The sequence below is a fragment of the Erythrolamprus reginae genome, chromosome 6, assembly GCF_031021105.1.
Source record: "Erythrolamprus reginae isolate rEryReg1 chromosome 6, rEryReg1.hap1, whole genome shotgun sequence".
Classification (NCBI taxonomy): Eukaryota; Metazoa; Chordata; class Lepidosauria; order Squamata; family Dipsadidae; genus Erythrolamprus; species Erythrolamprus reginae.
Window position 1 is genome coordinate 19,459,199 of NC_091955.1, and position 72,089 is coordinate 19,531,287.

Here is a 72,089-nt window from a genome sequence, read left to right on the forward strand (position 1 = left end):
TCTGTCGGGCTCTCTGGTAGAATCCTCCCAAAAATTCACAGGTACAAATTTCAGACACACACATGTTTGAAAATTCAAAACAATGTTCTTTATACCGAAAAATTCAAATAAACTAAGCACTCTTTTTGTATAGCAAAGAGCACTTGTCTCCAAACAAACTGGTAATTTGTACAAGTCCCTTATCAGTTCTGTGATACTTAGCTTGCAGCTGTGAGGCAATTCACAGTCCTTCTTCTTTCACAAAGTGAAACACACTTTGCTCTGTTTTAGTTTCTGTTATATATTAGATAATAATATTAGGAATTGTTTCTGACACTTGTTGTTAAGCAGAACTAAGTAGAAGTACGGTAAATGTTTACCTGTTGCTGATTGGCTGTTGTATTCTGGCGCCAATATCGAGGAGCTGTCAGCCGCCGCTGTTGCTGGGCGAGTTCATATAAATAGCGCGGCTCCCGGTCTTACGCGTCTTCTGTTAGTGAAAGTGCGGCTGAGAGAAAGCGTTACAGCCGCTTGTTAAATGCCTATAGCGAATAAAGAGAATTTCATCGGAACCGTGTATTGCATCTATTACATTGGCGACGAGGGTCTAGAGGTCATTTTTTTTTCTCTCTGAAAAAATTAGGAAAAATATAGAATGTCGACCCCTTCGATCATCCAGCCCCCAGAGCTCTTTGACCCCGAGAGGTCTACCTGGACTGCCTATATGGCAAAATTTGATATTTTTCTTGAGGCAGCCGGCATGTGAGATGCTGAAGACAGCAGAAAAAGGGCCCTATTTTTAAATTATTGTGGGTCTCAAATTTTTGAGTTAGCAGGCACTTTAACGGATCCTGAGCCCGCTAACTCTGTACAGTGGGATGTTTTAAAAGAAAAACTGGCTTCTCATTTTAAGCCAACAAAGCCTGCTCGAGTTTACAGGCACCAATTCTCGCGCACAGCACAGGCTGAAGGCGAGTCAATTAATCAATTTGCAACTCGCCTCAGAACAATTTTGGCGAAATGCCAGTTTGAGAATCCTGAGGCGCGGTTGACGGATGCAATAATTTTTGGCATGCGAAATGTCACTATTCGGAATAAGCTGCTGGCAACCGAGGAGTCAACACTTCAAGATGTAATCAAAGCAGCTCAAACGGCTGAGGTGGCCGAAGCCGCAGCAGCCGACCTTAAAACTAATGATAAATTACCAACAGTCTGCAAAATCTCTGACAGCCACCGTTCCCAGATGACTCGACCGTACGACTACCAGCTACAAGATCAAGACCCATGTGATGACTACTGCTGTCAGATTCGTGGACCGACTTCCAGACAGCCCCGTCCAACTTACCTGCCCTGTGCCGGATGCCGAGGACAACATCCAAGATCCCGGTGCCCTTTCAAGGACGCCTTCTGCCGACGCTGTGACAAGCGGGGACACATCGCACCTGTCTGCCGAGCCATCCTTCCGGATGACTTCACTGGCTCTCAAGATCTCCTGCCTACATTTCCTTCCCAGCGTTTTTCTCGGCCCCTGAGACAGCAAGGCAGAGGGAACCGGCGTCCATGGAACCCCCGAGGTAACAATTACTGCCCCAAATCTGGCTCTTGTTTCTCCCCCACTAATAAAATTATTGTCCCCATCCTGCTTAATCACAAGCCTTGCCCCATGGAGCTTGACACTGGCTCCAAATATACCTTAATGCCTTGGCACAAGTTGCACCTTTATGTGCCAGCCCTATCTCGGGACTCCTTGCAGCCTATGGACATTTCAATTAATGACTTTCAGGGACACCCTATTCGGGTATTAGGCAAAACCAATGTGCCAGTCACTTTTAAAAATGTACATGTCATGCTACCATTGTTAGTTGTTGAAGGGGCAAATCACTCATTGTTGGGATTAGAGTGGATGGCTCCTTTGGGATTAGCTGTCACTGGCCTCCACAAAATTACTACACAAGGGACTCAAGGGGTGCCTAATTTTGTCTGCGAGTTTCCTGAAGTGTTTCAGGAAGGGTTGGGTACCTACAAAGGACCCCCTATTTCTTTTTCTTTGGATCCTAATGTCCCCCCCCCTTCGGGTAAAGCCGCGAAGGGTGCCACTTCCATTGCTTGAGAAATTGGATGCACAACTGCAAAAGCTACAACTTCAAGGCATCCTAGTTCCAGTTGAACACGCACCCTGGGAGACCCCTATAGTGACACCCTTGAAGCCAGATGGCACACTCAGAGTGTGTGCAGACTATAAATCGACATTGAACAAAGCATTGCAGCATAATTCGTACCCCATACCCGTTGTCCAACAGCTGCTGCAACCCTGGGCTCGGGGTCCATCTTTGCACGCCTGGACCTGGCCCAGGCATATCAACAGTTAACCGTAGATGATGCCACAGCAATGGCTCAGACAATTGTCACTCACCGAGGGGCATTCAAATGTACTCGTTTGCAGTTTGGGGTCAGTGTGGCCCCAGGTATTTTTCAACGATTAATGGAAAGGCTTCTCATAGGTCTCAATGGGGTGGTCCCGTATTTTGACGACATACTGATTTGTGGGGACACCCCTGCCCAACTTCATAGCCGCATTAGACAAGTCCTGTCCCGGTTACGTGATAAGGGATTCCCCTTGAAGCCTGAAAAATGTGTATGGGGAACGTCCTCTATTGAATTTTTGGGGTTCCGCATAGATTCACGGGGTATTCACCCCACGGACGATAAAGTGAAGGCCATCAAGGATGCCCCTGCCCCCACTTGCAAATCTGAGCTCCAAGCCTTTTTGGGACTTTTAAATTTCTATTCAGTTTTCTTGCGTCAAAAGGCATCTGCGGCTGAGCCGCTTCATCGCCTCCTCCACAAGGGGGCAGTGTGGACATGGGGAAAGCGGGAACAAGAAGCGTTCCAAGCTGTCAAAAATCTCCTGTCTTCAAACAGTGTGGTCATTCAGTATAGCTCAACCCTTCCACTCAGACTCACCTGCGATGCTTCACCGTACGGCGTGGGCGGAGTATTGGCTCATGTTTTCCCTAATGGGCAAGAAGCCCCAGTGGCTTATTTCTCCAGAACCTTATCCCTAGCTGAAAGAAACTATGCGCAGATCGATAGAGAGGCTCTGGCACTGGTAGCTGGGGTGAAAAAATTTCACCATTATTTATTGGGACGCCCCTTCCAATTAGTTACAGACCACAAGCCTCTATTGGGTCTGTTAGCCACTGGTCGCCCTACCCCTCCATTTATGTCTCTGAGAATGTCCAGGTGGGCAATATTCTTAGCGGGGTATGACTATGTACTAGTCCATAAGGGGGGGTCATTAATCAACCATGCAGACAGACTTAGCCGTTGCCCTTTAGGTCTGAGGGTTGAAGACCCCGCTCCGGTAGCTGATGTTCTGCTTATAGACTTACAAACTGACCCCTTAGTGACTGCACATGAAGTAGCCATTGAAACCAGAAATGATCCGGTATTGCATAAAGTATTACAATTTATTTTAAAAGGATGGCCGCCTAATGGAGAAGACCAGGGGGTCTCAGAGTACAAGACAAAACGCTTAGAGCTATCTGTGATGCATGATTGTGTTCTGTGGGGAGACAGAGTGATCATTCCCCCCAACCTCAGATTACAGGTTATGAAAATGTTACACAAGGGTCACCCTGGAGTGGTCAGGATGAAGGCCCTGGCCAGGGGGTATGTATGGTGGCCTGGGCTGGATAAGACTAATGAAGATTGGGTGGTCACTTGCACACAATGCCAAGAATCGCGGCCAAATCCTCCTAAAACCTCCCCTGCAGAGTGGGACTTGCCTAAAAGCCCTTGGTCTCGAGTGCATATAGACCTAGCAGGGCCAGTGGGAAATAATATGTTCCTCATTGTAGTAGATGCGTACTCCAAATGGTTAGAAATTATGGTATTGGGGTCCACTACATCACATACTGTTATTAGGGCTTTGAGAAAATTGTTTGCAACTCACGGGTGCCCAGACGTCCTGGTGTCGGACAATGGGCCCCAATTCACGTCCACACAATTCGGGGAATTCCTAGCACACTTGGGGGTCAGACACGCCTTAACATCAGTCCACGCAGCGTGGGCTAATGGCATGGCCGAAAGGTATGTCCGAGTGGCCAAAGAGGCCATTAAAAGGTCTGCCCCAGGGGAAATACAAGAGAGGCTGGACACCTTCCTTCTGGCTCAACACATTACCCCTAGTGTTTCTACCAACAAGAGTCCAGCTGAGCTATTGATGGGACGGAGATTGAGGTCCCCTCTGGACAGACTGCACCCCTCTTTTGTACAACATAAAAGTGTTACTATGTCTATGCCAGAAAGAGAAGTGTACATTGGGCAGCACGTGTTTGTCAAACATTTTGACAGGGGACAGCAATGGGAACGTGGCACAGTAAGTGACAAATCTGGCCCAAAGACCTACAAAATTACTTCATTAGATGGTCATCTCTGGAAATGACATATAGACCACATTAGGGGCAGGAAAGAAACACCCAGTATTCCACAACAGGGGAACGATAATAATGGGATCTCTACTCATTCACTCCCTGCAGGGAGTTATAACAGGCTGAGCAGGAATCGGGCAGAAACCGAACAGATAGACTGGGACTTACCTGGACATACTGCCCTCTCCAGCGCTGCCCCTTCAGTACAGCATGCCAGCCGTGGAGATTCATATTCCTCTGGACAGGAAGAGCCTTCCTCTTCCGTTGATTCGCAAGTCTTCCAGGAGCCTCGCCGTTCCGACAGAACACCCAGAAGACCTGCGCGGTTAAATGAGTACATTACCTATTTGTCCGAATAAAGCATTGTAAACAACTAACCAGAAGGGGGAGGGGTGTTATATATTAGATAATAATATTAGGAATTGTTTCTGACACTTGTTGTTAAGCAGAACTAAGTAGAAGTACTGTAAATGTTTACCTGTTGCTGATTGGCTGTTGTATTCTGGCGCCAATATCGAGGAGCTGTCAGCCGCCGCTGTTGCTGGGCGAGTTCATATAAATAGCGCGGCTCCCGGTCTTACGCGCCTTCTGTTAGTGAAAGTGCGGCTGAGAGAAAGCGTTACAGCCGCTTGTTAAATGCCTATAGCGAATAAAGAGAATTTCATCGGAACCGTGTATTGCATCTATTACAGTTTCAAAGCGGGGAAAAAACAACACACCAAGGTCGAAGTCAGCAAGACAGGCACGGAACACAATGATCAGATAATCCTCCACAATGGCCAAACCCACAGGCTGCTATTTATAGCAGCCTCACTAATTACCACAGCCCCACCCAACCACAGGTGGCCTCATTTTCTTTGATAATAATCTCTCAGTTGTTGTTGCCTATGCATCGCTCTCCGCATGCGTGGCTGTATCATTAACTTTTGTTCCGAATTCAAGGAGGAGATAGATAATTGATCTCCTTCTGAGCTGTCTGCCACACTCTCCTCCCTGTCACTCATGTCTTCTTGATCAGAGGAGCCTTCATCAGCAGATTCCACCCGGAGCAAAACAGGCCTACGGCATGTAGATGTCTCCCCCACATCCACAGTCTTTGGGGCAGGAGCTGGGCCAGAGCTAACCACAACACTTTGGTACATCAAAATATATACAAATAGTTAGGGATTCCATCTAGATGCTGTGCCTAGCATCTTGCAGATTTTTGACTTATAGTTTGATAAGCACACATCATCTGGATCTGTTCCCAAATAAACCTTTTTTTGAGAAAAAAGAAAAGAGAAAGAAAATATTACATGAACAAACTTGTTGGAATGAGTAATTTTCAATTTATTACAAAAAATATGGCAATCAGTTCTTTCTAAATGCTAATTATCATAGAGATTTTGTGAAATCTCTATGATAGAAATAATTACTAGAAATAATTACATATTTGTACACCTTTGTCTTCCTTTTTCTCTCTCACCTAAAATAGGTTTTTGAGAATGGGGCAAAACCAAAGGCAAAGAAGTGAAAAACCCATGTGGTGACTGCCTTCTGGTCTGCATATTAATCCAAGACATAATAATCAAACCAATTTATTTTGAGAAACGGGCTAATAATAGTAGTAATTATCAAAGGCCACAGTACACATGTACACTACACGAATACATTGAAACCTGGATGGGAAGATCCACCAGATGGACTCGTTAGTAAATTGACTTTTACTTTTTTGAAGAAATTGATCCCAAAAACTTGATACTTCATGGGTGGAATTTGATGTAACATCTGTAGCAAGCTTTACAATATTATCTGGAATTTTTGTGGGGGAGGGGAGCATATGGACTCTGAAGAAGAAAGGGCTCCTTTCCACTTACAAATATAAGCTAAGACTATAGAACATGGGTGTCAAACTCGCTGCATCACATTGTCATCTTGTGATGTTTTACTTTACATTCAGTTGTGGGTGCAGGCGTTGAATATTTTGAACAAGCTGTAGTTTCTGAATGCTTTTTAAGGGTAGCCCCATGTAGAGCTCATTACAATAGTCATGAGGTGATAAGGGCATAAGTGACCATGCGAAGAGCCTCCTGGCCTAGGTAAGGTCACAACTGGTGCACAAGGCAAAGCTGCGCAAATAGAATAGAGTAGAGTAGAGTACAGTTGAGTAGAGTAGAGTAGAGTAGAGTAGAGTAGAATAGAATAGAATAGAATAGAATAGAATAGAATAGAATAGAATAGAATAGACAGAGTTGGGAGGGATCTTGGAGATCTTCTAGTCCAACCCCCGGCTTAGGCAGGAAACCCTACAATGCTTCAGACAAATGGTTATCCAACATCTTCTTAAAAACTTCCAATGTTGGAGCATTCACAACTTCTGGAGGCAAGCTGTTCCACTGATTAATTGTTCTAACTGTCAGGAAATTTCTCCTTAGTTCTAAGTTGCTTCTCTCCTTGATTAGTTTCCACCCATTGTTTCTTGTTCTAACCTCAGGTGCTTTAGAGAATAGTTGGACTCCCTCTTACACACTTCAAACCTACTCTAAATTCCTGGGGGTTTTTTTGAAGACATTAGTAATATAGTATCCAGCAATATATACTGATGAATCACATTTGACAGGTGCAAGTTGCCAAAGAGAATTGAATGGCATAACCATGTCCAAAAGCGACTTCTCCGTTCCAAAACCAGGCAATTCATGAGTAACACAAACTGCTGCGAGATAATAAGCCACTTACAGTGTGCACAGTTCCATTCTTCATCAGCTGACTATTTTCACACCATCCTGCATCTTGGAAATGAAACAAATGACTGGCTTTGACTACCATTACCGCAGATGCTAGGAGAGTTTTGCACACCGATCATAATAAACTCTGTCATATCAGCCTGAGATGAAAGATAGAACAATAAAAAAATAAATCCTATGATGTTGCCAGCAGCAGCCTCATCTCAGCTTCTCTTTTCTATGTGGGTTGATTTCAGATACTGAAGAGGCAGTGAGACTCTTTATTGGTTATAGCGAGCAAACATCAGCCCCTGCCTGCTTTTGGCAAGGGTTTAAATAGAGAGTCCTTTTGGGTAGGAGCCAATCAGAATTTCCCTGATCCACTTCCTTGTTGGACTGGAGTGAAAACTTCCCAGCTTCCTTCTCAGGACATAACATTGTTGATGACTTATTGAAAGCCTAGCCATCACATCTTTGGAGAGGGGCGGCATACAAATCTAATAAATAATAATAATAATAATAATAATAATAATAATAATAATAATAATAATTTTATTATTATTTTTTAAATAATTATTTTTAAAAACCAAGGAGTGGGAAACAAAAGGAATTTTCAAAATGGCAGAGAACCTATATTCAATCACTTAAAGTTGTTATTCTCTTAATTATTATGCTAAAGGACAGATAACTCTTCCCACCATTCTTCATTATCAGAAAGCAAAAAAAAATTAAAAAATGAAAAAAAACTGGGTTGGATAATTAAATCTGAAAGAACCACCATTTTTTTCATGTACTGATACTTCATGGAAGACTGTATGGATAATGTAAATAACACAGTCGTACAGTGTTGTTCAGAATAATAATTACATGATAAGAAACAAGTAGACACAAATGTTTGTATGCAATTGTTGAGTTTTGATGTATATAGATCAGGGCTGTCAAACCCGCACTGTCAGATCATTGCCACATGATATATCAGGACTCTCTCCCCCCCCTTCACTAAACCAGGCTGGCGAGTCACAAGTTTGACACCCCTGATATAGATGATATAGATGATCATTGATAGATAGATAGATAGATAGATAGATAGATAGATAGATAGATAGATAGATAGATAGATAGATAGATAGTTGGATGGATGGATGGATGGATGGATGGATGGATGGACGGACGGACGGACGGACGGACAGACGGACGGACGGACAGACGGACGGATATAGTAGATAGATAGATAGATAGATAGATAGATAGATAGATAGATAGATAGATAGATAGATAGATAGATAGTGTGTGTGTGTGTGTGAGAGAGAGAGAGGTAGATATGAATGAATGAATGAATTAATGAATGAAGGAAGGAAGGAAGGAAGGAAGGAAGGAAGGTAGTGTTGTGAGTGTTCCTTGTCAGCCTTTGGAAATGTCAGATTCAGAGGAGGACGAAGACATAGCAGCTATCAATTATTCTGATTTAAGAAATGTGGAGGAGAATAGTGGTGATGAGAACTTAATAGAAAATCTATCGGACAATAGTATGCATAGTAGTACTTCTTAAGATAACTGGGGTGTAGAGGATAGTCCTTGCTTAAGTGCAAAAGACAAAAGAAGGGATGAACTTGGGGGAAAGAGGTTTTGAAATGCTATTCCCGAGTGTGTACATTAATTAATTACCTCACACCCGGAATTTACCGGAAAAGACAGATGCTTTTCGGCAAAGTGAAATAGACAAGATGGATACTTTTGCCATTTCTCCAGAGAAGTGAGTCTTTATATTGCACGATAGAACTGTTTTTAAGTAATGTGAACTTGACCCAGAGATAAGGAGATGTTTGAAGTCGACAGCCTGTTTATTTAGAAAGAATTTATGACTCTGTAGTTTTGCCTGTGAGTTTGAAATGCATATGCACATGAGATTCTGCATGCTGTGCATGCAGCGCACCAGTAGCAGGAGGTAGGAGCAATCTGCCCCTGGATAGGCATCCTATGAAACCAGAAGTCTTTGAGTTTGAGCCCTGTCTTAGGACTTTGGCCCAGTCATTGTATCTTAGTCCTTAGAAGGAGTCAATGATAAATCACTTCCAATGCTCTTGCTCAGAAAATGTCAAAGGGATTTTCTGGTACACACAAGGCACATGCAATCCAATTTCTCACCCAATAACTTGGAAAATTGAGTCCAATTCCAAAGTCCAGAAAGTCCACACACAGCCTTGAACAGGGAAACAGCAAAAACCACGATCTTGACAAAACTATGAATCAGATAAACTTCCACAAAGCTAAACCAGCACGCTGTTCTTTTTATCTGTAGCACTAATTACAGCAGCCCCACCCAACCACAGGTGGCCTCACTTATCTCCTGTAATAATCCTTCAGTTGTTCTCTCCTATGCATCACTCTACGCATGCGTGGATCTGTCATAAGTTCTTGTTCAGAATCCAGGGATGATAAGGATGATTGATCTCCTCCTGGGCTGTCTGCCAAACACCCCCCTTCCCTGCTACTCACGCTTCCTTCGTCAGAGGAGCCTTCATCAGGAGATTCTATCGGGAGCAAAACAGGCCTGTGGCATGTGGATGTTTTCTCCACATCCACATTCCTTGGGGCAGGAGCTGGGCCAGAGCCAACCACAACAAGAAATTTAGGCTATGAAAATTGAATATGCTAATTTGAGTCTTCTTATCACCAGGTTTCTTTAAAAAATGCTTTCCTCTGAGTCAATTATTTTTAACAATAATGTTCCTCTTTTCAAAGCCATTGTCAAAATGGTTAGATGTTAATTTTTGAAAGTACATATATATATGTTGAATAATGGACCAGTGGATGAAGCTCCATTTCTTTTTCTTCAATCTCATATGGGTTAAAAATGTATGCCATATTTTCTCCAAATAACTCAATTGCCTTCCCATAAATTTTAGCTTTACCATACTGAAAAGGTGGGTAGACTAATAGATGGTGACTTAACCCAGGTTAAGAAGTGAGCTGGCTCAGTGGGAATTCAATTTCATGTCTCCTTGACCTTTGTAAACCACTCAGTCCACTTCACATGTTCTTATGAACTTGGAAGCTAAAATAGCACTTCTAGGGCAGCAATATCAAGGGCAAAAAATGAACTGGAATCTTATTATACTACAGAATTTTCAAAGCCATTTGTTTTGTAACCTTCCAAAGTTAAAGTGAAATATACAGCCTAGTGATATCCTGAGTGGTTATAGAGGTTAAAATGCTCGAGGAAGAGTGTGGAGACTTAGGTTCTAGTCCAGCCTTAAGCAAGAGGGCCAAAGTGATGGACCTAGATACAACTAACTTATCTAGCTGCCAGTTCTCTTCCTTCCGTGCCATGTGGCTATGCACGCACACTGCAAAAAAAGGTGATTTTTTAAAAAAAAGCTGAAACAAGTTGGCAATGCATGCACAGTGCTGGAAAGTGTTGGTTATTACTTATAAAGCCCTTCATGGCACCGGACCAGATTACCTCATGGACCGTCTTCTGCTGCACGAATCCCAGCGACCAGTTAGGTCCCACAGAGTGGGAACCAAACAATGTCGCTTGGCATGGCAGGACCCAAAGGAAGAGCCTTCTCTGTGGCGGCCCCGGCCCTCTGGAACCAACTCCCCCCAGAGATTAGAATTGCCCCCACCCTCCTTGCCTTTTGAAAGCTGCTTAAAACCCACCTCTGCCGCCAGGCATGGGGGAACTGAGATACACTTTCCCCCTAGGCCTTTACAATTTTATGCATAGTATGTCTGTATGTATGATTGGTTTTTATATAATGGGTTTTTAACTGTTTTTAGTATTGGATTTTGTTATATACTGTTTTATTGCTGTTGTTAGCTGCCCCCAGTCTGCGGAGAGGGGCGGCATACAAATCAAACCAAACCAAACCAAACCAAACCAAACCAAACCAAATCAAATCAAATCAAATCAAATCAAATCAATAAACAAACAAACAAACTAAGCTTCTCTGCATGCATAAAAGAAAAAAACAGAAAAAAATGGATTTTTTTTAAAAAAGACGGCGGTACCCACAGACTGTCACCGACCAATCTGGTTCCATGATGTTATCATGATATCAACAGCAATTTGCTGAGAGTTAAGTTGAACCAGTTCTAACTGGGAGGAACCTAGATCATGTTCCCTTTCTCTTATTTTATTTATTTATTTTGTCCAATACACAATACATATTGAAGAGGATAGACATGAAGAAAAGATATAAAAGTAGAGGAGAAGATATATGAAAGGAAGAAAAGATATATGATATATGAGATAAGGAAGACAATTGGACAGGGGACGAAAGGCAGGCTAGTGCACTTATGTACGCCCCTTACTGACCTCTTAGGAACCTGGAGAGGTCAATCGTGGATAGTCTAAGGGAGAAATGTTGGGGGTTAGGGGTTGACACTACTGAGTCCAGTAATGAGTTCCACGCTTCGACAACTCGATTGCTAAAGTCATATTTTTTACAGTCAAGTTTGGAGTGATTAATATTAAGTTTGAATTTGTTGCGTGCTCTTGTGTTGTTGCGGTTGAAGCTGAAGTAGTCATTGACAGGCAGTAGTCATTAACACATTAGCATTTGACTCTGTAACAAGCCAGCTTTTTAAAGAACACACAAACACCTCATCGCATTATATATCAATAATCTTTGTTGTAAGAACTAGCAGCGCAAAAGCAAGTGCACTGGAGCCCATATGGATTTATCACTTTTTTTAAAAAGCAACAATATACACAGTATAGATGAAAATATAATATCACATTGCTAACAGAGACATGGTACAGAAAAATGGTTATCTTGGGGGAAGATGAGAAAGGAAAATTGAATTAAATTTTGTTAGCCAGATGGCAAGATAAGAATTGATGGTAGCACTATATAATGATATGACACAAATTCATTTATTAATAAGAATTTAAACATATAGAATTTTCTAATATAGTTTATGTGATATATGATAAGAAGTACTTTTGTTCTATTTTAGATATACAGTATATAGAATCTCTAGTAATTATTGGATAAGTTGATATTGAATTAATTTATTTAATGTAAGAATGAATGTTTGAATTAAGATGGATACAATATAGAGTTTGATATTGTTTGTACTGATGTAATGTAATTTTTCAATTAAGGTGGGAAAAGATTGCTATTTTTTTGAGGTTTTTTGGAGGTCTTTCTTTATTTTGATAATATTATATAAGTTCTAAAGAATATTGTTTATAATGGAAGAAAACAAGCCTCCACTGAATGATTAATAGAAAAAAATGTTTTACTTTAAGCATGGTTTTAGTGTTTGTACTCATATATTGTTTTTTATTCTATGTTGGAGAAAAATTAAATTTCTATTTTGAAAGAAAATGGGGCAATGTGTATTTTTGCTTTCAGGAGCAGAATTTTATCCAGAATGAACATTTCAGTCATAGTAAGAGTGGAGACCAACCCCTCCAGTCGGCGTAGAAGTTTAATGTCTTTAATAGAATAGAATAGAATAGAATAGAATAGAATTTTTATTGGCCAAGTGTGATTGGACACACAAGGAATTTGTCTTGGTGCATATGCTCTCAGTGTACATAAAATAAAATATACATTTGTCAAGAATAATGTGGTACAACAATGATTGTCATAGGGATCAAATAAGCAATGAAGAAGCAATATTAATAAAAATCTTAGGATATAAGCAACAAGTTACAGTCATACAGTCAACATGGGAGGAAATGGGTGATAGGAATGATGAGAAAAACTAGTAGAATAGAAGTGCAGATTTAGTAGAAAGTCTGACAGTGTTGAGGGAATTATTTGTTTAGTAGAGTGATGGCGTTCAGAAAAAAACTGTTCTTCTGTCTAGTTGTCTTGTGTGCAGTGCTCTGCAGCGACGTTTTGAGGGTAGGAGTTGAAACAATTTGTGTCCAGGATGTGAGGGGTCAGTAAATATTTTCCCCGCCCTCTTTTTGACTCGTGCAGTATACAGGTCCTCAATGGAAGGCAGGTTGGCAGCAACTGTTTTTTCTGCAGTTCTGATTATCCTCTGAAGTCTGTGTCGGTCCTGTTGGGTTGCAGCACCAAACCAGACAGTTATAGAGGTGCAGTTATTCATTACTGGCAACACATTGTCCTCCATAACACCCCCTATCCTTTTATCAGTATTTGCGATCTGAATTGTTTTTCCATCTATGTTTGGTGAGTAATAATTCAATAAATTTTAACAAGGTACATAAATCCATCCATCCAAATTCATACTAGACATTTGGTTTAGTTTTCACCAGTTATTTATAACATACATTCATAAACTCCATTTGTCTATCAAACGGAATGGGCATTTTATTGTTTCATTTCCACTTTAGCCTTTCATATAGTGAATTTCACATCCATCCTTGTATTTGAACACACAATCTAAAAATATATATTTGCTGAAAATCACTTGAGTTTTATAAAATGCCAACATTCATGTCCCCAAGGCACCAAGGCACCTTTAATGTCAATACAAGAATTCTTTAAATATTTATCCTTAAATAGATTATAGAATCAAGAAGATGCCATACATATTTGTATTACTAATTTGGTCAGTATTGAATCCCGCCTTAAACTTTCAATTTATTCTGATTGCATCTTTTGTATTTCTAATAGTCAACCAGGCTTCAGTTCCACGTTTAGTGCAAAGTATTTGTAATTCAAGTCTAACCAATTTATCAACACTGTAATTTTATTCTGTTAACATCAACAGTAATCTCCAACAGGTTGGGGTGGATGAGTTGTGTCCTTGTTTTTCAGAAGCCAGGTTGAAATAGTATTTTATTTAAGAGTTCTTCAGCATGACCTTTGAAATTGTTGAACTAATGATTATGCCTTACAGCATTTCTTTTCACAGTTTTTGTCTCATTTAATTAGCTGTAGAATCATCAAAGTCTTGATCTATTAATGATTGAATAAATTATGAAGCCATACATTATCTTTATTGATTTGAATAACATCATTCCAAAAGCAGTTCTATGTGTCTGGGATCCCACCTCCAAGGCAAGGGTGACATCAATGGTGAGGTGTGAGCAAGGGCGAATGCAACCTGGATTCATTGGTGAGAATTCACTGGTGTGCTATGCGACAGACAAATGCCAATTTGTCTTAAATCTAAGATCTACAAGATAACTTTCTGCCCTGTTGCACTGTATGGGCAGGAACAATAGGGACTGAAAGCTAATGTAAATGCTTCATTATCATCTCTCTCCTTGACCACATCATATGTTACACCATTGGATAGTATTTTTATGTGGCACCAATTACAGGGAAGATAAGGGAAGTCAGGCTCTGCTGGTATGGACATGCCCTAAGAGCAACACCTTCCACCATTGCCAAGACTGTGTACCAACTAGAAGTCAATGACCAGTGACCTCGCAGGCACCCAAAACAGATATGGCAAGACACCATCAACAAAAGATATGCAAGCCATGGAACTGCACCCTGGAAATGCACCTTACCATGCTAAGCGTTGTTCAATGATCCAAAATGTGGCCCCTGCACTTTTGGAAATATGCTAGAAAGAAGATTCTAAAAGTACAGTGGTACCTCTACTTATGAACTTAATTCGTTCCGTGACCAGGTTCTTAAGTTGAAAAGTTTGTAAGAAGAAGCAATTTTTCCCATAGGAATCAATGTCAAAGCAAATAATGTGTGCGATTGGGGAAACCACAGGGAGAGTGGAGGCCCTGTTTCCTCCCAGGAGTTTCCTAGAGAGACCCCATGACAGCTTCTCCCCACCTTTTCCGGCCCTGTTTCCTCCCAGCAGATTCCTAGAGAGGCCCCACAGAGGCTTCTCCCTGCCTTTTCCAGTTACAGTTTCGGAGGCTCAGGTTTGTAAGTGGAAAATAGTTCTTGAGAAGAGGCAAAAACATAGAAACATAGAAGTCTGATGGCAGAAAAAGACCTCATGGTCCATCTAGTCTGCCCTTATACTATTTTCTGTATTTTATCTTAGGATGGATATATGTTTATCCCAGGCATGTTTAAATTCATTTACTGTGGATTTATCTACCACGTCTGCTGGAAGTTTGTTGGAAATCTTGAACAACCAGTTATTATCTAGAAAAGTTTGTAAGTAGAGGCGTTCTTAGGTAGAGATACCACTGTAGCTCTATGGGTTCCAAAGGAAGGTCCCCCTTTTAAAATCATGCACTCTTTGTAACAGTGCTTTTCCAGCTCGGCAACTTCAAAACAGACCAGGGAATTCTGAAATTTGAAGTTCACAGGTCTTAAAATTGCCAGCTTGAGAAATACTGTTTTAGAATGTCTTTGAGCTTGCCCTATTATTTTATAAGTGGATAATGGACATCCTTCTTTATTTTATTTTATTACATTTCTCAATAGTTGTCTATTTGCCAAATCTTCAAGGATGGAAAAGTCCCATGAAAAGTCTTCTTATATTTAATGTAGACTGGTACTTCAGAGCATTGGAGAAAAGTCAGGAATTCAAAGAAAAATCTTGGCCAATGAAATAAATGTAAAAAAAACCCCATGCCCATGGAAAATATTGCCAAATGTCTTCTTAACAAATAACAAGCAAAAGCAGCATTTCTCTGCAAAATTGAAGAAGAATGATGGGTCTAAAAATGAAGAATATGTTATGTTTAATATTAAGACAGTTCTCAAAACTGTTTTTCAAAGCTATTAAAGGAATTGGTATTTGCTGCAGGGAATAGGCGATACCCTAACAGTTTCTCAGTCTCCAATGTTAATATTTGGATTGAAGTATCTCCAGAATTGATGAACTAGGTCTTCCTTCCATTTCCCTGAAATTAACTTTGCTATGTGAGAATTGAAGAATATCTAGAGATTAGAACTAGTTTCTTACTGTACAAAGCTCATTGGGGTAAACATTAAGTTTCTCATCTTCCATTTATAGTCACTAGTAATTTGGAACAAGGAGGAAGAAATCTGATAATATAATGTTTATCTTCACAGATAGCAGAAAGAATAACTCCCTATAGAGCATAGGACTAAAAATCTCAACATATCCAAGTTAGAAGCACCTCATCAATAATATTTTTACTGTGTTACATTGAATGTCTTTATTCAATGGAAACATTTTTCTCTCTCTTTTATTGCACGTATATATCTCCTATTTCATAAATGATCATTTTTCTTCTGGGCTGGAATGTTACCATTATTAGTTTAGTTTGATCGCATTAAAGGCAGAAAATAACAAGGCAACAAAACTGACACTTTGGTGAGACAAAAATGATTTGAAATGAGAATTATGAACGTAGTCAACTGAAGATTTATTACCCCAGTCTATGATGTCCTATGGTCATTGCCCTAATAAGTTATCAGAGCTACTGAAATATCAATTTGGCACATGGATTCACATGATTGCTTGCATTTCTTTCCCAAACTTATTACTTAACTCTTCTGTCATTAGGAAATTAAATCAATGATTCTTGCAGAAACGAGAAAGTTAGGAGCCTAGGAGTATTTAAACTGCCTCATTCATTATTACCCAAGAAAAGTATTCCAAAGCATGTGAGTCTTTTTTTAAATGGACTATTTATTCGAACATTCCTTTCCCCACTCCTAACTCTTGCCGACATAGGGGGAAAACACGCTGCTGAACAGGTTTTCATAGGGCATGGAAATTGATTTTTTTTTAAAGAAAAAGTACACTTGTTGATGCTTAATTAACTGTAAAGAACAATCTATGGATTTTTCTTATTTCCAACATGGATGGCAGAGACCCTACAGTGTTTCATTTCTATCTTGGTAAATACTTACGACCTGTGATACATTTATTTTCAGTGCCATTAAATATGAACACATGTTTCTATTGTTGCTTAATGAGCACATCTGTGAGGCAATAACCTAAATAAGTAAATAAGTAAGTGAATAGAGTGGAATGGAATGGAATAGAATAGAATAGAATAGAATAGAATAGAATGGAATGGAATGGAATGGAATGGAATAGAATTTCATTTCATTTCATTTCATTTCATTTCATTTATTTAGATTTGTATGCCGCCCCTCTATGCAGACTCGGGGCGGCTCACAACAAAGTGAAAAACAATTTACAACAAATCTAAATTACTGCTAAAAACATTTTAAAAACCCCATTTTCTAAGCACACATACATACAAACATACCATTCATAAATTGTATATGCCCGGGGGAGATGACTCAGTTCCCCCTTGCCTGACGATACAAGTGGGTCTTAAGGAGCTTACCAAAGGCAAGGAGAGTAGGGGCAGTTCTAATCTCCGGGGGGAGTTGGTTCCAGAGAGCTGGTGCCGCCACAGAGAAGGCTCTTCCCCTGGGGCCCGCCAACCGACATTGTTTAGTTGACGGGACCCGGAGAAGGCCCACTCTGTGGGACCTAATCGGTCACTGGGATTCGTGCGGCAGGAGGCGGTCTCGGAGATATTCTGGTCCAATGCCATGAAGGGCTTTAAAGGTCATAACCAACACTTTAAATTGTGACCGGAAATTGATCGGCAACCAATGCAGACTGCGGAGTGTTGGTGAAACATGGGCTTACCTAGGTAGGCCCATGACTGCTCTTGCAGCTGCATTCTGCACGATCTGAAGTTTCCGAACACTTTTCAAAGGTAGCCCCATGTAGAGAGCATTACAGTAGTCGAACCTCGAGGTGATGAGGGCATGAGTGACTGTGAGCAATGAGTCCCGGTCCAGATAGGGCCGCAACTGGTGCACCAGGCGAACCTGGGTAAATGCCCCCCTTGCCACAGCTGAAAGATGGTTCTCTAATGTGAGAATAGAATAGAATAGAATAGAATAGAATAGAATAGAATAGTGTTAAATCACTGCACCGGAGACTTCTGTTTGTTCAAAGCCTTGAATTTACACTTGGCCAGGACGGAGCGTAGGCGAGTGGCAAAGTCGTTGGTTGATTCGCCTTCACATTGGCACATCAGTGCAAATTGGTGGCGGTAAACTCGAACTGGAGTTGTTGGTTGGAAGTGTGCGGCAAGCTTGGTTTGTAGGGTGGACCAAGCAACGGTTTCCAAAGTATCTGGGTCGACCAGAGTGGAGGCTAAGCTATAAATTGCCGGTCCGCAATAACTTAAAAATATAGCTCGCTTTCTGTCGTCTTCAGCGTCCTGCAGGTTACTCGCTTGTAAGAAAATCCGAAATTTGGACATGTAAGATGTCCAGGATTCAGTGTCCTGATTGAAGAAAGGCGGTGGTGGAGCCATGACCGAGCTCATGGTTGCTTAGAGGGAGTTTGGCCTCCTCGTCTCCACTGTTAAATCACTGCACCGGAGACTTCTGTTTGTTCAAAGCATTATTTATTTCCAGGATATAACAACCAACTGTTTCTCTCAATAGCAACTACCAACAAGGGCAATGGCTAATCCATTGCCCTATTTATACTTTTGCTTATGCGTGAGCATTTTTTACTGACAACCATTTGTTTTTGGCGGCAACCTAAACTTAGCCGCGTCTTAACCAATCAGCGATTTTCTGTTATTTCTTTAAACGAACACAACAAATAGAATAGTACATATCTATGGAATTCATAAACTTAGTACTCAGAATGATGGAGGTTTTCCCTGATGTTGGGCTCTCCATTTCTCTCCTTACTTTTGGTTACTCTTCTCAGATCTGTCTCTCTTCAATCTCTTCAACTTCCATAATATAAACTGGGAGCAGATGACTTACATTACCATGTTATGACTGACAGTTCCATTACAATCATCTCACAAGTAAAAATCAGATGAGTGACATTTTTGGATGCTAGCAAGTGACAATAAATTGCAGCGGAAGCAGAGTAACAATGCGGACACAGAGCTGGATTTAAAACCGGGTCATTTTTATTAATTAAATAAACTGATTTAATTCAAACTAATGGGACCCACAGAGGTCAACTAAGAACATTTGGGGCAGAAATGATGTAATAAAAACTTCCTGGGCAACTTGGGGCGTAGCTCCATGCTGATCCAGGTGAGGGGGACCACGCCCTCACCTGGATCCCAGCCATGCAACGCATGTGGGAAGTCTCGCCGTCCAATCCCTGAAAGGCAATTGGAATGGGCGAGACCCAAAGGCAACATCTCCCCAATTGCTCAGGCCAGTTTAAAAGCCACCATGAGCCCTTGGAGCGAGTCTGCCAATCATCCCTCCCAATTTCCACCCCTAACCTGCCAAGGAGGTGGAGCAGATCTCTATCTTGGCTCCCTGACACCCCCCCTACCTGCTCCAGCTCATGCAGGGACCTCTGCAGGTCCTGTAAAAAGATGGCGTTCCCCTGTTCTGACAGGTGAACGCCGTCGGCACGATAAACCCATGGCTGATCAATTGTAATATTGGGGTGGGAAACCACTACCCCACCCAACTCTCTAACCAACTTGCCAATGGCCTTATTGTGGATGGCCCTAGGGGAGATCCCAGCCCTCCAAGATAGTGGCTATGCCAGGGACCGCATTTCCCCGGCCCCTCTGCAAATCCAGCTGGCGGTAAGTCGCCAGCTGGGCATTATTAAGTGTCATGATATTTAGCAGAAACAAAAGCAATATTCTTTACTTTGTCTGTTTTCAATTCAGTCTGGACACGCACAGACGACTTGCGCTAAGAAAGAAGTACTGGCTCAAAGTCACCCATCTAGTTTTATGTCTAAGAACCCACAGTTCCTGGTTTTTAGCCTGGTGCCTTTACACCAAATTGATTGATATTATTTTACTTTAAAAACAAAGAAATAAAAAGAAATTTTAGATAGGAAAATCTGGTTTACTGAAATGCTTGTGTGTGGTGCAAGAAAGGTGAACACAATTTTAGGTTTAAGGTTTATAAGGTCCAAATCATGGGAAATAGCACTATGGGATTCTGCATTGTTACAATTCCATCTCAAAGACTCTGTCTACTTCTGATACTACACTTTTCCATAGAGAATGGGACAGATTCAGAGAAGACCAACAAATACAGCAAAGCACTTAGACTTATATACCACTTCACAGTGCTTTACAGCCCTCTTTAAGTGACCTAGAGAGTCAGCATAGGATGGATGGCTGAGTCAATATTTCTACATATTGCAACACTTTTTAAATGCATCAAAACAAAGTGAATAATGGTTTGAAAAAATCTAAATAATGAATAATGAATACCAGAGAAAGAATAATGCCTTTTCTCCAGAGGTGGGTTGCTCCAGGTTCCAAAATAATGGATTAAATTAAGAAAAGCAAAGTTTGATAAAATGTTTTTGGGAAAAAGTATTAGTAGTAAGAGCAATTTGACAGTATAATTAATTACCAGAAGGATGGTGGGCTGAAGCTGACAACTATCCATCTAAGATGCTTTAATATGCAAGTGTCTAAATAATAGTAACATCTTGATAGAAGTTTAAAAAACCTCTGATCTTCCCCCAGCCTCTCCTTTTAAATGTCTTCTGATCTAGTATCAGAAAAACCCTGTCTCCATTCATACAATACCATGTTTCCTTAAAACCTTGCTGTTTTTCATTCTTCATTGTGAACAGAGACATATGTGGAATTGAAATATTTTTTTCAATTCTTATTCATTTAGAATGAAGAACAGAGTTTCAAAAGAAGATCTGCAAAAACTGGTTTGTAAGTTTCAATCTGTATATTATTTCAGAAAGATGTGGCTCAACTCAGCACATAGTGGACTTCAAAGGCCAATTCCTGAAATATGCTCTTATGAATGGATGGAATGGGTGAATAAAACATGGATTTTAAACTTCACTTTTAACACAGCTGCTTCACTTATGTCAGGGCTCTGACGTGTCTTAAAAAATAGTTTTATCCACAGCTAAAATAATTATTCATAGGACTGCATCATATGATAGATTTCTTTGCTTTAATCTGCAAACGTACCCATTTGCAAAACCTGCTTAAATTTAAACTATTAAGATTGAGTGACACATTCCTAACAAGAAGTCATTAAAATGAATTGCTTGGTCAGTTTGAAAAAGAAAAGAAAAAAAAAGCAAAGAGTTGCATGTACGCTTTGCCTGACAGGAAAATATGATACATGGCATTATTTAAAGGATGATTAATGAGACTGGCAAAATATAAGAGAATAATCAAATTCTTAGCATCATTACAAGACTATTATCTTAAATAGGAATATGTACAATCCTATCTAGGATTGCATCTTTCTGCAGTTGTTCCTATTACACAGAGAAAGAAGGGCTTTTGGAAAAGTATGAATAGGAGATAGGATGAAAGTAAAGAGAAGTCTTTGCGTCGTTGATTATATTAATCCAATAAGATCTAAGCAGGTCAGCATGCTTAAATCCATCTATTAGGCCAGTGTTTTTCAACCAGTGTGCCCCAGCACACTAGTGTGCCGCAAAACATGATCAGGTGTGCCACGAAGAAGGAAGCTCAGGTTCTGGTCTTGCAACTTTTTGTTGAGAGAGAGAGAGAAAGAGAGTGAGAGAGAGAAAAAGAGAAAGAAAGCAAAAGAGAGAGAAAGAGAGAGAATGAGAGTGAGAGAAAGGGAGAGAAAGAAAGCAAGAATGAGAGAGAGAGAAAGCAAGAGAGAGAGAGAGAGAGAAAAGGAGAGGAAGGGAGAGAGAGAGAGTGTATGACATGAGCAAAAAGGGGAGGAAAAAAGAGAAATGAGAAAATGATTGAGACGGAGAATGAGAGGAAAGAGAGAGAAACAAAAGAGAGAGAGAAGTGACTCTTGATTTAAAGCATATGATAAAAAGCACCCAAGGAATAAGAGAGGAAAAAACCCCAGCCCTCACCTGTTTTGGGAAATGGTTCAAGAGTGTGTATACACACACACACACACACACACACGGGGGGGGGAGACAGGGATTGAAAAAGAGAGGAGAGTGTTTTAGAGTGTAGTTTTGTGTCATTTTGGTTGGTGGTGTGCCCCAGGATTTTGTAAATGTAAAAAATGTGCCGCGGCTCAAAAAAGGTTGAAAATCACTGTATTAGGCAATACAGTGATCCCCCGCTCGTTGCGAGGGTTCCGTTCCAGGACCCCCCGCAACGAGCGGGTTTTCGCGAAGTAGCGCTGCGGAAGTAAAAACACCATCTGCGCATGTGCAGATGGTGTTTTAAACTTCCGCAGCGCTAGCGAGGAGCCGAAGATTGGGGGGTGGCGCGGCTCTTTTAAAACATCGCCGCCGACATGGGGGGCTCGCTAGCACCCCCCCGAACCCCCAACCCAGGTTTGGGGGGGGTGCTAGCAAGCCCCCCATGTCGGCAGTGATGTTTTAAAAGAGCCGCGCCGCCCCCCAATCTTCAGCTCCTCAGCGGCGAGCGAGCGAAGCCAAGCCGGCAGCAATGTCGCCGCCGCTGCAGCCAATGCGCGCTACGATCTTCCGGGCCAGCCAGGCTCAGCGGATCAAGCCCGGCTCCTCTCGGCCCAGCATCCCAGGCCAAGCGGCTGCCTTCCGTCACTGAGCCTGGCTGGCCCGGAAGATCGTAGCGCGCGTTGGCTGCAGCGGCGGTGACATTGCTGCCGGCTTGGCTTCGCTCGCCGCTGCAGCCAACGCGCGCTACGATCTTCCGGGCCAGCCAGGCTCAGTCACGGAAGGCAGCTGCTTGGCCCGGGATGCTGGGCCGAAAGGAGCCGGGCTTGAAGATCGCAGCACGCGTTGGCTGCGGTGGCGAGGGCTTGCGATGGAGGGTAGAGGAAGCGGCCATGGGAGGGTGAGCTGCCTCAGGGAGGAGGATCGGGCGGGACCAGGTGGGGGCTGGAATTTCTCCACCAGGGCGAAGGGCAGGCGAGCGGCGAAGGGCGGGCGAGCGGGTGCTGGGGAGGGCTTCTCGCCCTCCCGCCAGCAAGAGGGGGAGCGAACGGCGTGGGCAGGCGAAGGGCGGGCGAGCGGCAGGGAGGAGTTTGCGTGGGCGGTGGGGAAACTCCTCGCTGATGCCAGCAAGAGGGGGAAGACCCAGGGAAGCCGCCCAGCAGCTGATCTCCCGGTTGCCATCTACGCATGCGTGCCCATAGAAAAAAAGGGCACGCATGCGTAGATGGTATTTTGACTTCCGGGTTGAAAAATCGCAAATTACCCTGTTCGCAATGGTCGGGGACGCAATAACCGGGGGATCACTGTATAGTCTTATAGAACCAAGCAACCTTCCTTGTTATAGCATCTGCCCTGTGCAATAGCATTCCTTATTTCCAAGATCCAAACAGCCCTGATGCTGTTGCCTTGTGGACCTGGCTTTTTCCTCAGGTTATAGGCAAGGATGGGAGGGATGGATAGGATTTTTTTAATGGTTACAGTCTTTTCTAAGTGTTCTGCCGGGCTCTATGGTATGAGTCTCCCGAAAATTCAAGGGTACAAATTTCAGACACACACACACTTGAAAGTTCAAAAACAATGTTCTTTATCATAAAAATTCAAAAGAAACAAAGCACCCTTTTTGTATTGCAAAGAGCACTTGTCCCAAAACAACCTGGTAGTCTATACAATCCCCTTAATCAGTCCTTAAGTACTTAGTTAGCAGCTGTGAAGGAATGTCACAGCCTTCCTTCTTCCACGAAGTGAAACACACACACTTTGCTCTGTTTTGGTTTCAAAGTCATGAAAAATCAACAAAGTCTGGAAACAGCAAGGCACGATCCTGAAGAACAACGGTCAGATAATCTTCCACAATGGCCAAGCCAGCACGCTGCTATTTATATCAGCAGCTCTAATTACTGGAGCCCCACCCAAACACAGGTGGCCTCTCTTATCTCCTGTAATATTTCTTCAATTGGTCTCTTTGAAGCATAATTCTGCGCATGCGTGGGTCTAACACTTCCTCATCCGAATCGACCGAAGATAATGGAGATTGGCTTCCTGGGCTGTGTGCCAAGCCCCCCTCTTCCAAGTCATCCCCACTTTCTTCTTCGTCCAAGGAAACTGCACTACCTGACTCTGTCTGCAATAAAACAGGCCTATGACATGTTGATGTTTCCCCTGCATCCACCTCCACATTCCTTGGGGCAGGAGCTGGGCCACAGCCAAACACAACACCTAGCAGGATAAATTTATTCATCCAGCCATCCATTCATCAATGCGACCCATCTCACATACATGATTCTGGGTGCCTTACATTAAAAACATAAACAATGCCAGAATTTAAACAAACAAACAAACAAACAAACAAACAAACAAACAAACAAAAACTATTCTGCTTTATAGGCCAATGGAACAGCAAGGAAAGACAAAACACACAGAGAGACTGGAGGTTTCCGAAACACAGAATTGCTTTACAAATTGGCTGAGAGCCACAATGACAGCAGAGCAATGTCTGCTTATGACCAAAAGTTATATCTGCCAAGCTGATAACAAATGTCTCAAACCCCCCCCCCCAAAGATTGGTAAAAGAATGCCTCCAAATTCTATTGTTCAAGAGCTACAGTCTTTAGAAACACAAGCGTCCAAAAACTAGGTTGTTTTCCAAAGATGCAATATATTGGTTTAGAAATGGATCTGTTTTGTTGTCTCTGTTAAGCCACAAATGATAACTCCTGCAAGGGCCACTCCCACAAAACCTCCCCTTTTAAGCCTGCTGCAGAGTTCCCTAATTACACCCAGCTGTGATTAGGATCTTCTGCACCTGTGCAGCTGCTCCTGTCATCCCACAATCCTATGCATCCGGACATTGAGAATGGGATCATTAATCATCCCCTCCTCATCCGACCCAGATGAGCCTCTAACTGGGGGTTCCATAGGAACTGCAGGGGCCTCCACCTCTACCTCTCCAGCATCTTCAGCTTCCATCTCTCCTTCTCCCTCACTGTCTGAACCATCCAAGAGCCATACAGGTCTCCAATTCTCCAACGGACCAGGCTCATCTGGTTTCAAAATCTATTACCAGAGGAGCTGGCCGCGAGCCAACCACAACACAAGCAATCAAAACAGACATATAAACAATTCACATATTTAAATGCATCAAAACAATTAAAAAAAACATACAGTGCAGTAACCAGGGGACACAGTAATTTAAGAATAGAATTGATGGCTCCGAATTGTTCTCTGATCTCCAGACCAGACGGCAAAGCCAGATTTACTTACTTACTTACTTACTTACTTACTTACTTACTTACTTACTTACTTACTTACTTACTTACTTACTTTTTTTAAAAAAAATAAATTTTTATTGATTTTATAAAATAATTACATAGAATGAACATATAACAGTGCACAGTGCATGTGCCCATCACCTTACAAAACAAGACACCCCCCTTCACCACCACCACCCATACAAGGGGATTCAAAGGTTTTTAATTTTGTTTATCTGTATTTCCTTGGCTCTATCTTGCATTAGATATTACTAAAAGAGTGATTGCAGTTTATTTTTCACATTTACATCACAGATTCTACTCAACATATAATCTTTCACCTTATTCCATCGCACCATCAGCTTCTCCAATTTGTTCTCATCAAAATTGTTTAATCTTATTTCCATAATTTCAAAGTGTATGTGGTCCACCATGTACCAGTACCAATTTTGTAATGTCCATTTTGTGGAATCTTTCCAACCCAATACCACTACCGCTTGAGCACTTTCCAATGCTGCAGATTTTATTTCCTTAAATTCTCCTAGTTTTCTTTGTTTAATTAAAATCGCTATTTCTTTTGTAATTGTCCAGTTAATATTTAACATTTTGTTAATTTCGTTCTGTACTTCATTCCAGAATGTCTGAATTTCTGCACACTCCCAGAACATATGCATAAAGATTCCCTTTTTTTGGCAACCATGCCAACAATTACCCTTCTCTTTCCCCTGGAAATGTGCTAGTTGTGCTGGTGTATAGTACCATTTATGTAAAATTTTCCTTCTCATCTCTTTAACTCTCGTATTTTTGATCTTATATATATTTTCGCTTACTTACTTACTTACTTACTTACTTACTTACTTACTTACTTACTTACTTACTTACTTACTTACTTATTTTGTCCAATACATAATACACATTGAAGAGAAAGATATGTAATAATATAAGTAAAGAAAAGAATAGAAGAAAAGATATAAAAGTATAGGTGAACATATTTGAAAGGAAGAAAAGATAAATGAGATAAGGAGAGACAATTGGACAGGGGACGGAAGGCACACTGGTGCACTTATGCACGCCCCTTACTGACCTCTAAGGAACCTGGAGAGGTCAATCATGGATAGTCTAAGGGAAAAATGTTGGGGGTTAGGGGTTGACACTACTGAGTCAGGTAATGAGTTCCACGCTTCGACAACTCGGTTGCTGAAGTCATATTTTTTACAATCAAGTTTGGAGCGGTTAATATTAAGTTTGAATCTGTTGCGTGCTCTTGTGTTGTTGCGATTGAAGCTGAAATAGTGATTGACAGGTAGAACGTTGCAGCATATGATCTTGTGGGCAATACTTAGATCGTGTTTTAGGCGACGTAGTTCTAAGCTTTCTAGACCTAGGATTGATAGTCTGCTTTCGTAGGGTATTCTGTTTCGAGTGGAGGAGTGAAGGGCTCTTCTGGTGAAGTATCTTTGGATATTTTCAAGGGTGTTGATGTCCAAGATGTGGTATGGGTTCCAGACAGATGAACTGTATTCAAGGATAGGTCTGGCAAAAGTTTTGTAGGTTCTGGTGAGTAGCGTGAGATTGCCAGAGCAGAAGCTGCGTAGGATCAGGTTAACAACTCTAGAAACCTTTTTGGCAATATTGTTGCAGTAGGCTTTGGCACTTAGATAGAAACATAGAAACATAGAAGTCTGATGGCAGAAAAAGACATCATGGTCCATCTAGTCTGCCCTTATACTATTTTCTGTATTTTATCTTAGGATGGATATATGTTTATCCCAGGCATGTTTAAATTCAGTTACTGTGGATTTACCAACCACGTCTGCTGGAAGTTTGTTCCAAGGATCTACTACTCTTTCAGTAAAATAATATTTTCTCATGTTGCTTTTGATCATTCCCCCAACTAACTTCAGATTGTGTCCCCTTGTTCTTGTGTTCACTTTCCTATTAAAAACACTTCCCTCCTGGACCTTATTTAACCCTTTAATATATTTAAATGTTTCTATCATGTCCCCCCTTTTCCTTCTGTCCTCCAGACAATACAGATTTAGTTCATTAAGTCTTTCCTGATACGTTTTATGCTTAAGACCTTCCACCATTCTTGTAGCCCGTCTTTGGACCCGTTCAATTTTGTCAATATCTTTTTGTAGGTGAGGTCTCCAGAACACAGTATTCCAAATGTGGTCATTTGATATTAGTATTCCAAGGTCTTTTACTGAGTGGGGGTTGGCTGTGAGATTTTGTTTATTCAGTTTATATATGAGGTTCGGATTCTTTTTGCCGATGTGGATCTTGAGGTCTTCCAGAAGAAAATCAGGACCAGTCTAAATTTGAAGGAAACAATTTAGTATTTTCAGTCTACTAGTACTCTATTTTCAACCTGCCCAAGAACTGACGGGTAGTTACTATCTGTATTCCCAACACAGTCCTATCTAATATACATAATGATCTGGACTGGACCAATGCTTTGACATGGTCCAATCCAGATCATGCATTCCCAAATCCATCATTTCAGGAAAAAAAAATATTTTTGACATTAAAGAACTCTCTTTTACTGCACTGAAAAAAAGATGATGCACTAAGATTTTTCAGAACAAGTGCACCGGATTGGGAAAACATTTGTTTCTCTTCTCTTCTTTTCTTTATTTGCTTAATCCTTTCGAGAGGAAAGCTAATGGCAGCTTTTCATTTCCTAGTTTTAAGTGCTCAGAAGTAAATTAGCAGGTGGCTAATGAGTTTACCTCTTGTACAGATGCAATGATTGTAGATTAAACATAGATGGAAAGACAGGGAGGAGTGGAAAGGTGGTTTTACCAAATCTGTCGTTAGCTAAGGAGCACAGATTTCCCTCAACCACGAGGAAAATCTCATTAAAAATGTTTATTTCTTGCCAGGGATCAAATTGATGTTTTATGAATTCCATAGATATGTACTTTTCACTATTCTGCTTGAAGCCAGACACACAAATCAAGGATTTGGCAGTGCATATTAATATCCTATAAAACACTAGGAAATTAGCAGGCACTTTGAATTATACTTTCATTACTGTTTCTTTAGTCTCCCTCTTTTTGTGATTACAATGTGTCCTGATTCTTTTTTAGTGGACTATAAAAATAATTTAACCTGCAATTTGCAGTAATTGTTAGTCCCAAATAGCTTGCAAAATCCCTTCCTAATAGTAAGAAAGGTCAGTGGGGAGCTACCTCTGTGCACATTTAGTTAGAAATAGATCTAAACTAAGGCATGCTTTTCCCCACTGGTATTAGATTTCCAAAAGGAATGAAGATTTGGGTTATCCATGACTATGCAAAACAAAAAAAGGGGAAGATGTAAAATAAGCAATCCTTGTTTATCTATCCTTGTTTGCCTTCTATCAATTTTTTGAGAGTAGCATTGCAAAAAGTATAAGTATCAAATATATTCTTGTTATTGGCATCTATGAGCCAAATATCAGACCTGTTGTATATACTCCCGGTCAGTTGGAGGATGATGAAGATATTGAGGACTCTGATTCAGATAGTGTTTATGAATTAGTGCGGGGGCCGGGGTTACAGGTAGTAGAACAGGTGGGAGGCCAGCCACAGGATGGGGCTATGAGTTCAGGATCTAGCGAGGGAGAATCAGACGCTCGCTGGGTTAACCCTAAATTCAGAAGGGCCCAAAAACGTAGAGAACAGAGGTCTGGAAGAAGATATTAAGGAGAGGAATGGGTTAAATACTGTAGTGATGTATTTGGCACGTCAGGGGGTCAGTGGGGAAGAAGGGTGGAGCTCTCAAGTAAGCAAAAGTATTCTGTGTGATTAACAGTCAGGGCTGCTGTTTTAGAGGTTATGCATTTAGGAAAATAAATCTTGTTAAGTGGAGAAGGAGAAGGAATGTGAGAAATGCGGTCAAAGGAGATAACGGACCAACAGATAAGTGCGTGTATGAAATGTGTTTGAATTCCAGAAGAGCAGAGAAATAAATGGAGTTTCTTTATTAATGATATAATGCATTTAATAGGAGTTATTTGTAATTGCTAAATTTCTACCAGAAACCAGAACAAGACCCATATGAAATTTGGATTGAACATTCTGCTACTGTAAAATAGGAGTTAAACATACTGTAAAATAGGAGTTAAACATCAGGCTCAACCTTACTATGGGAGTTTCTTTCTCTTCATCTTTGACATACAGTAGTTATGGGAGGATACCATCTTCATCCATTACTGAGCATTTCCCATACCTTCAAAGGAGATATATACTCAAAGCAGATATATAAGCCGAGGTGGCGCAGTGGGTAGAGTGCTGTATTGCTGGCCACTAAAGCTGACTGCAGGTCAGCGGTTCAAATCTCATCACCGGCTGAGGGTTGACTCAGCCTTCCATCCTTCCGAGGTGGGTAAAATGAGGATTGTGGGAGCAATATGCTGGCTCTGTTAAAAAGTGCTATTACTAACATGTTGCAAGCTGGCCTGAGTCTAAGGAGGAGGGCAGCATTTTAAAAAAAATGAATAAATAAAAATACTGTGCATTTCATCAAATCTTCAACAGTCTGGGGGTGATGCTAACAGTGATGTGTAAAATGAAGAGGAAACAAATTGGCAAAGCTTTAATATACCACTTCAGTCCAAGCATAGGTATCCAGAAAGTCAAGATAGCAATTTGGATGACATAAGCAAAGCTCTGCACCATTTAAGCATGTCAAGTTGATACCATGAGCACCATTGCCATCCCTCTCAAGAATGTCTTTGATTGCTAGATCTGAGTACAGCTTCATTAGAGAAAGTGACATGAATAGATTATTTATTTATTCATTTGTTTATTCAATTTTTATGCCACCCTAGGGATTTCAGATTATCTGAAAGGCCCCTCCAATTTATTTATTTATTTGTTTGTTTGTTTGTTTGTTCATTTATTTATTAGATTTGTATGCCACCCCTCTCCGTAGACTTGGGGCGGCTCACAACACAATAAAACAGTTCATAACAAATCTAATAATTTACAATTTAAAATATTTTAAAAACCCCATTATTAAGCAGACATACGTACAAACATACCATACATAAATTGTATAGGCCCGGGGGAGATATCTCAGTTTCCCCATGCCTGATGACAAAGGTGGGTTTTGAGGAGTTTATGAAAGGCAAGGAGGGTGGGGGCAGTTCTAATCTCTTGGTGGAGCTGGTTCCAGAGAGTCGGGGCTGCCACAGAGAAGGCTCTTCCCCTGGTGTCCACCAAACGACATTGTTTAGTTGACGGGACCCGGAGAAGGCCAACTCTGTGGGACCTAACTGGTCACTGGAATTCGTGCAGCAGAAGGCGGTCTCAGAGATATTCTGGTCCGATGCCATGAAGGGCTTTATAGGTCATAACCAACACTTTGAATTGTGACAGGAAATTGATCGGCAACCAATGTCAATAAGTTGTCAAAATGTCAATACTTCAGTTACCAATTGCCATTTCTGTTCATTTGTCTGATGTACCGCACAGAGTTTTAAATTAAGAATAAAATTTGTAATTGTCATCTCTCCCGCCCCCCCCCCGCCCTTATTGCTCATCCACGAGTTTTCTTCTCTGACAATAAAGAAGAAATTTAGTCCTAAATGTTGTTGTTGTTTTTTTTAAAAAAACATTGGACTACTTCCTCCAAGCTTCTGGGAATACAGCTCAATTTATATTTAAACTGACCATTAACACAACCCTACTGAATATTATAATAATAATTTATGATTTAAATATCAGTAATTATGGTTGCAGGATCCTTCAGTTGGAAGGAGCAATTTGGGTCATTGATTCCAATCTTCTGCTCAGTGCAAAAATCCAAATTAAAACGTGAAGAAATCTCATAAGGAGAACAAATTTCATTTGAAAAGACAGAGATGGTGTTGAAAGTGAATTTACAAGTGGCAGGCCAAGAAAATTATTTAGAACAAAAAAAAACACCTGGATCTACAAATGAATTTGGGTCAGTTTTTAAAATATATCAAGGAATTATGATTGACAACCCAAGAGACTGAGCCAGATAATTATTTTTTTTCTCTTGGCTTGGCTTTCTCTTGGAATGTGGTTTGTTAAAACCTTGAAGAATTCTGTTCAATGGGACAAAGAAGAAATGAAGATAAATCCAATCTTGGAACAACATTTGAATGGATTAAAAATTAAAACCAGTAAAATTGATTTTTTTTTAAAAAAATTTTTTTTAATGTGATCAGGGTTAAAACAAAGTAAAATATATGGTACATTGTTAGAATAGAATAGAATAACAGAGTTGGAAGGGACTTGGAGGTCTTCTAGTTCAGTGATTTTCAACCTTTTTTGAGCCGCGGCACATTTTTTACATTTACGAAACCCTGGGGCACATTGAGCGGGGGGGGGGGGGGTTAAAAAAAGTTTGGACAAAAAAATTATCTCTCTCTCTTCTTCCCTTTCGCTCTATTTCTCTGGCCCTCCCTCTTTCTTTCTCTCCCTTACTCTTTCTCTCTCTCTCTCCATCCCTTTTTCTTTCTCTTCCTTCCTCTATTTTGCTCTCTTTCTCTCTCCCTCCCTCCCTCCCTCTATGACTTTCTCTCTCTCTCCTTCCCTCCCTCTCTTTCTCTCTCTCTCTTGCTTTCTTTCTCTTTCTCTCTCTTCCTCTCTCTTTCTCTCTCACTTTCTTTTTCTTGTTCTTTCTCTCTCTCTTGTTCTCTTTCTCTCTCTTGCTCTTTCTCTCTTGCTTGCTTTCTCTCTCTATCCCTTGCTTTCTTGCTCTCTCTCTCGCTTTCTTTCTCTCTCTGAGCTTCGTGGCACACCTGACCATGTCTCGCGGCACACTGGTTGAAAAACACTGTTCTAGTTCAACCTCCTGCTTAGGCAGGAAACCCTACACCACTTCAGTCAAATGGTTATACAATCTCTTCTTAAAACCTTCCAGTGTTGGAGCATTCACAACTTCTGGAGGCAAGTTGTTCCACTGGTTAATTGTTTCAATTGTCAAGAAATTTCTCCTTAGTTCTAAGTTGTTTCTCTCCTTGATTAATTTTCACCCATTTCTTCTTGTTCTGCCCTCAGTTGCTTTGGAGAATAGTGTGACTCCTTCTTTGTGACAACACCTGAGATATTGGAACATTGCTATCATGTCTCCCCTGGTCCTTCTTTTCACTAGACATACCCAGTTCCGGCAACTATTGTTCATAAGTTTTAGCCTCTAGTCCTTTAATCATCTTTGTTGCTCTTCTCTGTACTCTTTCTAGAGTCTCAACATCCTTTTTGCATCGTGGCGACCAACAGTGAATGCAGTATTCCAAGTGTGGCCTTCTTCTTCTACTTCTTTTACTTCTGGCTTCATCAACTTTTCTGCTGACATCAGGACTGAAAATGTTATGCTTCATAGATAAGAGATGGGATTTAGAGTGAAGAGATAAAAGTTTGTAACCTTACTGGGGTAAAGAGTAACCAAATTTGTTTATACTTGGGATGAAGATTGGAAGTCACTTATTTCTTTTCTCTTTCTTTATTATATTTTCAATTTTATTCTTCCTCATTTTCCCTTACAATTCTTACTTTTTTTCCTCTGTTATCTCTTTTGTAAAGTTTATTAAGTATGTTAGATTGTTGTGAAAACTTTCCTAGACTTCTTTCTTCTGAGCCAGGAAGCAATCAAAATGTGGAGGTTAGTTGTTGGAAAGTAAGTTTCTTTATTTGGTCCAAAAACAATACAAGGTTCACTTTGGGGGCAGCTGGCTGCAGACTGACCCATCGGTAAGATTTTTATAGGATTTCTGAACTCTTTGTGAAGGAAATGCAAGCTTAATGTAAGATTTTATGACTGGGAACAGAAGATATGGATGTGATATATGTTTTTTATGGCCAGAGAAAGGGGGGGAAGGAAACAGATGACTTTTTAGGATTAGAGAAAATATTCTAGTTTATTATCTTTATCAGAGAAATAAATTCCAGGCACATGGTTCTTCTTGATTGACCCCTCATGGTTCAAGAAAAAAACATAGACCTAGATGCAAAATTTCAATCTATTTAAAATGTATGTTGATTCTTGTGCTTAGATTCCTTCCTGCCAGCATTCTATTGTCTTTAACTCTGAAGATAGCATGGGATAGTGTCATCATCATATTCAGTTCAGGTATGTCTTGAGTTATACCCGTCTTCCTGTTGTGTAAATATTTATAATTATATTATTCCCTTCATGTTATTTATCCTATAGAGTGATTCTTGTTTAAATTATCATTTAACTTACTGGTCAAGGTATAGGGTCAAAAAGACCATGATGTATGATCCTCTCTTTCTCTTTCTCTCTCTTTTCTCTGTGTCTCTGTCTCTCTGTCTCTCTGTCTCTCTGTCTCTGTCTCTATCTCTCCCCCCCCCCCAGGAACTAAATGCATTAAATTGGTCTATGAATTGGAAAAAGGTTCAAAGATGAATAGAAGACGCCATAGGACAAAAAGTAGATTTAAAACTGGAAGTATTCTTTTATAGGAATTATAAAAGGGAAAATAAATAAAAACAATCACTACTTCATGTTATGTATAACAACTGCAGCTATAATCACTTATGCTCAACACTGGAAAGAAGACACAGCCCCTTTGAGCTCAATGATAATAACAAAAAATACTAGATTGTGCGGAAATGAACAAATTAACCATGAAAATAATGACAAAAAGAAAACAGAATTCTACAAAATATGTAATAATTGGTACAATTGGCTGGAACACATAAACAAATTTAAATAGTTAGATACATATATAGGAAATAAGGTGCTAGGTTGATAGATTTAGACAGGATATCAAATGATTAAGGAGGTTGTAATAGGTTGGATTTAGGAAATATGTCAGTATAGATAAGTTAATGAATAAGTGATATATAAACAAAAGATATATCGATACACAACACTACTAAATGAATATCTTATTGTTTATGTTCTGTTCTGCAATGTTTTTGTTATGTGGTGTTATTTAAATGTTTGATTTGTATATATGTATATTTGTATTTGAATGTTGTTTTAAAAACTGTTCAATAAAAATTACCGCACGAATCCCAGTGGCTGATAAGGTCCCACAGAGTTGGCCTTCTCCGGGTCCCATCAACCAAACAATGTCGTTTGGCGGGCCCGAGGGGAAGAGACTTTTCTGTGGTGGCCCCAGCCCTCTAGAATCAACTCCCCCCAGAGATTAGAATGGCCCCTACTCTCCTTGTCTTTCACAAATTACTCAAGACCTACCTTTGTCGCCAGGCATGGGGGAATTAGGATATTCCTTCCCCTAGGCCATTACAAGTTATGTATGGTATGTTTGTGTGTATGTTTGGTTTTTATAATAAGGGTTTTTAGTTGTTCTATTAAATTGGATTGTTACATGTTGTTTTTTATCATTGTTGTTATCCGCCCCGAGTCTGCAGAGAGGGGCGGCATACAAATCCAATAAATAATAATAATAATAATAATAATAATAATAATAATAATAATAATTTAAATAAAATAAAATAAACTGGTCTATGAAGATCTATAAATCTGAGTAGGTCTACAAGATCTATGAAGGGCTACCACATGGAAGATCATGTTCATTTATTTTCAATAGCATTTGAGGGTAGGACAGGAAGCAGTGGATGGAAACTTGTCAGAAATAGATTCAACCTAGAAATAAATGGAATTTCATGACAGTGAGAACTATTAAGCAGTGGAACAACTTGCTCCATTATTTTAACTATGAAGCTATTGAACTATTGAACTATTAAACTATTAAGCTGTGGGTGCTCCATTATTGGAGGCTTTCAAGAACAGATTGGACAACGATTTCAGCAAGATGGTATGAGGGCTTCTGCCTTGGACAGCAAGTTAAACTAGAAGATCTCAAAAATACTTTCTTACGATTCTATGTTACTATCAATCTGACTTGTACAAATGCATGGCCGGCGGCTTAAACCTCCGGCCGAAATTGCCCTGGAGCAAGGGGACACTGCTCTGAGCTCAGTCGAGCTCCGAACTTCCGGTTTCAGGCGAAACCGGAAGTTGGGCTTTTGGCAGCGTGCCAGGATGGCGTGCTGCATTCTGGGCTTGAGTGGAGGTCCTGGATCACCCTATTTAAGGGCGGTCCAAGCAGGACCTCCTCCTTGCCTCCTTGGATCCCGAAGCGAACACCCGCCCGGTCTCCGCTATCAACAGTGTGTCTGAAGGGCCAAATAGGAATTTTTTGCAGCCTCCTCTTTAGAGGCGGCCATTTTTTTGCCTATTCCACACTGACGGTACGGATGGAATGGTTAGGGGGTGCGGAGCCTTATAGTACTAATTAGGCTTCCCTCTGGTCACTGGGGTTGGCAGGTTAGGGGCGGAAATGGGCAGTAGGAGCAACCGCGCATGCTACTTTGGGCATCTCTTAAAGGGGTGATGGACCGCCTCTCTCCAGGAACTAGAGCTTTTGACAACGTCGGGGATTGGAGAGAGGATGCCCATGGGACTCACCAGTCCAATTCCCCTCGGGGATTGGAGGGTGAGCTCCTCCCACACACCAAGGGGCGTGGCTTGGATCCAGGTGAAGGTGGCTACCTTCACCTGGTTCAGCAAGGAGTTTTTGCCCAATGTTGCCCAGGAAGGTTTTGGCAGGAATTTCTGCCCTGTTAGTTTTTGGCCTCTGCAGGTCCTTTGTTTATGGTTGAATTTGAATATTTAAATTTGTGCATTTAAATTTACGTTATTTAAATTTATGTTAATTGAATAAAGTGACCCTATTTTTAACCCATACACTAGGTCAGCGTCATTACTCCGCTTCCGGGGCAATTTGAATTTTAAGCTGAGCTACAATGCTGTGACTTCCTTTTAAAAACCTTCTGAGACATTTTTCAACTTTCTTCTTAGCTGAGTTCAAATGTTGATACCCAGAACTTTAGAATCAATGAGTTCCTTTGCTCTGAGAGGAAATCATTATTATTTCCTTGGGAAAAAAGGTGCAAATTATCAGACATGACTTAAAACTCCTTATAGATTTTTAAAGAGTTCTCACGTTGCCAAAAACTACATAGAATCAGAAGGTGGATGCAAGTTGGGCTGTAACTGCCAGAATAGAAGATATTTAGAAATAGCCTTGTCCTTTTTATAGCCCAGAACTCCAGGGTAGAATGAAACTGCTATACACTAAGTGTTTATCACTTAGAAACTGTTCTGTCGGGCTCTCTGGTAGAATCCTCCCAAAAATTCACAGGTACAAATTTCACACACACACACGTTTGAAAATTCAACACAATGTTCTTTATAATGAAAATTCACTTAAACCAAGCCCTCTTTTGGTATAGCAAAGAGCACTCGTCTCCAAACAAACTGGTAATTTGTACAAGTCCCTTATCAGTTCTGTGATACTTAGCTTGTAACTGTGAGGCAATTCACAGTCCTTCTTCTTTCACAAAGTGAAACACACTTTGCTCTGGTATAGTTTCAAAGCGGGGAAAAAGCAGCACACAAAAGGTCAAAGTCAGTAAAGCAGTCATGAAACACAACGATCAGATAATCCTCCACAATGGCCAAACCCACAGGCTGCTATTTATAGCAGCCTCACTAATTACCACAGCCCCACCCAACCACAGGTGGCCTCATTTTCTTTGATAATAATCTCTCAGTTGTTGTTGTTGCCTATGCATCGCTCTCCGCATGCGTGGCTGTATCATTAACTCTTGTTCTGAATCCAAGGAGGAGCTAGATAATTGATCTCCTTCTGAACTGTCTGCCCCACTCTCCTCCTCCCTGTCACTCATGTCTTCTTGGTCAGAGGAGCCTTCATCATCAGATTCCACCGGGGGCAAAACAGGCCTGCAGCATGTGGATGTCTCCCCCACATCCACAGTCCTTGGGGTAGGAGCTGGGCCAGAGCTAACCACAACAGAAACAACCCCAACGAGGGAGAATAAACCCGCTAAACTATGGAGTATTTTCTTTGCAAAGCAAAGACATTTGGAAAGCAAAATTTATTTGGGATTCTTTGCCCCAGGACCTTATAACTAATGTGTAATTCAGTTCAAGCAGATCATAATATAAGCCAGTACAAGTCTCATCCCACCCACTGGTGCTGTATTTATTCCAGTTCTTTCCCAATGTTCACAGAAGCAGACCGGATTACAAATCTTTCAACAAGAGAACTCAGCTGCTATGAGAGGCAGGCTGTCTATGGCAGCTGGAGAACATGACAGTAAGTCTGGTCAAGGGAGTACCACAAATCACCCTTGCTCTGAATAGCTTGCATATAAAAAGAGGGAATGTGCACTGAAATATGTAGATGTGTTTGGCTTGTACGCTTAATCTGCAGATACATTCTGGCGGCATCGGGCACACACAAAAACAATCTCTTTGCCATAATGTTCTCTTTCTCTTCTTCTGTGGAAGCCGCTCTGGTCATAAAAAGGAAAAGCTCTTCATCGTGAACATCTAGAAAGCTCTAAAAGCTAGTGATGAAGTAGGTGAGCTGGTAGACAGGATGAAATAAAAATGCTGCCATTACTTCAGCACTATTTTGCAGCAGATCTTTTGAAAGTTTATGAATTTTGAAAATGGATTACGCAAGTCAAAGTATTAATTTTCAAAAATATGAAAAATCAAACCATGTATTCATGCCACTGAACAATACATTATGAAGCAGAATTAAAAGCACAACATGTAGGTTTTGTAGATTTTAGGCGTTTTTTTTTTAAACAAATAATGTTTCCTATCTAGAAAGCACAAACTTCCGATCCATATAAGTTGAAAAATTCTGGTTTTTTAAAGATGAAATGTTATGTTCAACAAGCTTATGATATTGCAGCAGAGGCGGAGTAACGACGCGGACACAGAGCTGGATTTAAAACTGGGTCATTTTTATTAATTAAATTAGCATAAATTTAATTCAACCTAACAAGGACCCACAGGGGCGGAAATGACATCAGAAAAACTTCCGGGGCAACATATGGGCGTAGCTCCATGCTGATCCAGGTGAAGGGGCCCCGCCCTCATCTGGATCCCAGCCATGCGCCTGCATGTGGGAGGTCTCGCCCTCTAAACCCTGCAAGGGGATAGAGATGGGCGAGACCCAAAGGCAAGTTCTCCCCAATTGATCAGATCGAATTAAAGGCACCATGAGCCCTGGGAGATAACCTGCCAATCATCCCCAAAGATGCCCAACGGAGAACATGCAGTTGCTAAACACCACCCAATTTCCGCCCCTAACCTGCCAACCCAATGACCAAAGGTAAGCCAATTTAAAACTAATCGGGGAGCGAAGCACCCCCTAACCATCCATCCATCACCACAGTGTGGAATAGGCGAAAAAACGGTCACAGAAAATACTGAGACCGACAAAAATTCCTATTCGGCCCCCTAAGGGTGACCCACAGTAGCACACTGAAAGATAGGGAGGGCGGGTGGGTGTTCGCCTGCTCGTCGTCGGGGCGAAAAGGAGGCCCCAAGCCTGTGCAGCCTCTTTTATAGGGCTGGCAGGCTCCGGCCCCGACAATGTCATCGGACTGGGCCAATGACCCAAAATAGCCGGGATCTCGTGAAATCTTGCGAGATCCCAGCCTTCCAAGATGGCGGCTGCACCGGGAGCCACGTCTCCCTGGCCCTGCCGCAAATCCGGGCCAGGGATAAGTCACCGGCCGGGCAATATGTTAGCATTAGAATGATTTAGGGCTATAATACTCATGATGAATACTTATATGCATACATGCATCCTTATTTATATGTATGGGTATGTATACATATGCATATTCTTTATGGGTGTACATGAATGGGATTATGACTGTTTTATAATTAATGTGTTTCTTTTAATATGGGGTTTTATAGTTTTTTATTATATTTGATTTCTTTTTATTGTTCTGTATCTATTTTTATTTCTTTTTATATATTATTGTAAGCCGCCCTAAGGCCTTTGGGACTGGGTGGCAGAGAAGTCAAATGCTTTGTTGAATAATATTGTTTAACTGAGACTTGCTTAATTAAAAGGGCATGCAAGCTGACTTCTTACCTCAATTGTCATATTATCTGAGGAACCATGCCTGTCCCATCCACACTGGTAGACCAAGGGGTGCTGCATTCCAGGGGTGGATTCCAGTTTTCTTTGCTGTCGGTGAGGCAACAGGTGCATGCACAGTGCTAGAAACACAGCTTCTTTGTATGTGCAGAAAAAACCCCCAAGATTGTGCCACCTATGGTGCCACCGAGCGAGCCAGTTTGGGGGCGTGGCAGGCCTGGGTAGTGTTGTGGTTAGCTCTGGCCCAGCCCCTGCCCCAAGAAATGTGGAGGTGGATGTGGGGGAGACATCCACATGCCACAGGCCTGTTTTGCTCCCAGTAGAATCTGCCGATGAAGTTTCCTCTGACCAAGGAAGCATGAGTGACAGGGAAGAGGGGAGTTTGGCAGACAGCCCAGGAGGAGATGAGTCATCTGTATCATCCCTGGATTCTGAACAAGAATTAATGACACATCCACGCATACGTAGAGTGATGCATAGGAGACAACAACTGAAGGATTATTACAAGAGAAAATGAGGCCACCTGTGGTTGGGTAGGGCTGCTGTAATTAGTGCTACAGATAAAAGTGCAGCCTGGTGTTTTAGCCTCATGGCAGTTTATCTGATTCATTGTTTCGTCAAGATCATGGTTTTTGTTGTTCAGGATTGTGTGTGTTAGTGCAGCCTGGTGTTTTAGCCTCATGGCAGTTTATCTGATTCATTGTTTCGTCAAGATCATGGTTTTTGTTGTTCAGGATTGTGTGTGTGGACTCTCTGGATTTTAGAATTGGACTCAATTTCCCTGTTATTGGGTGAGCTATTGGACTGCATTGAACCTGTGCCTTGTGTGTACCATAAAATCCCTTTGACAGTTAAAAAGGTAGCTGTTTCTGTTTTTCTGTTCATAAAAACTTTTGGGTTTTCCTTTTATCATGTGGTGTGTGTCTTCCTGGACTAATTACCCTGTAATTACAGGTGGTTGAGACATGCCGGCAGAACAGGTAGTTGCTGTTAATGTATTAAGAAGGGACCCATGTGCATTTGATCCCTTCCTTCCCATCTGTGATGATTTTTAATCAATTTCCATTTCAATGTTAATATTTATTATTTAATGTTCTTACTTAGAGCTAACTAGAGTCATTACCTGAGATGGGCAGCTATAGAAATTGAATGAATGAATGAATGAGTGAGTGAGTGAGTGAGTGAGTGAGTGAGTGAGTGAGTGAATGAATTTCATTAATCTAGGTTCAATGCCCAAAACAAAGATACAGAATCCATTGGAATGTCCCTCCCTTTCTTCTCCTTTGGTTTGACCTTCAGATTTGATCAGCTACTTGTAACATAAAAGCCTTTAATCAATCAATACATAAAATAAGCCCTTAGACATTTAGCAAAAGCAGATCTGCTATTTCTATACTCTTGAAAAATTGAGAAATGGATCTTTTACAATAATGGTACAGAGCAGCACTGGGCTACTCGCCGGAATGCTAAATTGGGCTCGCTGCCATGGCTTGTGAGTGCTTGCGCAACCAGCACGATTTTGCTTCTGCACCTATGGAGGTAGCAAAATAACGCATGGAGCCACAGGTGCGTCTGTGTTTTGGCATGTGCGGAAGCAAAAAACCCTTGGTGAAACACAGGTGCACCTGTGGCTCCATGTGCAATTTTGCTACCTCCACAGCTGGAGAAGCAAAATCGTGCTGGCCCCACAAGCACTTACGAGCCGCTGCGGCGAGCCCAATTTAGCATTATGGCTAGTAGCCCACCGCTGGTACAGAGGAAAAGAAGATTTGTAAAATACTTTTTTATATATAATATATAACCTCAGTTTTAAAATGAAACAGCCTCTATGGTTGTTCCAGTGATGCCGCCTTAACCTCAGAATCATACCAAGTTAGATCAATAGTAAAGCAATGGGTCTTAGATGTAGAAAGACAAATACAATTTCAAATATTCAAATGTTAGTGTCTAAACCAAGCTCATCTTTAACTTGGGTTTTCCCCACACAAAAGAAAATCCAAGCCCCTGCCCCAGCATCCATATATCCATCACATGGTCTAATCAATGCACCGTCCCAACTGGAGGTGCCTCCTAGTCACATCCCTCCAGGTGCAGGGCAGAGTGACCTTGACCCTCAAAGAAAGGAATGTTATTATGGCTACACATCTCCCCAGCTGTATACAATCCCTCCCTCCCAGTTTTCCACAGTCCTAAATGTGGAAAACTGACCTGAAGATCCAACTCACCTGACGATCTAAACACCCAAGATGGTTTCCAGGCCTGACACTTTATGCACAATTCCCAAATTTAAGAGAGCCTTATTTTTAGTTCATCCATAGATGTCCTGGAAGGGAAATAAAGGAAAAACCCACATGAAACCCAATACTGCCTCTGCAATATGGATATCATAGAAACCACAACTCAGCTTCTTCTGCATTGCCATATTTGTGAAAAGACATTTACCAGCACTCTGTTACACTCTTATATTTATATTTCTGATACACTGTATATCTTTCTCTAAAAATAATAAAATTTTGCTACGTTATATATAAGGTTCATCCACAAATGGTTACTAATCATTGTTGTTGTTGTTGTTGTTGTTAGGGCATAGTTTTTTCATTATTCATTTTATGTATTGTACTTGTAAGTAGTTAGTGACAGAAATAAAATTTCTGTATAAGTCCTTTTCCTTGTATAAGCTCGGCCCTATTAGGTTGTCCAGACTAAGAATCAGACTCTACAATAAGACTAGAAGCAAATTTCACTGACATAAACTACAGTAACTGAATCTTACAAGTCTACTTGGGTATAATCTTTCCTCCATCGTATATTTATTTATTTATTTATTGGATTTGTATGCCGCCCCTCTCTGTAGACTCGGGGCAGCTAACAACAATGATAAAAACAGCATGTAACAATCCAATTAATAAAACAACTAAAAACCCTTATTATAAAACCAAACATACACACAAACATACCATGCATAACTTGTAATGGCCTAGGGGGAAGGAATATCTTAACTCCCCCATGCCTGGCGGCATAAGTGAGTCTTGAGTAGTTTACGAACGACAGGGAGGGTGGGGGCAGTTCTAATCTCCGGGGGGGAGTTGGTTCCAGAGAGCCGGGGCTGCCACAGAGAAGGCTCTTCCCCTGGGGCCTGCCAAACAACATTGCTTAGTCGATGGGACCCAGAGAAGGCCAACTCTGTGGGACCTTATCGGTCGCTGAGATTTGTGTGGTAGCAGGCGGTTCCGTAGGTAATCTGGTCCAATGCCATGTAGGGCTTTAAAGGTCATGACCAACACTTTGAATTGTGACCGGAAACTGATCGGCAGCCAATGCAAGCCACGGAGTGTTGAAGAAACATGGGCGAATCTTGCAAGCCCCACAACGGCTCTTGTGGCTGCGTTCTGCACGATCTGAAGTTTCTGAACACTTTTCAAAGGTAGCCCCATGTAGAGAGCATTGCAGTAATCGAACCTCGAGGTGATGAGGGCATGAGTGACTGTGAGCAATGACTCCCTGTCCAAATAGGGCCGCAACTGGTATACCAGGCGAACCTGGGCAAACGCCCTCCTCGCCACAGCCGAAAGATGATGTTCCAATGTCAGCTGTGGATCGAGGAGGACGCCCAAGTTGCGAACCCTCTCTGAGGGGGTCAGTAGTCCCCCCCCAGGGTAATGGATGGACAGATGGAATTGTCCTTGGGAGGCAAGACCCACAGCCACTCTGTCTTGTCTGGGTTGAGTTTGAGTTTGTTGACACCCATCCAGGCCCCAACAGCCTCCAGGCACCGGCACATCACTTCCACTGCTTCGTTGACTGGACATGGGGTGGAGATGTATAACTGGGTATCATCGGCGTATTGATGATACCTCACCCCATGCCCTTGGATGATACCTCATTGACTTAGAGTAGAGTATCTTCCTAATACCTTTTTCCCCTTTTCCAGTACTTCAGAAACATTCCCCCCTTGTTATTTTCTGAATATTTTCTTCAAGTACTTTTCAATGGCTCTCTACTTTAATAGTCATTCACATATGCAACAACAAAGGTTAACACAGTGACTGAGTAAAATTTTTAAGATCATATAGCAGCTTATTGAACGTTGAAAAGAAAACATCACCTCAGGATAGATATTTAACAGCTAAACAAAATCAGCTTTTTGATTTTACGTAAGTTCAGAATGAGGTGGAAAAAGAAATTGTTATTGTGCAATTAATAAACAAGTTTCAGAAGACACATAAATTGTGCCACAGCAGTGAGCAATCCAGGCAAAGAATTCTACTTTCATTCAGTTTTTATCTGACTCTCATTTCTTTGTTCCATTTCAGTCTTTAAATTTAATGGCAAGCTCTCAATGACCACCAAAGTACCTCTCCTGATCTTTCAGTGCGCTACTCTTGACTGCCTACTTCATCCTTTGTTTAGCTCCATTTCCAAGAAGAAAGGTGTTTCGGTTGTAATTTCCCCATTCTACACGACTCAAGCTCAAAGAGGCAAACCTATTGTAAAGCATGCCTTTTCATCACCTTGTCTGCAATCTCATTTACCATTTTTTCCCCCCAGCAAATATAAATCAGAAAAATGAAAGAGAAACATTGGCTTTTCATGAGCATTAATTCTCCTCTTGGTTCTCTTCAGTTATTTTTTAAAAAATGTGTAAGGTTGAACAGTGTCCTTGACATTAGTTTTCTCGCCATGTGGAAAAGCAATGGCATTCAGCATTTTCAATCATCCCTGGAAGAATGCTGACAAGCCAATTGCCAATTCAGCTTTTCTTTGTGCACCTCTTTTGTGAGGAAAGAAAGAAAGAAAGAAAGAAAGAAAGAAAGAAAGAAAGAAAGAAGATGATTTCAATTTATGATGTATCTTTATTTTCAAAGGAGCTTTAATTTGAGATACACTTAGGTGTTGTCTTCTGTGAAATACTGTTATTCTGTGAATGGCTGGGTGGTATAAATTTCCTTCTCTCTATTTTAATGACAAACTCAAGTTTCTTTTTTTATTTTTTCGTTGCTAATGTTCTTTTGTTTGACAAGTACAATTGCCAACTGAACTGTGAATTTGAAAGAGAAAGAGAGAGAGAAAACAATATTTATAATAGTGTATCCTTTTATAATAGAACATTCTTTTGTACCGAGTGGAAGAATAAGGTAGATTATGTCATTTAGTCCAAATTGCTTTTAAAGATTTTAAAAAAATAATAAACCAACAAGTACACTGCAGTAGAGTGGAGTGAGGTAAGTGTGGAAAAGAAACAGTTTTAGCAAAGGAATACTAAGACAATGAAGGAAAATATGGGGGAGAAGAGTTATCACTTCCTACACGGTGCCAGCAAACCCTGTTTAGAGCAATCTTTTCCTTTATTATTATTTTTTAAATCTTTCTGTTGTTGTCTCAAAAATGCTTCAGGAAAGAACGCACATGCACAACAATGTTTATACGAGAGGGCATGTGTAGATATATTATTCTTAGATGGAAAATAACTGCTACTGGTTGCAGAATCATGGATCTTCTTGCAGTAGCTCAATTGGTGAGTCCGGTAATGAGTTCCACGCTTCGACAATTCGATTGCTAAAGTCGTGTTTTTTTACAAGTCAAGTTTGGAGCGGTTAATATTAAGTTTGAATCTGTTGCGTGCTCTTGTGTTGTTGGGGTTGAAGCTGAAGTAGTCATTGACAGGCAGGATGTTGCATCATATAATCTTGTGGGCAATACTTAGATCATGTTTGTTTGTTTGTTTGTTTGTTTATTGATTGATTGATTGATTGATTGGATTTGTATGCCGAGGTCGGGAGGATTGAGAGAGCTGCTGCTGGCAAGGGAATGGTGGATCCCGGTAGGTTGGATCCCAGACAGGGTTTTGCATTTGAGCCTCTGTGGCTCTAAAGGTGGGGATGGCAGAAAGAGGGGATGGTGGATTCCAGCAGGGAGGATCCTAGGCATGGCTGTACATTTGGAGCTTCTCTGCATGCACAAATGGGGGTGCACATTGCATTACGGGTGCCAGCAAGAGCTTGGACTTTGGGTAAGCAATGCCAAAATAGGTTAATCATCACTGTATACTTCCCAAGTCAAAAAGAGGACTGTGAAAATATTTACAGACCTCCTCACATCCTGGACACAAACTATTTCAACTCCTATCCTCAAAATGACACTATAGAGCGCTACACACCAGAACAACTGGACACCAGAACAGGTTTTTCCCAAATACCATCACTCTGCTAAACAAATAATTCCCTCAAGTCTGTCAAACTATTTACTAAGTTTACACTACTATTAATCTTCTCATTGTTCCCATCACCCAACTCCTCTCACTAATGATCGTATGGCTGTAACCTTGTTGCTTGTATCCTTATGATTTATATTAACTGGTTCTTAATGTGATTTGACTGCTTATTTGTACCCGTGTTATCATTAAGTGTTGTACCTGTTAGTACAAGGTACATGGTTGTTAGGGTTTGCCATTGTAAACTACCTATTGTAGTCTCTTGTACTATCACTTTAAAAATTTTGGGCTGGTTCGCCATAAGAGGGCGCCAGTACTTCCCTCAATGATGCTTTAACACTCATTCATTTTTGCTTTGCCTTGAGAGGGGAGTGTGTTTGCTTAGTGCTTATTATATTGTATGGCTTAGTGCTTGTTATGGATTGTTTCTGTTATGTATATATGTAAATAGTACTTGTTAAGCATAACTAAGTATGTGTCTTTATTTTTTGGCTTTACCACACATCCACACTCTCTTAAAATTCTCTGCTCAGTGAATGTCAAAGGTCTCATAGCCTAGCTATACCGAGACATACCAACAGTACCTTATGATTCTTGACGAACTTATCTTTCCTTTTATGCTGACTGAGAACATATGCACCAAGACAAATTCCTTGTGTGTCTAATCAACTTTGCCAATAAAAAAATAAATTCTATTCTATTTTATTCTATTTTTAGTAAACATGTTTCTGTAATTGCTCTTCCATGATTGCTCTTCCCTGCATAACTGTGGTTTAACTATACAGATCCCTGATTTCTACAAAGATGTTATCAATTTTTTTTCTCATCCTTGACTCGGTTATTTTTTTTCTTATCCTTTCTTATTTGACATAGACATTGTGCATTCACTTGTCATTCGTCCTTCTCATTGCCCAAGACTTTCATCTTCTGTCTTTCCCTAGCTATCATGATCACTTATTCTAAAAGATACTTGGAATTTTGTCTTTTTGAAGTGTTATTGATTTCAAATTTGTTGATTTTGTAATCTGGTAAACTGCCTATTTTCTCTAACTCTTAAATTTAATCCAAATATCTATCACCAATAATTCACGATATATTTTACAGTCTACCTGAAAGTTCCCTTTCTTCATTTCCAACTTTAGGTGAAAGTGTCCAGCATTGTTCTAAAATGTTGTATGTGTTCTAACCTGGCTTTATAATCTGATACCTGTTCTGTCTGGGTTCCCCCAGACCTCAACACCAACTGGAAAAAACAGCCAGACACTCTGGTAAAAGCAAAAGTACTTTATAGCTGGAAAAAATAAACACAGAGGAAAACCTGTTCTTCCCAACAGACAGGCTATAATACTTTACAGCAGAGTCCTGATGTCCAGACAATACAGCAAGCTTCTTGCTGGCACACCCACCCCAAGGTTTCAGTAGTCAAAGGCACAAACCAGGATTCCAAGACACCAAAGTTCACAGCCAGGTCTCAAGACTCTCAAAGATAAAACTCCCCAAGCCAGGAAGGGCGGGTCTGCCTTTTAGCCTTTCCAAAGAGCACCACACCCAAACCCAGCTGTTGCCTCTTTAATGCTGAAAGTACCTAGCCAATTGGTCCCTTCGCTGTGTAGCTCTTCTCTGTCGCAGATCAATTATGGCTTGTGCATTTTCCTCTAAGGAATCCAGGCTGCTTGCTGGGGAGAGCTCCCTCTGGGGGGACTCTGGCTGTCCTCCCTCTTCTTCAGCCTGGGATTCCTCCTCCTCGTCTGCCTGCACCTCCTGTTCCTCATCCTCTCCCTCTGAGCTGGAAACCGACAGAAGATCAGCCGTTCCCTGAGGGGCCTCAGACGGAACCACAACAATACCTAAAGCTCAGAATTTGGCATCCTATCCATTTTCACCAGGCCCAGTCTAAGAATGACATAGAAGAACCCAGGGAGCATTCAGTTCTTTATTTGTTCAGACCAAATAGACAGAATTTTGGCAGATTAAATCTATGCTACGAGGGTCGCCCAGAAAGCAAAGCACCATTTTTTTTCTTCAACAATTATTTATTAAACACAATGAAACTTACACACAAGAAAGAATGATGTTTCTTTTACACTCCCCATTTTTCCACATAATATCCATCCCGTTCTATGGCCTTCCTCCAGTGAGATACAAAGACGTGTATTCCCTGTTGGTACCACTCCTTGTTCTGGTCACGAAGCCATTTCTGCACTGTGCAAATCACCTCTTTGTCATCCTCAAAATGTCTTCCACGACTAACCATACTTCTGTCAATTGCAGATTCGCCATAAACTGTACACAAACATTTGGGAATGTTCCCAACAGTTTCTTTCTCCACAATGAGAAATTCAGTGATGACATGCTGCTTGTAACGTACATCATTTACAGACGCCATTTTGAAACACTGAAGAAACACAAAATTTACGCATGTACTCCTGACAATTCAAATAATGTATATCTAAAGTTTTGCATTTGTACCATTACTGTAGGCTGAGAAAAAAAAAAGTGGTGTATTGCTTTCTGGGTGTCCCTCATACTTTTGTCTTAATTTATTTATTTATTTATTGGATTTGTATGCTGCCCCTCTCCGCAGACTCGGGGTGGCTAACAACAGTAATAAAACAGCATATAATAATAAATACCCGGCCAACGGTTTAACCGTCGGCCGGAGTTGCCTCAGGGGCGGGGGCGACGATGAATCAGCTCTTTCGAGCTGCGAACTTCCGGGTTCTTCGGAAACAGGAAGTTCGGGTTTTGGCAGCGCGCCAATGAGAGCGCGCTGCCGGCTGTAAGGCGGGCCCACAGATCGCCCTATTTAAAGGGCGATCTGCAAAAGGCCCGCACTTTTTTCCTTTTGCAAACACCCGCCCACCCTCCGCTATCACCAGTGTGTCCTCCAGAGGTCGCCTCGGGGCCGAATAGGAATTTTTTGCGGCCTCCCCTTTAGAGGCGGCCGGTTTTTTGCCTATTCCACACTGACGGGTGCGGATTGGATTGGTTAGGGGGCGTGGTGCATTTAGATAATAAATAGGCCTCCCTTTGGTCATTGGGGTTGGCAGGTTTGGGGCGGAAATGGGCAATTAGATGCAACTGCGCATGCTCCTTTCAGGGCATCATTAAAGGGTGATGGACCGCCTCTCTCCAGGAACCAGAGGTTTGAACAACGTCGGGGATTGGAGAGAGGATGTCCATGGGAATCACCGGATCCAATGTCCCACGGGGATTGGAGGGTGATCTCCTCCCACACGCAGAGGTGTGGCTAGGATCCAGGTGAAGGTGGTACCTTCACCTGGATCAGCAAGGAGTTATTGCCCAATGTTGCCAAAGAATGTTATGGTAGGAATTTCCGCCCCGTTAGTTTTGCTCTGCAGGTCCTTAGTTTGTTTGAATTAAATATTCAAATTTATTTAGTCAAATTTATTCAAATTTATTTAAAGTTATTTAAAGTTATTTAAATATGTTAATTAATAAATGACTCTTAATTAATCCACAATCCATGTCTCAGCGTCTTTACTCCGCCTCCGGGGGCAATCCAATACTAATCCAATACTGAAAACAGTTAAAAACCCATTATTATAAAAACCAAACATACATACAGACAGACATACCATGCATAAAATTGTAAAGGCCTAGGGGGAATGATTATCTCAATTCCCCCATGCCTGGCAGCAGAGGTGGGTTTTAAGCAGCTTACAAAAGGCAAGGAGGGTAGGGGCAGTTCTAATCTCTGGGGGGAGTTGGTTCCAGAGGGCCGGGGCCGCCACAGAGAAGGCTCTTCCCCCGGGTCCCGCCAAGCGACATTGTTTAGTTGACGGGACCCAGAGAAGAGCATATGGATATAGCCTGGAAGATTGTAGAGAGTGGCTATAATAACTTTCTTCCTCTGTCTCCTAGCCAGTTCCAAACTGCATTTTGTGTTATCATGCCCACCTCTCCTTGCAATGTTTTCACCTACTTCATGGGGAACTGTCCCCTTCACTACAGTCCATTACACCACCTCTCCCTCCATTGGTACCATCCCTTACAGTTTTGCAGCAAAAAATATAAAATGGTCTGGGGTTTTTTCCTAATTGGATTTTGGAGTTTCTTCTAGACACTCTAGTTTACCTCTGTTCTCTCGGGCTCTCTGGTAGAATCCTCCCAAAAATTCACAGGTACAAATTTCAGACACACACACATTTGAAAATTCAAAACAATGTTCTTTAGAATGAAAATTCACTTAAACTAAGCCCTCTTTTGGTATAGCAAAGAGCACTCGTCTCCAAACAAACTGCTAATTTGTACAAGTCCCTTATCAGTTCTGTGATACTTAGCTTGCATCTGTGAGGCAATTCACAGTCCTTCTTCTTTCACAAAGTGAAACACACTTTGCTCTGGTTTAGTTTCAAAGCGGGGGGAAATCAGCACACAAAAGGTCAAAGTCAGTAAAGCAGTCAGGAAACACAACAATCAGATAATCCTCCACAATGGCCAAACCCACAGGCTGCTATTTATAGCAGCCTCACTAATTACCACAGCCCCACCCAACCACAGGTGGCCTCATTTTCTTTGATAATAATCTCTCAGTTGTTGTTGCCTATGCATCTCTCTCTGCATGCGTGGCTGTATTATTAACTCTTGTTCTGAATCCAAGGAGGAGCTAGATAATTGATCTCCTTCTGAGCTGTCTGCCCCACTCTCCTCCTCCCTGTCACTCATGTCTTCTTGGTCAGAGGAGCCTTCATCAGCAGATTACACCGGGGGCAAAACAGGCCTGCAGCATGTGGATGTCTCCCCCACATCCACAGTCCTTGGGGCAGGAGCTGGGCCAGAGGTAACCACAACAACCTCCTACTTGAAAAACCCAACTATCATTTAAGAGTATTCTTGTTCTTTTCTCTGCTTTTTGCTTCCTTTGCCCTCCTACCACTCCACAGTGATAATAACTTAGGACAGGGATCAGCAACTTTAAAAACTCAAAGAGCCACAAAGATCCTAACCAGAAGGCCCCTTATTCAATTATTCAACCGAAAGTTCACTTCCCCCACCATAGAGTCTCCTCCTAGCATGGCATCCTTTCCCCTCTACTTCTCCCGACTAAAAGACCTGTCAATTGTTCAGCTGGCTGGCAACAGGGAGCCACAGCAGAGGGATGAAAGAGACACATGTGACTCCATAGCTGCAGATTGCTGACTCCTGCCTTAGGAGGATACCCTTGTTTGCTACTTGTAAATGGTAGCCCCTTTTCTCATTCTAATCTAATCAGGTTTCTCATGCTACTTCATTGAAGCCCTATGAAGCAAGAGCTTCATAAAATATCCATATATGTTCTGTTCTTTTTGTTAAGCAAGCACAGTTGATTTCTTTTGTGGCTGGAAATAGCAAAGTTCTGTACCTAAACCTATCACTATTCCAGGGAACCAAAGATTCTACTGTTGCTGTGTTTCCCTCTCCCCAAACATATACACACCTTGAATGGTTCTTTCTTCTCTCTTAAGTAGGTGAGTTTGCAGCTTGATATTCACCATGCATATCTAGACAGTCAGCGTTTTCTTTGAACTCTCAAAAGAGCATTAAGGAAGAAATGGTAATACCAGTCTCTCACCTCCTCCTATTTCTTTTCTTGTTATCTCAAATCTTCTGAAATTCATATTTCTCTACCCTTTCTCTCTGAAGCAGAATTTTTTTGGGGGAGGAAATCTGATCTCACCCTAACTGTTCTCTTGGAATAAGATTATTATGCTGCCTAGGCTAAATTATTCTGGTAATGCATGGTTATTCCCTATATCTGGTTGTTTTATTTAAAAGGTCTCACCAACACTCCAATCCTTTTCTCTGGTGGGATAAAGTCTCTGTAATAATCTCAATTGGTTTCAACAGAATTCTACCTCTGAACCATTCCTCTTTTAATAATAATAATAATAATTTAATAATAATTTATTGGATTTGTATGCCGCCCCTCTCCACAAACTCGGGGTGGCTAACAACAATAATAAATACCACATGTACAATCCAATCATAAAAAACAACTAAAAACCCCTATTATAAAACCAAACATACACACAAACATACCATGCATAACTTGTAATGACCTAGGGGGAAGAGCTATCTCAACTCCCCCATGCCTGGTGGTATAAATGAGTCTTGAGTAGTTTATGAAAGACAGGGAGGGTGGGGGCAGTTCTAATCTCTGGGGGGAGTTGGTTCCAGAGGGCCGGGGCCGCCAGAGAGAAGGCTCTTCCCCTGGGGCCCGCCAAATGACATTGTTTAGTCAACGGGACCCGGAGAAGGCCAACTCTGTGGTAGCTTATTGGTTGCTGGGATTCGTGCGGTAGCAGGCGGTTCCAGAGGTAATCTGGTCCATTGCCATGTAGGGCTTTAAAGGTCATGACCAACACTTTGAATTGAAACTGATTGGCAGCCAATGCAAGCCATGGAGTGTTGAAGAAATGTGGGCGAATCTTGGAAGCCCCACGATGGCTCTTGCGGCTGCGTTCTGCACGATCTGAAGTTTCCGAACACTTTTAAGAGGTAGCCCCATGTAGAGAGCATTGCAGTAATCGAACCTCGAGGTGATGAGGGCATGAGTGACTGTGAGCAATGACTCCCTGTCCAAATAGGGCTGCAACTGGTGCACCAGGAGAACCTGGGCAAACGCCCACCTCGCCACAGCCGAAAGATAATGTTCCAAAGGTTTCTTTCTTAATCTTCCCCTTTATATGCTCCAAGCAAACCTAGTAGCATACTGTACAACTTTTTTACTTGTAGGTCTAACCATAATGTGCAAACAAACGTAATTTGCTTGAAATATTATCCTAATTTCCCTATGCAGTGTTAAAACCTAGTTGAATTTTAGCAGATAATATTCTACTCATGATTTCCTACTTTGCGATTTATCTGTTTGTTCCAGCACTTTCTGTTCTTACACACATGATTATAACTTACCTGAGATCTGTTGAGGTTTTTCTTTTTAAAATTTCCCCTTGTAAACCAGGATAAGTTAATATAATTTTAATTTGGTCTTGTTTGGTTTGGTAAGTAGGTATATTTAAATATTATTAGGTATTTGCTTTTATACTGTTGCTTATGTGAAATGTCATCATGAGTTTCTGTATTTGGATGAAATCTGCAGAATAGAATACATATCAGCAAATACATATCATTTTTTATGATGGACTATAATAGTAACATAGAAACATAGAAGATTGATGGTAGGAAAAGACCTTATGGTGCATCTAGTCTGCTCTGTATTTTATCTTAGGATGGATTTATCCCAGGCATGTAGAAATTCAGTTACTGTGGATTTACCAACCACGTCTGCTGGGCATTTGTTCCAAGCATCTACTACTCTTTCAGTAAAATAATATTTTCTCATGTTGCTTCTGATCTTTCCCCCAACTAACCTCAGATTGTGCCCCCTTGTTCTTGTCTTCACTTTCTTATTAAAAACATTTCCCTACTGAACCTTATTTAACCCTTTAACATATTTAAATATTTCCTTCTGTCCTCCAGACTATACAGATTGAGTTCATTAAGTCTTTCCTGATACGTTTTATGCTTAAGACCTTCCACCATTCTTGTAGCCCGTCTTTGGACCCGTTCAATTTTATCAATATCTTATTGTAGGTGAGGTTTCCAGAACTGAACACAGTATTCCAAATGTGGTCTCTCCAACGCTCTGTACAGCAGGATCACAATCTTTAGGATCACACAAAATTATCTCTCAGATGTAATCATTCTTCTTCATGTGATGTCAATCCCATTGGTTTATAGCATTCCCTGGCTACATTCCTTTACATATATAAATACTAAAGATGTTTTCGGAATGATCTTGTTATTTCATAAAAATCTAGCATATATTTACATCACCATCATCATCATCATCATCATCATCAACAACAACAACAAACAACAACAACAACAACAATAATAATTTATTGTTGTTATTGTTATTGCTATTGCTATTGCTATTAATATTAATACATATATACATACACCCATTAATTACTGAATTGTGGTGGGGCTACCATTGAAGACATTGGTAAGACATTGTGGGTGAAACACCATTTTTGAGGGACTGCATGGTTTAGCATTGGGACAATCCAGAAGAACAACCTCTCTCATCTATATGATTGTTGGCAAGAGTTGCAAAAAGTGATCATTCCAACAATGTGCTTCCTATTGCTCAGTTATCTTTTGTAATTCCCTAGCAGAAGACTTAGTGCCATGCTGATGGGGAAAGACTGGGAAAAAATTACCCAATTCAATCCCTAGATTGCCTTTTGAGTTTTATTATTATTATTATTTATTAGATTTGTATGTTGCCCTTACCGAAAACTCAGGGTGACAGATTCGCATAAAGTACTAGATACCAGTGTTCAGTTCTCAATAATTGTTTGACTAACTGTCAATTCAGATTGTTATGATGCAGATATGTGAGCTGGCTCTCAACACATAGTTGTTCTTTTAAAACAATAATGTCACCACCATGATAGATGTCAGTAAGATGGGGTTAACCCTTTCTGCTCCAAAGTGTGCTTCCAATCAGGATATCCCTACTGGGCCGGAAAATATATGAATTCATGCTTGAGTAGGTAAACTAGCTTACAAAGACTGGATTGTGCCTCTTTGTGCTTCAAAGATATAAATTTTAGCATGCAATGTTGTGTTGGTATCTCCATTTTGAACTATGTGATTCCACAGAGAAATACTGAGTCTCTGAAAGCTTAGCCATACATTGTTAAGAGTCAGTTCCTGGAGATGAAGTTTTAAATGACTCAGAACAGAAAATGTCAGATCCACAATGTAGCCGGTGCTAAGAAAGAACCTAAAAACCTGCAGTATTGTCGCTAACAATAAAGTATCAATGCTTCCAGCCTATTATAAAAATGTTGGCCGCCTCTTCTCAGAAGATTAAAAAAATTCAACAGTAATCCAGGTCTTGTCTGACATGACATTTTGGAAGCAAAAGCTCAGAAACTTTTGTACTTAGCTGTAATAGGATAACATGGTACAGTAGTTACAGTAATTGGCAATCTCTCTCTATTGCTTGGTCCTTTTTTTCCCCTTCCCCCAGCCTCATTCCCAAATAAACATGGTAGCTGAAGTCCTGTTATTTTCACAGATATTAATATGCAGGTATGCTCAGAAAACAGAGAAATCCAACCAGACAAATGAGGTACTTAAACGAATACATTCATTTGCTGATGGTCCAAGGGCATATAGCCTTGTTTGACTGATCAGAGTCTTCCAAGCTGTTACTTTAATGGTTCTGTTGTGCAGTGAGAACTGCTAGTAATGTGATTCCTTGGGACTCTCTCTCTCTCCTCAGAGACATTTACAGCTTTTACCCAGGAAAGCTGCTAAAATTAGCCCATTCTTTTTCTTTTCTTTTTCTATTTCTTTTCTCTATACTTTACTCCTGCAATTCCTAGTGTTGTGTGGGGGGAAAAAATTCTTGGTTTAATTTGAGATCATTAATTGAGATCATTAGTGTTGGTTATGTTGGTTATGACCTATAAAGCCCTCCATGGCACCGGACCAGATTATCTCAGGGACCGACTTCTGCTGCACAAATCCCAGCGACCAGTTAGGTCCCACAGAGTGGGCCTTCTCCGGGTCCCGTCAACTAAACAATGTCGTTTGGCGGGGCCCAGGGGAAGAGCCTTCTCTGTGGCGGCCCCGGCCCTCTGGAACCAACTCCCCCCGAAGATTAGAATTGCCCCCACCCTTCTCGCCTTTTATAAGCTCCTTAAAACCCACCTCTGTCATCAGGCATGGGGGAACTGAGATACTCTTTCCCCCTAGACCTTCACAATTTATGCTGGTATGTTTGTTTGTAGGTATGATTGGTTTTAAAATAAGGGTTTTTTAGTTGTTTTAGTATTGGATTTACATGCTGTTTTTATTATTGTTGTTAGTCTACAGAGAGGGGCGGCAAACAAATCCAATAATAAATAAATAAACAAACAAACAAACAAACAAACAAACAAACAAACAAACAAACAAACAAACAAACAAATAGGTGCAATTTGTCCAAAATGGCAGTATTGTCTCATAGTTTTGCAAACCATTTGTAGTAAATTTATGAATTGGAAGATCTCTAAGATTACTGGAGGCTACTATTAGTAATATCAAATATTATAAAAAATAATAATATCAAATCAATAGTTGCAATTTACATAGATTTTTGTAAACCCTTCAACACAGTGGTTCACGACAAAATACTTCTAAAACTGAACTCCTACAGCATCTCTGGACCCCTACATGACTGGACAACTGTGTTCCTATCAAACAGACAACGTGGTCAAAATAGGGAGCCCCTTATCTAATCCTGTTCCTGTTAACAGCGATGTACCCCAAGGCAGCTTACTAGGACCAACTCTTTAATACTCTATATAAATGATCTTTGCGATCACATTACAAGCAACTGCATTCTCTTCAACATTACCGATAACACTGCTATCCTCCAAAAAGACCTTGACTTTGTGTCAGAATGATCAAACATCTGGCAAATCAAAATCTCAGCCGGCAAATGCTCTGCCCTACACATTGGTAAAAAGAATCAGAACACCAAATACAAGCTGAATAGACAAGATCTTTGAGATAACCCTCACTATGTAAAAGACCTTGGAATACTCATATCTAATGTTGGGCGAACCGAACTTGCAAAGTTTGGGCTCGTGCTGAACTTTGTAAAGATCGGCATGCCGAACCCGAACCTGAACTTTTTAAAAAGTTCGGGTAAATTTCGGGTTCGGCATTCGGCCGAACACCGCGAAACGCCGCCGCCCGGGAAGATAGTGGGGAATCCCATTGTTGGATTTCCTACCTCCTTTTGCTTGTGGTGCTGCAAGCAAAAGGAGGTGGGAAATCCCACAAGGGGATTCTGGGGGCGGGGCTTTGACATCACGGATACTACTTCCTGGCCGGCCGAAATGAGGAGGAAGGAGTCTCCGTGATGTCAAAGCCCCTTCCCTGGAATTCCCTTGTGGGATTTCCCACCTCCTTTTGCTTGCATCGCTGAAAGCAAAAGGAGGTGGGAAATCCCATGATGGGATTCTCCATTCTCCTCCCGTGCGGCAGCATTTCACGGTGTTCAAATGCCGAACCAGAACTTCCGCCAAATGTTGAACCAGAACTTTGCCTGAACTTCACGCCGAACCCGAACTTTACCCAAACTTTTTTAAAAAAGTTTAAAAATGCGCTGCTGCTGTTCGGGTTTGGGCAAAGTTTGGGTTCGGCGAACTCACCCCAACTTCACAGCAAAGTTTGGGTGAGTTCGCCGAACCCAAATTTCCTGAAGTTCGCCTAACACTACTCGTATCAAGTGCCAAATCCCCCTGCAACAACATTGTGAAAAAGGTTTCAAGAGTTGTTAACCTAATTTTACGTAGCTTCTTCTCCAGTAATATTATACTACTAACCAGAGTATACAAAACTTTCACCAGACCAATCCAGTGTTGCCTCTAATTTTTTTGGGGGGTGGGCGGAAAAGTATAGTGTCTGAGCGGCAGTCCCTTCGGGACTGGGCGGCACAGAAATAATAATAAAATTTCCCTCTCGGCTTCTGGGCAGGTTTGGAAAACTCTGAGTTGATGATGATTTTTAAGTGAGCGATTGCTCACTGCTCAGCTTAGAGGGAACTATGGACCAATCCTTGAATACAGCTCATCTGTCTGGAACCCACACCGCATTTCAGACATAAATACATTACAAAGTGTCTATAGATACTTTATGGGAAGAGCCCTCCATTCATCTATTTGCAACAGAATATCTTACGCAACCAGACTTGAAATCCTAGATTTAGAAAGTGTAGAACTACATCACCTTCAGCATGACCTAAGCATAGCTCATAAAATCTTTTGCTACAATGTCCTTCCTGTCAACAATTACTTCAGCTTCAAACACAACAATGCACGAGCGCACAATAGATACAAACACAAAGTAAACCGTTCCAAACTCGACTGTAGAAAATACAACTTCAGCAACTGAGTAGTTATTGCCTGGAACTCACTACCTGACTCTGTAGTTTCGTCACCAAACCCACAAAACTTTACCCTTAGTCTATCCACTGTGGATCTCACCCAATTCCTAAGAGGTCAGTAAAGGGTGTGCATAAGTGCACCAGTATGCTTACCATCCCTATCCTAATGTTTCCCTCATACTAGTACCCATCTTATGTATATTAACAGTGTTATGTCTATGTATATTACCAATATGTACTTGACAAAAAGAAACAGCCTTCTTATCTTTGGGCTGGAAATGATGATATACAGTTTAAGAGAAGGAAGCTCACAGCAGAGTCTCTGTAGTTCCTGGTTGAATTTCATTATCTTTTAATCTCTACAATATGGACTTTTATTATTTAATTCAATAAGTTATTAATTATTAATAGAAAATAATAATAATAATAATAATAATAATAATAATAATAATAATTGATTGCACAAAAATGTTGTGCCTAGTAAGACGCATCTTGATCAATAATTTTGTAACCAGTAAACTCTTGTAGTTTGATATTATTTTTGTAACCAGTAAATTCCATGTAGTATGTATGTATGTATACACGTATGAACGTATGTACTATTTATTTATTTATTTATTTATTTATCTATCATTCATTCATTCATTCATTCATTCATTCAATCGTTTGTTTGTTTGTTTGTTTGTTTGTTTATTTATTTATTTGTTTGTTTGTTTGTTTGTTTGTTTGTTTGTTTGTTTGTTTGTTTATTTATTTATTTATTTATTTATTTATTTATTTATTTGTTGGACTTTTTTGCCACCCCTCTCCGAGGGATATGTGTATGTATGTGTATATATACATATCTGTTCAGCTCACCTGCTACGAGACAAAAGTGAAACTTGCAACGTCATGTTGTCATCATGTCACATATCACAACTTTTTTTCCCTTCACTAAACTGGGGTGTGTCCAGTGCATGATGCATCTGGTCTGCGGACTCCGAGTTTGACACCCCTGTCCTAGGAGCATGATCTAAGATCATGCAGCTATGAATATTACTTGCAGGAAAGAAAGGGTCTTAATAGCTTTTGTTCTTGAATCTTTTCTTAATTAGGTCCACAGGGGTTACCACATTCTTTTTCATCTCTGCACAGTTCTACTATTTAGTAGAACAGTCACTTTCTGTTTCCAAGTTTCTACATTGGCCTTAAAAAACTAAAAAGCAAATCACACTTGCAGCAGTAATTTTGTCAGATGTTTTATTCCTAACTGCATGTGCGATAACAATGAACAACTGCAGAGACAGGATTTTGGTTTGCTTCGGTGCCAAAAGCACGTACCCATGTGCTATTACAGGTGTGTGCATGCCATCCATAATTCAATGCCCCTGCTCCCCAACCCTCCCCCATGTGTGTGTGACCCCCCCCACTGCTCCGCCCCCCATGCATGACGCCCTCTGCTCCCCGACTTCCAGTGGGCCCTGTAGACCTGATTTTCACCCTGCCCAGGTGCCAGAAGCTTTCTTGGACCTGGGGAGAGTGAAAACAGCCTCCTCTGCCCCCCTGGAAGTCCTCCAACTCCAAAAATGCCCTCCCAGAGCCTCAGTGCAAGTCCAAAATCAACTGAACTAGGGCAACGGTTCATGTGTCAGCAGATATGGCCCCGTTTGCCACTTGTTTGCCATTACAGGTCTATGGTCTATTATTGAAATGTTAACTTATGCCTAACTAATCAACAAAAGTTATACATCCACTGACACAATTTCAATAGATTTCAAAGTAGTTTTATATCTTCTTATTTCCACATTTTATTTAATTTACCATTTCTCAGAAATACTTATTAGCTTTAAGCATATATAAAAATTCTTTGTGCATCACAAAGTTTCTTAGGCATGGGGATTGTCTAAATAGTGAAATACAACACTGTTTATAGATTATGATTTTTCAAATCCTGATCCACTACTAGCAGAGCAGTAAATCACTTGATAATTGAACGAGAAAATGAGTTATGGGTTGGCTTTCATCTGTATTTGTATATAATTTCCTATTTGAATTGAAAGCCAATCTTAACAATCTTATTGTTCCAGTGACATTTTGCTTTATATTAAATTAATCAACAATATGATTATGGTTGATTGAAGATCGTGCAGAATGCAGCTGCGAGAGCAATCATGGATTTCCCTAAATATGCCCATGTCACACCAACACTCCGCAGTCTGCATTGGTTGCCGATCAGTTTCCGGTCACAATTCAAAGTGTTGGTTATGACCTATAAAGCCCTTCATGGCACCGGACCAGATTATCTCTAGGACCGCCTTCTGCCACACGAATCCCAGTGACCAGTTAGGTCCCACAAAGTGGGCCTTCTCCGAGTCCCGTCAACTAAACAATGTCGTTTGGCGGGACCCAGGGGAAGAGCCTTCTCTGTGGCGGCCCCAGCCCTCTGGAACCAACTCTCCCCAGAGATTACAATAGCCCCCACCCTCCTTGCCTTTTGTAAGCTCATTAAAATCCACCTCTGCCATCAGGCATGGGGGAACTGACATATTCTTTCCCCCTAGGCTTCTACAATTTATGCATGGTATGTTTGTATGTATGTTTGTTTTTATAATAAGGGTTTTTAGTTGTTTTAGTATTGGATTGTTACATACTGTTTTTTATCACTGTTGTTAGCCACCCCGAGTCCACAGAGAGGGGAGGCATACAAATCCAATAAATAAAATTAAATAAATAAATAAATAAATAAATGAATGAATGAATAAATAAAATAAAATAATGAATGAATGAATGAATGAATGAATGAATGAATGAATAAATGAATAAATGAATAATCACCCAGGTGTTTAGACTGAATTTGGGGGTTTTAATCCCTCCATTGAGTCCTTCCCAAGATCCTGAGATGAGATCTTGGGAAGAAATATCCATGTGGTTCAGTTTCAAGCCGCAAAAACATGGAAACATGGAGGCTGATTGGAAAAAGGTTTAATGATGAACAGAACTACCAAACATATGGTTTTGATGCAGCTGACAAAATGGAGTTGAGAGAGGGTTTTTTTAATATCTTCTTTGGGTTTTACACTTGAACATCCTGTTCCTATGCAAGTGAATGTATTCTATTGGCTGTTGTCAGACTCCCATGGGTCCATGCAGGGGTTATGTAAGGCAGTAGTAGGTTCCTACTGGAACAGAAAAGTATGCCACACCAGTAGCAAAGGTTGAGCTACGCACACAGCTTTGGGTATCTTGCATGTGCATTCATGCATCCCAGCATGTTTTTGCTTCTTCAAATGCACAGGAAGCAAAATCTTGCAAGAGTACATGTGCCCATGATTTCGGCAATTTTTTGCTTCTGCGCATGCGCAGAAGCAAAAATAAATCACTGAAATCTCTTACACACGCACGTCTCCTCAGAAGATTTTGCTTCCTGCACATGCGCAGAAACAAAAACACCCTGGGACACACACACACATACACAAGACACCCAAAATTGTGCACACAGCACACCAGTAGCAGTGGTAGAAGCAATCCTCCCCTGATGCAGTGGTCACAGCTGGTTCTAGAGGCAACGTCCAGTCAACGAAGCAGTGGAAGTGATGTGCCGGTGACTGGAGGCTGTTGGGGCCTGGATGGGGGTCAACAAACTCAAACTCAACCCAGACAAGACGGAGTGGCTGTGGGTCTTGCCTCCCAAGGACAATTCCATCTGTCCGTCCATTACCCTGGGGGGAGAATCATTGACCCCTTCAGAGAGGGTTCGCAACTTGGGGGTCCTCCTTGATCCAGAGCTCACATTAGAGAAACACCTTTCAGCTGTGGCGAGGGGGGCCTTCGCCCAGGTTCGCCTGGTGCACCAGTTGCGACCCTATTTGCTCACAGTCACTCATGCTCTCATCACCTCGAGGCTCGACTACTGTAACGCTCCTTACATGGGGCTACCTTTGAAAAGTGTTGGGAAACTTCAGATCATACAGAATGCAGCTGCGAGAGCAATCATGGCCTTTCCCAAATATGCCCATGTTACACCAACACTCCGCAGTCTGCATTGGTTGCCGATCAATTTCCGGTCACAATTCAAAGTGTTGGTTTTGACCTATAAAGCCCTTCATGGCACCGACCAGATTAACTCAGGGACCGCCTTCTGCTGCACGAATCCCAGCGACCAGTTAGGTCCCACAGAGTGGGTCTTCTCCGGGTCCCGTCAAACAAAAAATGTCGCTTGGCAGGACCCAGGGGAAGAGCCTTCTCTGTGGTGGCCCTGGCCCTCTGGAACCAACTCCCCCTAGAGATTAGAATTGCCCCCACCCTCCTTGCCTTTCATAAGCTGCTTAAAACCCACCTCTGCCTCCAGGCATGGGGGAATTGAGATACCCTAGGCCTTTACAATTTTATGCATGGTATGTCTGTATGTATGATTGGTTTTTATATAATGAATTTTTAACTGCTTTTAGTATTGGATTATTGTCATATACTGTTTTATTGCTGTTGTTAGCCACCCCGAGTCTGCGGAGAGGGGCGGCATACAAATCCAATCAATCAATCAACCAATCAATGTCCAAATCCTAGATGTTTGTCTGAGTTAAGTTTGTTTGAAGTTTGTACTGCTCTGAGGGTGATGCAATAATTCCGATTGTGGCTTAATGGCTTTCATCCTCTTTTGGATCTTGAGTGAGAGATAATCCTATCACTCTGCCTTTGTTCAGAGTTTGCTGAAGGGAATTTCAAAATATCCTGTCTTGAATGGATTATCAAATATGCACTTCTAAAAGCTGGCCTCAATATCTGCTGGAGGCAGGGTGGTTGAGTCTGTTTTCTGTCTTTTAAGAGCATCTCCATTTCTCCTTTAGGGAAATATAATATCTTGCCTTTTTAATATTCCTCACAATATTTAATAATTCTGGGTTGTGGGTGCTGTCTTTCTACAGTAGATATTGACAAGTGTTAAAGGTATTTCCATAGGATCTAAACTTTTCTTTGTAAAATTGTCTTACCAAATGACTGATGGTAATTTTGTCATGGCCAAAAATGTTCTAGTGCACAAGTCATCAACCAGTTGCCTGGCCTAATGACCAGCTGGGTAGGCATGGTCATGTGGCTGGGTGGGAGTGAGTGACATCGAGTTGGTCATGCCCACCCAGGTTTTGTGGCTTCCAATGTTTTGTAATTTAGTCTTTATCCACTCTTGATGTTATTTCCTTAGGACATGTTGTGGTTCATCCTGAGGCTGCTCAGGGACCGGCTGTGTCTCTGCTGGCTCCATGCCCGGAGGAGGATGACAGCGAAGAGGAGGGGGCTGAACAGTCGGACGGGGGAGAAGAAAGTCAGGAATGGGACAAAGGAGAACAGCATGAGAGCCCTGGGGGGGGGGGCCCTCTCCCCAGCCAGTAGCTTGGAATCATTAGGTGATGAAGCACAAGCCGTCATTGACATGCAACAGAAACGGTCAGATCAAAGAAAAGAGCAATTAAAGAAGTATTATCAGCACTGAATTAGGAACAGCTGGGCTTGGGTGTGGTCCTCCTTAGCAGGGTTTAAAAGGCAGGCAAGCCCTTGAAGCCATGTGGAGTGTTATCAGTTGGAGCTATGGTGTCCTGCTTTGTTCTTGGCGTCTCTGTTCCTGGCTTCTGGCCCAGCAGTTTGGAAGACCCGTGGTAGGTGTAGGTCTGCTATCTACAGCCTTGTCTTGGCAGCAAGAATCCTGTATTGCTGCATGGACTTTTGCCTTCATGGATATATCTGAAGATACAGCATTTTCCTGTTTGTAAGGACATTTTCTGTTACCTGTGTTTTTCTTGAATTTTATAAAACTGCCTTTGCCTTTTACCGGTGTGTCTGGCTTCTCTATTTGGGTTGGCATTGGCTTCCGGAGTGACCCAAACAGAACATCTTAATACCTTCAGTTTTCACTACTTTCCCCTCTTTTGATGGTGAGTGTGGCACATTTGTCTATTCCAAACTCCATTGCAATAACTTGGCTGTATATTTCAATAGTGTTGAGCAGTAATTCCATTTCCAAGGATATTTTTCCATACAGTTTTAGATTGTACATGTAAAGAAGCTGGAATAGACCTGCAAATATTTTAAAGTTTGATAGCCATTGTCTTACTTGCTGGCAGAAGAATCAATGTAATGACAAACAGTAGTGGAGATTGTGAGTCACTTTGAAAGATTCCTCTTTGATGTTAATCTCTCTGTCTGTCACAGTTGACCAGCAACTGTGTCTTTTATTGTGCCATTGATTGTTGCACAAAGCTTCTGATGTTCCTACTGATGTTCTTTGTAGGCATTATATTATACAGTTTTGTGCCAGGGAGTCAAATGCCTTATTTCAATCAATTAATTTCAATTACGTATGGACACCCAAGCATAGATGCCCTGGAAAAGCCTTAGAAATCATGAGATAAATCAGAGCATGAAGAAAAGATGTTGATGTACTTTATACACTAGAAATCCTTAATCTTTACAGCTAAGTGGCAGCAATGGGGGGAGGAGGAAAGAGGATGGTTTTGCATAAACATCCACCTTTTGCACAAATGGAGTTTCATGCCTCTAAACAGGTCATGGAGTCCAATGGTGGGATTTAAATTTCTTACTACTGGTCCTGTATGTGTGAGACTTGGTGAGTGTGCTGTGGTTTGGTGGGCATGGCTTGGTGGGTGTGGCAGGGGAAGGATACTGTAAAATCTCTCGAGATTTTACAGTATCCTCCTCACTCCAGGGAAAGGTTACTGCAAAACCTTCATTTTCTCCCAATCAGCTGAGATTCAGGAGGCAATGAATAGATGGGGACAGGGACAGCCAGAGGTGGTATTTACCAGTTCTCTGAACTACTCAAAATATCCACTACCATTTCTCCAAATTTATTTATTTATTTATTTATTTTATTTATTTATTTTGTCCAATACACAATGAGGGTTTTAGTGGGTATACATCTATATACACATAGTAAAATGCATGATGAAGGTTATAGAGGAGATATTCATAGTAAAATATATTTAAGAAATAATAGAAAAGAAGATATAGTAATGGAACATATCAATGAAAGAATAGAAGAAGATATATAAGAATAGTAGAAAGGGATAGGAGATATAAGAGAGCACTAGGACAGGGGACTGAAGGCACTCTAGTGCACTTGTACTCGCCCCTTACTGACCTCTTAGGAATCTGGATAGGTCAACCGTAGATAATCTAAGGGTAAAGTGTTGGGGGTTTGGGGATGACACTATGGAGTCCGGTAATGAGTTCCACGCTTCGACAACTCGGTTACTGAAGTCGTATTTTTTACAGTCACGTTTGGAGCGGTTAATATTTAAATCTGTTGTGTGCTCTTGTGTTGTTGTGGTTGAAGCTGAAGTAGTTGCCGACTTTGTGTATCGGTTCTCCAGAACTGATCAGAACCTGCTCAATCCCACTTCTTACATGGACTGGTACTTGGCTGCAGACTGGGGCTTGGAGACTCATGTTACACAACATACCTAGGAATGTTTTTTTACTGAACACATTTATGGAAAGGACAAGTGAAGGAACGTGTGTTGCAATGTTTCGATGCAAGTATGAGATTTGCATCATTGCAATGTTGTGATTCATGCTTCAGATTTTATTGTTTGTCACGCAGAGTTTGAGATAAGATAGGAGGCTTCTCAATATACATGTTTTAAACAAATGAAATGAAAGACATTATAAGATTATACATCCTTTTCATTATTTTGATGACCTCATGGTTAGGAAGAGGCACTAACACGATGTGAAAGTATGCATGTGACTGTTTGGTTTTAAATGTTTAGCTTTAAAGATAATTTCTATTAATTGGCTTAGAAATGTTTTATATATTGTATCTTTTTAATGAAAAAGTTGTAAGCCGCCCCAAGTCCACGGAGAGGGGCAGCATATAGGTCCAATCCATCCATCCATCCATCCATTCATCCATCCATCCATCCATCCATACACACACACTGCAATATTTATTAAGTAGCTCTAACACACATGCTCTGCATCTATAGAGACTCCCGGTCATATAGTTCCCAGTTGTCCAAAAAGTGCTTTTTCAGGAGGCAACTGGGTGTTCTTGGTTTTTTTTTCTTTTGAAAATGTTTCACTTCTCATCCAAGAAGCTTCTTCAGCTCTGACAGGATAGTGGAATAGCAAGGAATATAACTCCTTCCATTCTCCACTATCTGACGGAGCTGAAGAAGCTTCTAGGAAGTGAAATATCTTCAAAAGAAAAAACAACAAAGTCCCGTTGCCTCCTGAAGAATCAGAATTTTATGAGGTTTGGCAAAAGGTATATATCTGGTGGGATACAAAGAAACAGAGATAACCTTATTTTTACACTATTTTAAATATATTTGTACCTAGTAGTTATATTGTATTAGACAGTGATTATTAACAATATAAAGATAAACTCCTTCTTTCCTCTTCTACCATTTCTTTTTTTTTTCCTTCATAGTTCATTTCAAGTCATAATTTTAAAATTTCTATATATTTTTAAATGTTCTAGATGTGTTTTTACTTATTATGTTATAATTGATATATCTAAGTATTTTATAAATACAGTATTCCCTCAATTTTCGCGGGTTCGAACTTCGCGGAAAGTCTATACCACGGTTTTTCAAAAATATTAATTAAAAAATACTTTGCGGGTTTTTTTCCCTATACCATGGTTTTTCCCACCCAATGACGTTATATGTCATCGCCAAACTTTTGTCTGCCTTCAATAAATATTTTTTTAAAATAAACTTTAATAAATAAACATGGTGAGTAATAATCTGAATGGTTGCTAAGGGAATGGAAAATTGCAATGTAGGGGTTTAAAGTGTTAAGGGAAGGCTTGTGATACTGTTCATAGCCAAAAATAGTGTATTTGCTTCCGCATCTCTACTTCGCGGAAATTCAACTTTCGCGGGCGGTCTCGGAACGTATCCCCCGCAAAAAGCGAGGGAACACTGTAATGATAAAGTTAGTTTATTTATTTTTATTTTTTTACTTATTATAAATATAAAGATGACTTCTACTTTGAGAGGAGCAATTGTTGCTCCACTAAATGTTACATGTAATGTATGTTTTGTCTGTCTTTGCAATTTAATAAAAATATTTTTTTTTAAAGAAAAAACACCTTTGGGGTATACATGTTCTGCGTTAATTCTAGATAACTTCAGGGCACTGAGAAAAAGGTCAGTGAAGATCCATTGTGAAACCTTGAAGGAAAGATGGTGGGAAAATCTTACCAAGAAACAAATCTAAGGGAATACTTTCCACAACACCAAACTAAATGGATCAGTTCTTTAACTCAGAATATAGGTAAGTAGCTCTGATCCTCCCACATTCCTTTACCAAATAATCTGTTCCTCATTTCTTCAGAGTTGAGAGAAAAGGCAAGGCAGCTACTTGAAAAATAACTGTATGTGGGCTGAACTGGCAGTTGCAATCTCTTTGCAAGTGAGATGAAACAAGGACTGAAAGGAAGCCCTACACTAAGTGACATCAAGCAGTTTAAATAGTACTAAATCAGCTAGCGGTACCTGAACACACTTGTAAGTAGATCACAAGCTTCCTAACAGAGAAGAAACAGCAGGTGAAACTAGGCAAAATCATATCAGATACCTGTATAATTAGCATAGCCCCCCCCCCTCCCCAGGCTGTGTACTCTCACCATTTCTCTTCTCTCTATATAGCAATGAATGCATCTCAAATGATCCAACTGTTAAATTACTGAAGTTTGCAGACGATACAACAGTGATTGGTCTCATTTGAGACAACAGTGAATACTAGATATACAGTGATACCTCGTCATACAAACTTTTCAAGATACAAACCCGAGGTTTAAGATTTTTTTGCCTCTTCTTACAAACTATTTTCACCTTACAAACCCACCGCCGCCACTGGGATGCTCTGCCTCCGGACTTCCATTGCCAGCCAAAGCGCCCGTTTTTGTGCTGCTGGGATTTCCCTGAGGCTCCCCTCCATGGGAAACTCCACCTCCGGACTTCCATGTTCTGTGTTTTTGTGATGCTGCAACAGAAGTCCGGAGGTGGGGTTTCCAAGCGAGGGGAGCCTCAGGGGAATCCCAGCATCGCAAAAACACAGGTCCAGAGGTGGGGTTTCGAGGACTTCAATGTTTTTGCGATGCTGCAATTTCACTGATGCTCCCTTCCCTGGGAAACCCCACCTCCGGACTTCCATTGCCAGCGAGCTTGTTTTTGCGATGCTGGGATTCCCCTGCAGCATCGCAAAAACACAGAAGTCCAGAGGTGGGGTTTCCCATGGAGGGGAGCCTCAGGGGAATCCCAGCAGCACAAAAACGGGCGCTTTGGCTGGCAAAAGGGGTGAGTTTTGGGCTTGCACGCATTAATAGTTTTTCCATTGATTCCTATGGGAAACATTGTTTCGTCTTACAAACTTTTCATCTTAAGAACCTCATCCCAGAACCAATTAAGTTTGTAAGACAAGGTATCACTGTACTATGAATATACTATGAACAATGAATACTAGATATACTAGACAGTAGAGACCTTCAAATTTCTAGGTTCTATCATATCTCAAGACCTAAAATGGTCACCTAACATCAAAAACGTCAAAAAAGCACAACAAAGAAGGTTCTTTCTGTGCCAACTCAGAAAGCTCAAACTGTCCAAGGAGCTGCTGATACAGTTCTACAGAAGAATTATTAAGTCACCTTAGTTTTTGGGGAGGTGTTGTGGTTAGTTCTGGCCCAGCTCCTGCCCCAAGGAATGTGGAGGTGGATGTGGGGGAAACATCCACATGCCACAGGCCTGTTTTGCTCCCGATAGAATTTGCCGACGAAGTCTCCTCTTATCAAGAAAGCGTGAGTGACAGGGAAGAGGGGAATTTGGCAGACAGCCCAGGAGGAGATCAATCTTCCTTATCATCCCTGGATTCTGAACAAGAACTTATGACAGACCCATGCATGTGGAGAGTGATGCATTTTTTCTGCTTTTTCTGCTTTTCTGTTGATAAAGACTTTTGGTTTTCCTTCTATCGTGTGGTGTGTGTCTTTCTGGACTAATTACCCTGTAATTATGGGAGGTTGGGACACGCCAGCAGAACAGGAGGAAAATAGGGAAAAGAATCTGCTCAAGAGGTATTCATCTGGCTAGCATCCTTAGTCTGGTCACCCTTCAGCACATTATTTTATTCCCTGGTTAAGGGCTTAAAAATTATTTTGAGAAAGTAACAATGAAAGAGTTTGCAAGACAGTAAGAGCTGGGAACATCATTAGCACCTGGAAAGAAACAGTCTGAGCAAGTAGAGCAATTGAAAAAACCTCCAAAGACAGGATTTGGAAAACATTCCTCCCAGAGAGTAACAATGAAAGAGCTTGCAAGTGGGTAAGAGCTGGGAACATCATTAGCACCTGATTTGGGCTGGAAAGAAACATTTGGAGCAAGTTAGACCAATGGGGAAAAAAACCCTACAAAGATAGGATTTGGAATACATTTTTGGCAGAGGGTAACAATGAAAGAGCTTGCAAGCCAGTAAGAGCTGGGGACATCATTAGCACCTGGAAAGAAACATTCAGAGCAAGTAGAGCAATGGAAAAAACCCTGCAAAGACTTAGGGCTTGGAAAACATTCTTCCCTGACTAACAATGAAAGTTTGCAAGCCAGTAAGAACTGGGAACATCATTAGGGCTGGAAAGAAACATTTGGAGCAAGTAAAGTAATTTTAAAAAACTACAAAGACAGGGTTTGGAAAACATTTTTTTTGCAGGGAGTAACAATGAAAGAGCTTGCAAACTGGTAAGAGCTGGGAACATTGTTACCACCTGTTTAGGGCTGGAAAGAAATTTATTCGGAGCAAGTTAGACCAATGAAAAAACCCTGCAAGGACTTAGGGCTTGGAAAACATTATTTGCAGAGAGTAACAATGAAAGAGCTTGCAAGGTAAGAGCTGGGAAGATCATTAGCAGCTAATTAGGGCTGGGGGGAAAAGCTACATTCAGAGTATAAGATGCACCCTAATTACCAGCCTCTTTTAGGGAGGAAAAAGGTGCATCTTGTACAATGAAAAATAGGGTAATTTCCTGGTTCAGTTCTGCAACCCAACAAGACAGACAGAGACTCCGGAAGATAATCAGAACTGTAAAAAAAAACCCCACCAACAATTACTGCCAACCTGCTTTCCATTGAGGACCTTTGCAAGTCAAAAAGAGGGCCGTGAAAATATTTACTGATTCTTCACATCCTGGACATAAATTGTTTCAATTCCTACCCTCAAAATGATGCTATAGACCACCACATACCAAGACAACTAGACACAAGAACAGGGGTTTTTTTCCCTGAATGCCATCACTTTGAGTTTGTTTTCTAATTGCTTATTTGTCCCATATGACAATCATTAAGTGTTGTACCTCACAATTCTTGACAAATGTATCTTTTCTTCTATGTACACTGAGAGCATATGCACCAAAGACAAATTCCTTGTGTGTCCAATCACATTTGGCCAATAAAGAATTCTATTCTATTCTATTCCATTCCATTCCGAACAAAGTTAAGAAGAGAGGAAAAAACATTTTGAAAAGCTTTAGAAGAACGTGAATGCTTAGCAAGTTATTCCTACATCCAGCTCTTTATCTGGCTGTGTGAAGTGTGCCACTTACAAAGTAAACTTGAAAACCAATGATTATTTGCCCTCCAAATATTGGCAGCGCCGGACTTACCCGGCGGCAGGCTTTGCTGGAGGGACCAGGAGACACGGTCCCTCATGGCGGCCGCCATTTTGGATCCCGGGCGAAGTCTCGCGACGCGAGACTTCGCTCGGGAGGTCAGGCCTAATTGGCCAGGCTCCTGATTGGTCCGGGCGGGGCCTGCCTGCCCTATATAAGGGCGAGCAGGCCCGGGGCTCTCCCTTTTCGCCCGGACTGCAGAGCCTCGAGCAGACACCCGCCCGCCCTCCCTATTTTGCAGTGTGCTTAGGGGTCGCCCTTAGGGGGCCGAATGGGAATTTTTTGCAGTTCTGCCTCTTAGCCGAGCTGTTTTTTCGCCCATTCCACACTGAGGAGATGGATGTGCGGTTAGGGGGTGCTTGCATTTATTAGGTTAATTGGCTTACCTTTGGTCATTTGGGTAGGCAGGTTAGGGGCGGAAAACTGGGGTGGTTTAGCAACCGCGCGTTCTCCCTTGGGCATCTTTGGGGATGATTGACAGGTTCTCCGCAAGCTCATGGAGGGAGTTTCTGCCTGAGCAGCTGGGGGGAACCTGTCTTTGGGTCCTGCACCTTTAATTCCCGGATTCGGGTTAGCCGGTGGGACCCCCCTCATGCACAGCATGGCAGGGTCGCAGGTGATGGTCTGGCCCCTCACCTGGACTTGCATCGAGATACGCCCATGAGTTGCCCAGGAATGTTTTTGGCATAACGTCATTTCCGCCCCGGAAGTATTTGTTTGACCCTGCAGGTCCATTTCCGGGTCATAGTTGATTATGCTAATTTATGCAAAGTATTGAATAAATTATGCAAATTTTATGTTAATAAAAATGACCCAATTTAAATCCAGCTCTTGTGTCCGTGTCGTTACTCCGTCTCTCCAGCAAAAAGCTACCCCCCATTTTTAATTGGAAAATTGGAAAATCCTGCATTACGGGGTGAGATCAATGGTTCATTCTCAGCATTATTACACCTGTTCCGAAGTTAAGTGAGATAATGAAATTTATTTATTATTTATTTATTTGTGTTTTTTAATTAATGCCACCGTTCTTCTTAGACTCAAGGTGGCTTACAACATGTTAGCAATGGCACTTTTTTTAAACAGAGCCAGCATATTTCTCCCACAATCCAGGTCCTCATTTTACCCACCTCGGAAGGATGGAAGGCTGAGTCAACCTTGCGCCGGTGATGAGAATTGAACCGCTGACCTACAGATCTACAGTCAGCTTCAGTGGCCTGCAGTACAGCACTCTACCTGCTGTGCCACCCCCAAAGATTCATACAGACTCTTTCAAAAGCCAAATATTTTAAGGAAAACATTTTAAGCCAAACATTTTAAGGAAAATCTTTCTTATAAGAACAATCCCTAGATTAACTCCTTTGTATATGTGTCTGACATTGATGAATTCTAAAAAATCCAGATATCAATCTTAGTAGATGCAGTCATAATTGCATTTGTAAAAAAAAAATATCCGGGGGGGGGGGATTGAAAGGAAAATAAAAATAATAACAAGTTTGGTTTCTGGGAGAATTGCCAAAATGATCAGTCACAAAATAGCTATTTATGCTCTTTTGCCTGATAATATGTCAATTTTGATAAGGAGCTATGGAGAATATTTTTTTTCCAAGCTTTTTTTTCTGTATCTCCTTCCAATTTATCTAATATACTTTTCAAAATGTTCAGGAATATGTTAGATTATTTACTCCTATTTTTAGGAGCAGCATAAATCAAACCTGCCCTGAGTATTAACATTTTGCTATGCATGGTTATAATAAGCCATTGGATATATTTTAGTTATACTTCTTTTGGCTAATGATTTTAGTCATATTTATTTAGTTAATATATATCCCTATGTGGTTATGCCTATGTGGTAGTTCCTTAGGTTATCTTTTCTTAATGTAATATTAATTTTTGGCTTTATTTTGATTTTTTCATTTTCCAGCTGTACTTCCCTAAGGTATTATCTTGTCTGTGTATTAGCTAATTCCCCAAAAAACCTAAGAAGGTTTAGATATGGTTTGCAGATCACTAGGCAACCAGAGTTATAAAGTCAATGGTAAACCACTTCTATACCATGCAGATACAATCTATGTTTATTATGTCCATGAAGTTACCAGGAGCCACATTTGACTAAAAAGAGGCTTTAGTGTTTTGCAGCGGAAGCGGAGTAACAACGCGGACACAGAACTGGATTTAAACTGGGTCATTTTTATTAATTAAATAAATTTATTTAATTCAAAACTAAAATAGGACCCGCAGAGGTCAAAGAACA